The sequence below is a fragment of the Cetorhinus maximus genome, unplaced genomic scaffold (genome assembly GCF_964194155.1).
Source record: "Cetorhinus maximus unplaced genomic scaffold, sCetMax3.hap1.1 HAP1_SCAFFOLD_1002, whole genome shotgun sequence".
In the NCBI taxonomy this organism is placed as follows: domain Eukaryota; kingdom Metazoa; phylum Chordata; class Chondrichthyes; order Lamniformes; family Cetorhinidae; genus Cetorhinus; species Cetorhinus maximus.
In genome coordinates this window covers 36,978-109,066 of record NW_027596944.1, presented here as the reverse complement: position 1 = coordinate 109,066, position 72,089 = coordinate 36,978, and the positions used below count along the sequence as shown (strand labels likewise).

General features: G+C 42.5%; 1 protein-coding gene across 1 annotated transcript; it reads right to left on the bottom strand.

The window, feature by feature from the left end:
- Window positions 1-26,154: 26,154 nt before the first annotated feature.
- LOC144675551 (LON peptidase N-terminal domain and RING finger protein 3-like) lies at window positions 26,155-66,025 on the bottom strand. The gene is made up of 12 exons (XM_078536226.1): window positions 65,210-66,025; window positions 61,137-61,255; window positions 60,899-61,021; window positions 53,828-53,983; window positions 52,560-52,794; window positions 51,969-52,053; window positions 40,394-40,508; window positions 39,535-39,656; window positions 38,044-38,202; window positions 34,437-34,599; window positions 32,624-32,773; window positions 26,155-31,501 (listed from the first exon to the last, which is right to left on the bottom strand). Exons 1-12 carry the CDS (start codon window positions 65,919-65,921, stop codon window positions 31,343-31,345), a joined length of 2,298 nt encoding a protein of 765 aa, XP_078392352.1. The 5' UTR covers window positions 65,922-66,025; the 3' UTR covers window positions 26,155-31,342.
- Between the last annotated feature and the right edge of the window lie 6,064 nt (window positions 66,026-72,089).

The window sequence follows — 72,089 nt, the reverse complement described above, 5'->3', positions numbered from 1 at the left end:
TGGAGTGCTTCTAAAAAAAAGAAAAGTGCATGTTCCAAGCGAGGGAGGTAATCTATTTGAGTCACCGGGTAGATTCACAGGGCCTCCACCCAGTTGAGGAGAAAGTGAGAGCTATAAGAGAGGCACTTGTGCCAAAGAACGCCTCAGAATGCGAATCATTCCAAGGAATGATCAACTATTATGGGCAGTTCTTACCCAGTTTGTTTACAGTGCTGACCCCCTGCATTCTCTACTCAAAAAGAACCAATATTGGTCTTGGGAGGCACCTCAGAAAGAAGCTTTCATAAAGGTGAAACAATTGTTAGACTCATTCAATGTATTAGTGCAATATGACTAGACAAAAGAACTAGTGCTGACATGTGATGCATCTCCCTGTGGAGTGGGAGCAGTGCTCTCTCATTGAATAGATGACGCACGGAACGGCCAATAGGTTACATATCATGAACGCTCACCAAAGCGGAAAAGGGATTCTCACAGATAGAAAAAGAAGGCCTGTCCGTCATCTTTGGTATTAAGAAATTTCACCAATACGTACACAGCCACCATTTTACAATCATTTCAGACCACAAACCATTGCTAGGATTGTTTAGTGAGGAAAAGGCTATACCACCCATAGCCTCAGCAAAAATGGGCCTTAATTCTGGCAGCATATGAATACACTTTTGTGCATAGGCCTGGCAATCAAATCACAAATGCCGGTGCCCTTAGTCATTTGCCTTTATAAGAAAATTATGAGCACATCCCAGTTCCACAGGAACTTGTTTTACTGTTAATTTTTAGATTCCTTGCTGGTATGTGCTCGACAGATCAGAGGCTGGAAAAGTCAAGACCCAGTCCTATCTCAGATACGAGAACAAGTGCTGCATAGTTGGTCACAGGAGCCGGTATCTGATGAAATGAAAACATACTTCAACAGAAGACATGAAATAACCAGCCAGGATGGCATCTTATTGTGGGGAACACGAGTGATAGTTCCTCTAAAGGGAAGGAAGCCACTTTTAATTGAACTACATAGTTTGATTCCAGGGATTTCCTGAATGAAGACCTTAGCACGCAGCTATTTATGGCGGCCAGGGATGGATGGCTAAATAAAGAGTACGATAAAGTATTGTGAGCAATGTCAGCAACTGCAGAAGTTGCTAGCGATAGTTCCATTACGCCCATGGGAGTGGCCAGGTAGACCTTGGCTGCGGTTACACATTGACTACATTGGGCCTTTCCTGGGAACAATGTTTCTGCTTATTGTCGATGCCCATTCAAAATGGTTGGATGTATATGAGGTGAAGTCACCAATGTCGGGCACTACAATTGAGAAACTACATCAGAGTTTTGCCATTCACAAACTACCAGAAATAGTTTCAACAGGTTATCAGCCTCAACAGTATCACTCGTAGAAACTGCACTGTACCACCCTTCCTCAAATGGACTGGCCGAAAGGGTGGTTCAATGTTCAAGACAGGCACGAAAAAGCTAACTGGTGGCTCCTTGGCACTCAAGCTAGCACACTTTCCTTATCATTACAGGACTTCCCCTCACACAACAACAGGTATCACACCTTTGGAGGTATTGTTGAAATGTTGTCTCAGGATGAGATTGAGCTTAATAATACTGAATTTAGAGGGGAAGGTGGAAAGGAATCAGGGAAGCCAGAAAACTAGGCATGAGAGGAACAGCATAGTCATGAGAGGAAATTTACCGTGGAGAGCCAATATATGTGGAAAAACTTCAGGGAAACAACAAAGTGATTACCGGGTGAGATAAGTGTGGTGACTGGACCTTTATCTTACCACGCGGAGGTGGAAGGCCAGATCACCCGTAAAGATATTGACCATTTAAGTGGGAGGGAGACAAATCACCAAGATTTGGTTCCACCAGCAAGATGACCGGGTCTGTGTTTCCTGTTGTAGATACTCAATCCATGTCTGATGTTCCTGTAAGAGTTGAGGATACAGAACTGCAAGTGCCCACCGAAGCACCTGATGTTCAGACAACTCCAGAAAAAGGAGGTTCCTGACAAAGAATCTGAAGTTGTGGAGCTGCGATGTTCCACACATACCAGGAAACCACCTGAAAGATTGAACTTGTAGATTCCTTACCCAATGTAAATATTTTGTTGTCTTGAAAAATATGTACTTGTAAATATAATATGCATAGCCAAGGTAAAGGGGGAGGAATGTAGTAATTATGTTTTTATTTGTGTGTAATATACCTTTAAGAATAATGCTTGTTAGGAAAGATCACAAGATCTATAGTAACCAATAGGAGAGTAACGCAGGCTACCTCAGCAGTCAGTGTAGAGAGAGAGTTGGAGTTGAAAGCACAGGTGTAGTTGCTGCTGAGTACATTGGAAATAAACTTAATGTGTCTGCAGTTCAATTCTATCACTAATAGTACAACTCGGCCACCATACAACATCTTCCTTCCAGCAAAGCCTTGAAAGAGCCTATTGTAGCTAGTCCTGTGGCCTGAGCGTAGCTTCCCTTTAAGAGAGGCAGACTGCCTTCAAGAGCGGCTGGCTAATTGTGTATCACGCACAAAGTTTGGGGCCAGGCATGGGTGCTTCACAATTTCTATGCTTGCTATCAGAGTAATGCAACTTTTCCACTGAAAGTTGCACAGTCAGTCCTATATTATCCTTGCGAAACCATTGGAGAACCTACTAAAATTACATTTACTCTGAACATAAAAACATGTCATTTAGTAAGCTGGTAATTGTCCTTTTTTATTTATACAATAAAGGACGCTGGTGTGTGCTTGCCAGCAGAAGAATAGAGAGAATCATGCAATATTCTCCTCGAAACTGCAGCACAAATTGCAAAAACCCACATAATAAAAACAACATTTGACTGATGACAAGAAACAATAAGCTTGCAACCAATGACCGGTTAAAATCCAAAGCAACAAGCCTGAAGATTATATATACAAGAAATAATAACTGGTTGAATAATGCGACAGGTGGCTGCAAAGAATCTGAAAGTGCATGCAGCTTGCTAAACCCTTCAATTATATTGGTTTTGAAGTCAATTTAAATTATACGCCTGTGTACATGTATTCTTGGTTACCTCTTAGTTCTGTTGTGTAACATTTGACGACAATGTAGTCCTTCAATTCACTTCTTTTGTATAACTGTTTCACTCGGCTCTTGACTTCACTACATCATGATGTCAAGGCAGCACTTGACTGAGTGTGGCATCAAAGAGCTGTAGCAAAATTGAGGTCAATGGGAATCAGGGGGAAACTCTCCACTGGTTAGTCATACCTAGCACAAAGGAAGATGGTTGTGGTAATTGGAGGCCAATCGTCTCAGTTGCTTCATCAATGACCTTCCCTCCATCATTTGGTCAGATGTTTGCTGATGACTCCAATAGTGTTCAACTCCATTCACAATACCCTAGCTAATGAAACAGTCCATGTTCACATGCAGCCAGTCCTGAAATTGGGCTGAAAAATCACTTTCAGGCCAGCCAAGTGCTAAGAATGACTATCTCCAACAAGAGAGAGTCTACTTACCTCTGCCACACATACGGCTGCATTACCATTGCTGAATCCCCACCACCAACACGATGGGATCACCATTGACCAGAAAGTTAATTGGATTAGCTATTGAAATACCGTGGTTACAAGAACAAGTCAGCACCACCCTGGGTTAAGCAGCTACTTGGCCGGTACCCCACCCAGCATCTTAAACGTTTTCTCCCTCCACCATTGGTGCACAGTGGCAGCAGCATGTGCCATCTACAAGGTACACTGCAGCAACTCACCAAACCTCCTTCGACAGCAGCTTCCAAAACCATGACCTCTACCACCTAGAAGAACAAGAGCAACAGACACATGGAAGCACTACCACCACCTAAAAGTTCCCTCCGCGTCATACACTATTGTCCGGAAACTATCATGTCTTTCCTAATATTACTGTGGTATACTTTAACCAGGCTTATGTGCGGGTGTGTGTGTATGGTTCTGTGTGTGCGGCTAATTTAATTAAACTAGAGATGATTAGACTGCAAGGTTTAAATTATGAAAGAAGCAAGGTGTAAAACAGGCATTTGAAGTGGAGATGAGTATGAGGGTGAGGTCTCAGCAGGTATGGTGAAAATGGAATTTGCATCTGCAGGGTGGTTAGAGGTTCAAGCAGTTCAAGAAGGCAGCTCACCGCCACCTTCTCAAGGGCAACCAGGGATGGGCAATAAATGCTGGCCCAGCCAGAGAAGCCCACATCCCGTGAATGAATAAATTTTAAAAAATCTTTAGATAAATGGAGGAGTGTTTGATTTTCAAAGGGACGTGATAAGATTTTTACAACTGACAAGATAAGTAAGGCAAAGTGATTACATTTAATTTTTCCAAAAGTGATGGCCATAATGATAACATGAAAGATTTTTATATTTTGGGAAAAGTAACTTCTAAAGGCAAGTTGAAACAATGGGGCTTACAGATCAAAAAGGGAGCAATATATTTAAAGATGGATGGAAGGTTGTGTGAGGTGCGACCGTGTGTGATCTTGAAAGGTGACTGTGTGAAACAGACTTGGGGGGAAACCCTCTAATCGCCCTGTAGAAGTTTGCTGTTCCAATAACCAAAGTTGTGTTAAAAGCCTTTGGAATTCCATTGTCCAATGGGTGCTTGTGGTAATATTGCTAAATGACTTTGTAAATTTGGAATCTATTTGGACTGTTGCCTTAAAGGGAGTGTGTGGTTGGGAGTCTGGTTAAGTATAAATTTTGGGAACTGTTATAACTGTGTAACTGTAATCTTGTGTGTGTTTAAGTTTGCTCTTCTTTTGTTAATAAATGCTTTAATTTAATCTTTAAAAATCTCTAAATGTGGTAGTAGACTCATTACTTCTGACTTCAGTGCACAAGCCTTCTCGTAAGAAATAGAAATTGCAAAATTGTTGTGATAGCCTGGCCAAGTTTCCCTTGTGAATTTGGTCAGTCTGGAAAAAAAATCACCTGCCACATCATAACACTATCCCGACTTACATCATCGTTCCTTCACAATGGCTGGATCAAAATCCTGAAACCACTATAGTAACACTCTGGGGGTATCCAACTTCACAAACTGCAGCGCTTCAAGAAATCGACTTCCCACCACCTTCTCAAGGGTAATTAGGGATGGGCAACAGGTCTTGCCAGTGACGCCCTCGTCTTTTTAAAAATTCTTTCACAAGATGTCAGGATTCTGGCTGAAGGTGTTTGGAATTGTGCCTTTTGCACTGATGTTCTGGGCTTCCCCCATCATTGAGAATGGGGATGTTTGTGGGACAGGACATACTCAGGGATGGTGATGGAGGATTCTGGGACATTGTCTGTAAGGGATGATTCAGTGAGTATGACAATGCCAGGCTGCCGCTTGACTAGCCTGTGGGACAGCTCTCCCAACTTTGGGACAAGCTCCCAATTGTTAGTAAGGAGTGCTTTGGAGGTTTGATAGGGCTGGGTGTGTCGTTTCTGAAACCTTGGTAGGGTGGTCCATCCAGTTTTATTCCTTTGCTGCAACTGAGTGGCTTGTTGGCCATCTCAGAGGGCAGTTCAGGATCAATCACATTATTGTGGGTCTGGCGTCACATGTAGGTCAGGCCAGGGTAAGGATGGCATATTTCCACCCCAAAGAACATCAGTGAACCAGGTGGGGTTTTATGACAACCAATGGCAGCTTTATGGTCACCATTGCTGAGACTAGCTTTCAATTCCAGATGTTATCAATTCATTGAATATAAGTTCCACCACCTGGATCTGTGGTGGGATTTGAACCCATGTCCCCAGAGCATTAGCCTGGGCCTCTTGATTACTAGTCCAGTATTACCACTATGCCACTGCCTCCCCGATGAACCATCTCATGAACGAATAAAAAAGTTATAACTGGTAGCAATATCTGTTACTGTTACTACGGTGACATTACAATGTGGTAATCTTCCTTTCAAACAAATTATATAATTGGACTATTTGTAGCCCAACCATCTAAGCAGAAGGAAAGATCTGTTTGCTGGCAAATCTATTTGTTTCCCTCTTTATGCTCCACAACACAATAGCACCAGTCAAGCTTAATGAATAGGGCAATGCTTATATAACTCTGCCAGGTGTTCTATTCAGTGTTTTGCTCTTACTTAATAAGACTACTTGTTTATTCCTGTTCGAACAGCTCTCTCTCAGGCTTCATTTCCATAAACGCTTTCGACAGGCCGAGGTGCGAGTTGTTTGTTAATCTTGATATCATAAGTGACAGGGCTGGTAATTTAGAGCAGCAAGGTAAATGAATTGACAGAGATGCGACCTAGCTATCATGCTGCTAGATTAAATCCTCACTATGTTTCGAATGAGACATTAAACTGTCGTCGCCTGTGCCCTTTCAGGAGAACATAAAGACCCCATGGCACTCTTTTGAAGACAAGCAGAGGAAATCTCCCTCGTGTCTTGACCAATATTTATCCCTGAACCAGCATGTCTAAAAGACGGATCAACTGGTCATTATCATATTGCTGTTTATTGCTGATGCAAACTGACTGCCGTGTTTCCCTACATTGCACTAACGACTACATTTCAAAAGTACTTCATTGGTAGTAAAGTTCTTTGGGGCATCCTGAAGTTATGAAAGGCACTAGAAAGATGCAAATTCTTTCTTTTTCTCTTTAACATTGGGTGCTGGTTCCCTGGACACTTGTGTCTTGAGGAGCCAAAACAAAATAAGTTTGCCAAGCCGAAGTCAACATGTTAACCAAGGTTGCCGATTGGAAAGACTGGATAAAAGATTGGTTTTCCCAGGAATCAGGCCTTAATAATCCAACAAGTTTACTTCAAGGGTAGAAACATAGAAAGATTTATGGTACAAAAGGTCATTCAGTCCTCTGTGTCCTTGCTACCCAAACAAGTGTTAGCTAGCCAGATCTCACCTTCCAGCTCTTGGTCCATAGCCCTATAGGTTACATCACTTCATGCATATCCAAACACTTCTTAAATGTGATGAGGGTTTCTGCTCTATCACCCTTTTAACAGTGAGTCCCATACTCCACCTCTCTCTGGGTGAATGATTTCTCCTCAACTCTGCTCTAATCCTTCTACCAATGAATTTAAATCTACTCCTTCTAGTTATTGGCCACCTCTCGCAATGGAAATAGGAACACAGTACTCCAGCTGCGACCTAACTAGTGTTTTTCTTACAGTTCAAGCACAAGCATTCTGGTCTTAAATTCTATTGGTTACTGCCAGCTGCAGGCTTTTGGCCACCAGCAGCACTAACACCCCAATAAGCCCAGTATAAAATCAACTATGGATAAATAGTAATAAAAAAAAATGCTGGAAATACTCAGCAGGACTGGCAGCATCTGTGGAGAGAGAATCAAAGTTAACATTTCAGGCCCTCAGAACAGTCAGAACCTGAAACTTTTGCCAGCGTTTTCTGATCCCACCTGCTGCAGGACCAGAAATCTCCTCTTTACCCTCTCCAAGGTTTTGAGGTCCTTCACATAAATTTTATTCATAGGCTGCTTTTAATATGATAAAAAATTCCACAGTGCTTCACAGCAATATAAACTATAAATATCCTGGGGGTTACCATTGACCAGAAACTTAACTGGACCAGCCATATAAATACTACAAGAGTACATTAGATACTGAGAATCCTATGGTGGGTAACTCACTTCCTGAATCCTCAAAGCCTGTCCACCATCTACAAGGCACAGGTCAGGAGTGTGATGGAGTGCTCTCCACTTTCCTGGATGAGTCCAGTTCCAACAACACACAAGAAGCTTGACACCATCCAGGACAAGGCAACCCACTTGATGGCACCCATCTACCTTCTTAAACATGTATTCCATCCACCACCAGCAGACAGTGGCAGCAGTGTGTACCAACGACAAGATGCACAGCAACAAATCGGTAAGTGTCCTTCGACAGAACCTTCCGGACACATGACTTCTACCATCTGGAAGGACAAGGGCATCAGATGCATGGGAACACCACCAACTGCAAGTTCCCCTCAGAGCTACACACCATCATAGCTGGGAACTATATCGCAGTTCCTTTACTGCTGTGGAGTCAAAATCCTGGAACTCTCTTCCTAGCAGCACTCTGGGTGTACCTACACCACATGAACTTCTGTGGTTCAAGAAGGCAGCTCACCACCACTTTCTCAAGGGCAGTTAGGGATAGGCAATAAATACTGGCCCAGTCAGCGATGCCCACATCCCATGGACGAATAAAAAGTAGCCAAAGCTAAGCAGATTTAAAAGGAGTCACTGGAAAGCATGGTCAAAGAGGTAAGCTTTTAAGAGGTCTTTAAGAGGACAGAACAGTGACATGGAAGAGAAAGGAGGAAAGGTCATAAAGCATTCCAGATGAAACATGGTGAACCCAAGTACATGTGGAGCACAAACACTGGCCTGGACCTGTTTGGTCAAATGGCTTGTCTCTGAGCTGTAAATGCTGTGTACTATGATATGCAGTGTGGGGCTAAAATGGCTGAAGGCAATATTGCTGAAGATAAAGTTGAGGTCTGGGGGTAGGTCTGAGCCTGAGAAAGTTATGGGGCATGGCATTATATGTAGAGCTGGCATTCTAGAAATTCAACTGGGGGAGGTTGTTAGAGAGGTAAGGTGCATTGAGGTGTTGGATTAAATTTTAGCTGAGGGGAAGACACTGAAGTATTGTTTTGTGTAACTGAGAATGGAGTTTGAAAAGTAGCTGATCAGTAAAAGCAGAAACCACTGCTGTGAAAATGGGTGGTCATTTTTTTGTTGTTTGTTCTTGGGATGTGAGCATCACTGGCTAGGTCAACATTTACTGCCCATCCCTAGTTGCCCTAGAGAAGGTGGTGGTGAGCTGCCTTCTTGAACTGCTGTTCTCCATCCGGTGTAAGTACACACAAAGTGCTGCTGGAGAGGGAGTTCCAGGATTTTGACCCGGCGACAGTGAAGGAACGGCGATATATTTCCAAGTCAGATGGTGTATGGCTTGGAGGGGAGCCTGCAGTTGGTGGTGTTCCCATGCATCTGATGCCCTTAACTTCTAGTTGATAGAAGTCGTGGATCTGGAAGATGCTGTCAAAGGACCCTTGGTGAGTCCCTGCAGTGCACCTTGTATACGGTACACACTGCTGTCACTGTGTGTCGGTGCTGGATAGAGTGTAACGTGAGAGGAGAGAGCAGATAGAACCGCACGAGAGCAGTGGAGCAGATAAAACAGCGTGAGAAGAGGGAGCAGATAAAACAGCGTGAGAGCAGTGAAGCAGATAAAAAATCGCGAGAGGAGAAAGCAGATAAAACAGCACGAGAGGAGGGAGCAGATAAGACAGCGTGAGAGCACCAGAGCAGATAAAACAGCACGAGAGGGGGGGGCACCAGATAAAACAGCACGAGAGGAGGGAGCAGATAAAACAGCGTGAGAGGAGGGAGCAGATAAAACAGCGTGAGAGGAGGGAGCAGATAAAACAGCGTGAGAAGAGGGAGCAGATAAGACAGCGTGAGATGGCAAAGCAGATAAAACAGCGCAAGAGGTGGGAGCAGATAAAACAGCGTGAGAGGTGGGAGCAGATAAAACAGCGTGAGAGGAGAGAGCAGATAAAACAGTGAGAGAGGGAAGAGCGGATAAAACTGAGCAAGAGTGGTGGAGCAGGTAAAACAGTGCAAGAGGAGGGAGCAGATAAAATAGCTAGTGGTCCTCCAGAGTGGGACCAGGAGGCAGTGCGTGAGGAGCAGAGGCCTTGGTAAGATTTAAAAAGAGCGGGAGCTGAGAATCAGAGCAGGGATTTAAAAAGAGTGGGAGCTGGACTCGGGGCTGAAAGTGGCGGGAGGACAGTGAGGGAGTTCCAGGCAGACCCAGGGCTGAAAGTGGCACAAGGATGTCAGGATTCAAAAAGTGATACGACGCAGGGGAGGCAGCTGATTGGTAGATAGGTTCAGGTGAGTACTTCTACTTTTTCTACTAAATAAACTGTTGCAGTCCATTAGCTTAAACAAAATAAGGTGAGGAATTTGGACTGTAATGGGAGTGTTTGGAGTGGAATAAGGCTCCTAGCATAATTATTTTCCTTCAAAGGGAGTAACAAACAAGCTTAATCTGAAGGGAAGTCATGGCAGCAGAGCTCACACCCAAGTTATGCTCCTCCTGTTCTATGTGGGAAGTCATGGACACTTCCAGTGTCCCTGGCGACCATGTGTGCAGGAAGTGTCCAGCTGCAGCTACAGGCGAATTGCATTTTGGAGCTGGGGGTGCAGGTGTATTCACTATAAATATGTGAAGAGAAAAAGATTAGCAAAGACAAACATAGGTCCCTTACAGTCAGAAAAGGCGGAAATTACGATGGGGAACAAAGAAATGGCAGAAGAATTGAACACATATTTTGGTCCTGTCTTAACAAAAGAGGGCACAAATAATTTCCCAGAAATGTTAGGGAACCAAGGGTCTAGTGAGAGGGAGGAATTGAAGAAAATCAGTATTCGTAAAAAAAATGGTGCTACAGAAATTAATGGGGGTTAAAGGCTGAAAAATCCCCAGGGCCTGATAATCTACACCCCAGAGTACTAAAGGAAGTGGCCCTGGAAATATTGGATGCATTGGTACTCATCTTCCAAAATTCTGTAGACTCTGGAGCAGACCCTACAGATAGGAAGGCGGCAAATGTAACCCCATTATTTAAAAAAAGAGGGAGAGAAAAAACAGAGAATTACACACCTGTTAACCTAACATCAGTAGTGGGGAAAATGCTAGAATCTATTATAAAAGACGTGGTAACAGAACACCTGGAAAACGTTAACGGGATTAGACAAAGTCATCTTGGGTTTATGAAAGGGAAATCATTCTTAACTAATCTACTGGAGTTTTTTGAGGATGTAACTAGTAGAATAGATAAGGGAGAACCAGTGGGTGTGGTGTATTTGGATTTCAAGAAGGCTTTTGATAAGGTCCCACATAAGAGGCTCATGGGCAAAATTAAAGCACATGGGATTGGGGATGATATACTGGCATGGGTTGAGAATTGGTTGACAGACCAGAAAGAGAGAGTGGGAATAAATTAGTTTTTTTCCGGGTGGCAGTAGTGATGTACCGCAGGGATCAGTGCTTCATGCTATGTATAAATGACTTGGATGAGGGAACCAAATGCAATATTTCCAAGTTTGCTGATGACACAAAACTGGGCGGGGTTGTGAGATGTGAGGAGGATGCAAGGAGGCTTCAAGGCGATTTGGACAAGTTGTGCGTGTGGGCAAACACATGGCAAATGCAGTCTAATGTGGATAAATGTGAAGTTATACAATTCGGTGTGAAAAACAAAAAGGGAGAGTATGATTTAAATGGTGATATATTGGGAAATGTGGATGTACAAAGGTATCTGGGTGTCCTTGTACACCAGTCAATGAAAGTAAATAGGCAGGTGCAGCAAGCAATTAGGGAGGCAAATGGTATGTTGGCCTTCATTGCAAGAGGATTTGAGTTCAGAAGCAGGGATGTCTTACTGCAGTTATACAGGGCCTTGGTGAGGCCATACCTAGAGTATTGCGTGCAGTTTTGGTTTCCCTACCTACGAAAGGATATTCTTGCCATAGAGGGAGTGCAGTGAAGGTTCACTAGGCTGCTACCGGGGATGGTAGGACTGTCGTATGAGTAGAGATGGGTTTAACTGGGCCTGTATTCACTAGAGTTTAGAAGAATGAGAGGGGATCTGATTGAAACGTATAAAGTTCTAACAGGGCTAGACAGACTAGATGCAGGGAGGATGTTTCCCCTGGTTGGGGAGTCTAGAACCAGGGACAAAAGTCTCAGGATACAGGGCAGGTCATTTAGGACTGAGATTAGGAAATATTCCTTCACTCATGGGGTGGTCAACCTATGAAACTCTCTACCACAGGAGGCTGTGGAGGCCGGGTCACTGAGAATATTCAAGAAAGAAACTGTTAAATTTTTGGATATTAGGGACATCAAGGGGTATGGAGAGCAAATGGGAATATGGCATTGAGATAGAGGATCAGCCATGATCATATTGAATGGCGGAGTAGGCTCGAAGGGCTGAATGGCCCACTCCTGCGCCTAGTTTCTATGTTTCTATGTTTAAGCCAGTGGATGGGGTGCCAATTAAGTGGGCTGCTTTGTCCTGGATGATGTCGAGCTTCTTGAGTGTTGTGGGAGCTGCACTCATCCAGGCAAGCGGAGGGTATTCCATCACACTCCTGACTTGTGCCTTGTAGATGGTGGACAAGCTTTGAGGAGTCAGGGGGTGAGTCACTCATCACAGAATTCCCAACCTCTGGCCAGATTTTGTAGCCACAGTATTTATATAGCTAGCCCATTTCAGCTTCTGGTCCATGGTAACCCCCAGGATGTTGATGGTGGAGGATTCAGTGACAGTAATGCTGTTGAATGTCAAGCGGAGATGGTGATTGCCTGGCACTTATGTGGAGAAAATGTTACTTGATAGTCATCAGCTCAAGCCTGAATGCTGTAAAAATCTGATGTAACAAAATGCATTTGATGCCATTAGCCTCCTGGAGGAGCTCATATACAGCAATGGATGAAGGGAACCTGGTAATTTACCTGATTGGGTTAGTCAATAAAGACTCTACTTTGTTTCCATGAAATTAACGTTTTTTTCTGTTGATACAATCCAGAGAAACAAAAATAAACCTTTTCATAATCATTTCACTATTTACTTGATTCAAGCATAAAAATCTACGCTGAAGCTTCCAGAGCAGTAATGAGGAGGTGCTACATTGTTGGATGTGCCATCTTTTTGGATAAGATGTTAAACCAAGGCCCAGTCTGCCTCTCAGCTGAACGTGAAACATCATACAACATTATTTGGAAAATGAGCATTGGAATTCTGGTCAATAATTATCCTTCATAACAAAGAGTACCTGATCATTGTCACATTGCTATTTATGGGATCTTGCTGTGCACAAATTGGCTGCCTGCGTTTCCTACATTACAACAGTGAATGCACTTCAAAAAGTATTTCATTGGCCGCAGAGCGTTTTGAGAAGTCCTTTGTTCGTGAAAGGAGCTTTATAAATTTAAGCATTTTTTTTTTACCTTTCATTCCTCCCAATCTCTTCATTTTTTTGCCATATTTTCTGCTCATCCTTCATCTCATTAATTTTATTTTTCATCTCTTAAGTGGCCGTAGCTCTTACTCACTCAGTCAAAATCAGTCGTGAATGGTGGTTGACACATTCATTTCTACAGGCACATCCTGTGGACAAATTTTTGAAAATGCTCTATTTTGCTTGCAGATGTTAAGACTGAGTATACTACATATTAATAATGAACATTATTATACACTATTGGCATGTCTTACCATAATTAAACTGTCCTATGAATAGCTCGTCTTAAGATAAAGAAGATAATTCTATGAGGGAGTTAGCTCAGCCCATAATTCCATGTAATTTTTTATGGTTGTGGAATTTAAGGGGTTTATGTTGGAGCAGACTTTGGACAGTTATCGTGATCGGAGTGCTGACAGCACAGTACTGCAATACACCAGTATAAAAGCAGTTTAATTTTTCTCCCAAAGGTTAGTCCCTGGATTTTACACTTAAATTGAATTCCACCTTTTGTTTTCATCCACCGGCTCAAACCTTCGAAATGGAATTCAAACTGGGCTGCGTGTAAGGTTCCTGTGCGTTAATCTTCTTCAATGACAGGATGACACTGCTGTTAAAATCAAGTTGTTATTTTTATCCTATGATTCACGCATCTTTGAGACTCTAATCTCATGAGATTGGTGAAGTTGCTAATGTGTTACATTCCATCCTGCTTCAACTGAGCAGTGTGAAAAGCTTCAGGAAAGCATCAGGAGTCATTGAACTCAGTCAGAATGTCATTATGGTCCAGTCAGAGAATGCTTATAAATCTATCGCTTGACCGATCTCCGCTTAATTATCCAATGCCGCCGACTGTATCTGTCACTCAGTGCTTCATTATTTAAAGGCATACCTCTCCCACATGATTGTGGATGAAGCAACTAATCTATTGTCTAGCTGTTAGGATCACCATTATTTAAACAAAAGCAAACATAGAGCCTACAACCAGTCCCTTTTTGTAATTGTGGGACAAGTCCAGAAATGCCAATCACGGTCTTATAAATCAAAAGGTTTGGCATAAAAATCAATGGTTGTTTTTTTATTCAAACGCAACTGGCAGTTGGTTTATAAACCTCATTAGTAGCTTACTTAGTCTCTAACAGATCATGGTTCTTTACACAATCTGTATGACTGCATCTGAAAATACTTTACAAATTTATTTTTAAAACTCCTACCTGTCATCCAGGTATGACCATGGCCCCAAATGAGGAGGAGGCTTTCTGCCACATTCTCTTTTCAATGAGCCTGCAGCACAATGAGCCTGGGTCCAGATCTCAAGCCCCATAGCTGCTGGATGTGAGGCAGGGAGAGGAGAGGGGTCACCCTCATTAGAGTGCTGAGATGCCAAGGCAATGCCACAGCCATAGGCAAGAATTTTCGGCTTGGCGAGCGGGGGCGGAGCCTGCTTGCCAAGGCGTAAAATGACGCGGCGTGACGACGGGTGTGTGTCACAATGTCACCGCGCGCCATTTAGATTTTAAGCTTGGCTGCGCACCCGACAAATTGTCAACAGCCTGTTAAGGCCATTAATGAACCAGTTAAGGCTATTGAGAAAGCTGCCTGTCCAACCTTTAGGTTGGCGGGGGGGGCAGGTGAAGAGCCCAGGCGGCCTTCGCATTTTTCATGGAACCTCAACCACGGGCGGGATGAGGTTTCATGAAGGGTTTATAAATTAAATAATTTTTTTCATTAAAGTTCATTGACATGTCCCAGCTCATGAGACACTGTCACATGAGGGGACATGTCTTAAATTTCTTTTTCTTTATTAAAATTTTTAATTTTAATTTAATTAAAACTTATCTAACTTATCTCCCTGAGGCACCTGCGCTCTTTCGTGTGCATGCGCAAAAGAGCACACGCCCGACTCAGGGAACCCACCCCCTCCTGCCCACATAGGGAGCGGTCAGTGCTTCTGGGCGCGTGTCACACTGGGCGGGTCTTAATTGGCCCACCCACGTAAAATGGCGGCGTGGACCCGATCAGGGGGGTCGATCGGGTATGTGCCCGCCCGTGTCCACCCCAGCACAACCCCGCCCGACAGTGGGGGGGGGAAATCTCTCCATAGAAACCAAAGAGATCATGGGGACATGAGTTACCCAGAGGTAACCTTATGCACCATTTAGCCTTTAGGGTTCAGAGTGTTCTTTAGGAGACATTCCCTTACTGGTCAAAGGCTATGATGAGGGGCTGGTTTTCAGCGTGGGCTTTTTGCCCCTTCCTTGTCCTTTCCAACAACAAAAATGTCTGACAACAAAAGTCCTGAGATTTCAGAGACCTCTCGCAAGATAGCAAACGACGCTTAATTTTACTTAGAAACCATGGCCGGGATTTTCCGGCCCCGTTGTGATGGGTCCCACTGCGGGAGGTTGGGCGGCCCAGCCAAAAGCCCATTGACCGGACGATCCCGGAGACAGGCAGGGCCGGGAAAACCCGCCCCCATGTCCCTTGCGATAAGTTCATGATAAATGGCATGTCTGAGTTCACTATATTAAAACAGTGGCTTTACTTCCAAAGTACTTCCTTGGCTGTAAAATGTTTTCAGATGTCCTGAGTAGGTGAAAAATGCTGCCAAAATACTTCCTTTAAGTGTAAATCATTATTACTTCAAATTTTCTCCCCCTTTCCTGTGGGAGATGAATTTTTTCTCATGGCACATAAAAGCAGGGAATGGGGTGAGCTATCATCCAAAAAAAAATGCTGCTGTGCAACGTTGCTATTCTTCTGCTTGTGACCTTTGCCTGCCTAAAAGAGTAATGTGAAGGATGCTTCCTTTCAAAGGATGAAAATGATCTTGCAAAGGAAGAAATCCTATTTTCCTTGGCAGCTTTCACTCCATGAATACTGTCTCTAACAGAGACAGTGATCCTGATTGGTCCTGCTAGGTAATGCAGTGGGGATCGCTCAAGTGATAGATTTATAGACATTCTCAGAACAAGCCATTGTAATGTTCTGACTGAGTCACATGCGTCCTATATTTCTATCACAACACAGCAGTTGAACATACTCTAAACTTTTTAGGGCAGAAATTACCCTCAAAATTTTTGCAGACGAATAAGTCACGTAACCCCCCTCTATTCCAACTCAAGTGTTGCCCTATTTATTTCCAACCTGTTTAGACCTTCATTAAAATAGCAGACGTGGGAATTTATAGGCATGCTCGCTATTTGTGTAATAACTTCACCAAAGCTGACGGCTGGGATTTTCCGTGTCTGCTGACGTCGGGAGTGTTCGGTGGCGCGAGCGGACAATGCGTCGCGCAATGGTCTGAAACCAGTTCAAGGTCGTCCACTGAGCCCGCCGACGGCAGTCCATGTTATCCGCCGTCAGGCATCGGGAATCTCATTGTAATACATCAGCTTATCATTATTAAGCCTGCCCGCTGGACTTATCTCCCCACTGCTGGGTCGTCCGCCCACATCGGCAGGAAATCACGTCGGTTGTAGAACACGTCTTGACAACTGCGACGTGAAGAAGTGGGGACTTAACCACCGGGGCTTTGCTTACATCGCGGACATCCGAGGAGCAGAAGATGCTTGGAGCCCGGCACCAACGGCACACCGGAGGAACGTCCATGGCATGCCAGGGGGATTCTCGTGGGCATGGCTCTGCTGCGAGGCAGCGCACGGGAGCTGGAAAGTCACCATTGATGCTCACCATGGACGATGGTCGTGGGGGTGGGTGAGGAAGGGCTAGGATCAGCTGGGGGAGGAAGAGGAGTCGGTGGGGGGTGAAATTGGAAGTGGGGTAATGAAGGTGTCAGGGTGGGGTGAGTTGGGAGGGGGGAATGAAGATGTCGGGGGGGGAGGTTCGGGGGGTGAGGGAGAACAGGAGGAGGAGGGGGTAACGGGGGAGGCAAGAGCAACTGGGGAGGTAGGTGTAAGAGGGGGTGGAAGGTGCAAGAGAAGTGGTGCAGAGAGGGGAGGGTGTCCAGGGGAGGAAGGGGCATTGAGAGGGGAGGGTATGCAGGGGGAGTGATGAGAAGAGTGAGTTATCCTGGTGGAACAGATAAGACCATTCATCTTAGTGGTGCTGGGTGGCTGTCCTCTTTTGCTGGGCACTGGCGCTGACCCCCACCTCCCAAGCCTGGTTGGTAATGCTGCTGCCCATCCTGCAGGTCAGAGTGAGGATAGAGGACATCACAGCGATCCTCCATGGCATCCAAAAGGTGTTCTAGTTATACATCACTAAACCTGAGGGCTGCAGTCTTCTTGCATTTTGTGCACATCTTCCCTGCAGCAGTCGTGGCCGGAAAGCTCTGAAATGTGTGCGTGCGGCTGCTCTTTAAGAACGCTCCCAACGAGATGAAACAGCGAGGTGATGGCGGGCGGGCGGGCGAATGAGAGGCTGCCTGCTATTGAAACGGCGTGTTTTCCTGGAATACGTAAATAATGTGGCGGGTTTGGGATGATACGGTGTGAAAACTCGCCATTGCAGCCCGCTGCAGCACTCAGTGTAAACCTGGGACAATGTCGCCCAAGAATAACTTTATAAATGTTAGTTGTGGTTCAGTGGGTAGCAAGCACTCATGCCTCTGGGTCAGAAAATTGTGGGTTTCAGACCTACTCCAGGACTTGAGCACAAAAAATCAAGGCTAACACTCCAGTGCAGTACTGAGGGAGTGCTGCATTATTGCAAATGCTGCCTTTCAAATCAGACATTAAACTGAGGCTCTATCTGCTTTCTCAGGTGGGATGTGAGAGGTCACATGGCCACTATTTTGTAGATGAGCAGGGAAGATACCCCCACTGTCCTGGCCAATATTTATCTGGAAATCAACATCCCCAAAATGCATTATCTGGCTGTTATCACATTGATGTTTGTGGGAGCTTGCTGTGTGCAATTGGCTGCAGCAGCTCCTATATTACAACAATGACCACACTTCAGTAGTTAATTGACCATAAAGCACTTTGGTATGTCGTGAAAGGTATGATATAAACACAATTTTTATAAATTTTATTACCTGTAGTATATTGTAAGATCTAAGCATTTTGTCACATGCCCTCTCTGCTGCCCTCTCTGTTGGGGAGGTGTAAACAAAGTGAGCTCAATAATGGTTGCCTGTAGCTTAGGATGTGTAAGTTTCACACAGTGCAATATACAACATTACCAAAGAGGAATTACATACAAGTGGAATGCCAAGCACTTTTAAATGGAATTCAGAGGGAGGAAACAGCTACATATTGGAAAACTTGCCTCATTTACAACTTCTTTTCAGTGTCCCTGTTTATCATGTCTTTCCTGTATCAGATATTTTGTGCTTTCAGGGATCTGTCATATGCCACTTTGCTGATTTTCTATCACTAATTTTCAAAGGGATGAATTTTATGGCCCCCCCCCCACCACCCCAGCGGCATGTTTGAAGGCGGGATGGCATGTAAAATAAAGCAGGTGGCCAGCCCCCTGCTTTCCCACCCGCCCCCCCTTGACCTGTCCCCCCATATTACGGGGAGGCCAAGTAAGGAGCCAAGTCTATTGAAGATCATAAGTGGACAATTGATTTGACTTAAGGACCCCCATTCTGCCTCCGCTACTATAATACGTTGGGCAGAAGGAATACAGCCAGTCTGCAGCTTTGGCAGCTCAGGCTAGAGGCAGGAAGAAAGGAGGGTACCTCCGGAAGGGTCCCCTGTATACCCACCAGGGGCAACTCGCCAAGCTGGAAATCACATCCCTCCCCCCACCCCCCGCTGCTTTGTGCCTCCCCTCCCCAGGCTCTAAAACTCAACCCGCCCCAACCCCTCGCTGGGTTCTCCAGTCCGTGCCCGACCCAAAATGGCTAGGTTTAACTTCAAGTCCGGTATTCATGTTCTTTATTGCTGGGGGCTGCTTGTAGTCACAGTAGTGGCTACTACTTGCGTCTGGTGCTGCTGGGACTACAGAGCTGCTGGTAATCAGTCTGGCTGGCAACTCTGGCTGCCTTGGAGGTTGGAAGTCCCACTTTCAAATAACTAAGGCCAGCACATTATCACTGCGGGGCAGTTGGAGTTAAAGCCGGTGAGGTGCCAACCAACGTTTCAACTGGGGAGGGGTGAGGAATACGTCTCCCCATAAAATTCATCCCAAAGTATTGAAAAGGCAGGAGTGAGGATCGGACTGGTGAGAGACACAATGCCCAAGCCGAAGCAAAAGGGAGTGGTGTCAATCTTTTGTTACCTGCAACTGTGAACCGCAATGGATGTGGCCTGGAACAGGGCAAGGTTTTCGTAGCGCGGAGGCCAGAAGTAGAGATTATCCTGGGTATGGAATTGGGAACAGAGGCTGAAGGATGAGATTGCAACAGACTATAATGGAAGTGGCAAGGTTAGTTCACTATAACACTTAACATGTTTGCATTAATGTTGTGTCATTAAATTTTATAACTTGTAGTTCTACGATTTGTGCTTTCTCCAAATTGTTTTTCAGCAACAATGTACATTTATGTAGCACCTTTTAACATAGCCAAATATTGTAAAGTGCTTCACAGGAGCATAATCAGACAAAAAAAATGACACAACCAAACAAGGAGATATTAGGACAGGTGACCAAAACTTGATCAAAGAAATAGGTTTTAAGGTATGTCTTAAAGGAGAGAGAGGGTTAGGGTGTTGGGGGGGTGCGGTTCAGGAGGGAATTACAGAGCTTAGGGCCTTAGCAGCTGAAGGCATGACAGCCAATTGTGGGGAGAAGGAATTAGAGGATGTGCATGAAAGTAGAACTGGAGGAATACAACAGTTTCCAGAAGCAAGCTTCTCACCTGGAGAACTAGAAAGCTGCTTCCTTTATGAGTTAGTCCAGCATTGCTTAACAATTAATCCCAAATTGCTTACAAGGCAACACGTTGGCTGCTGATCACAGCTCTTGGTAAGTGAGAAACTGGAACGTATTCACATTAGACGGTTCTCCACAGGCTAAATTACTATCCAGATTTATTTAGAAATAATGTAATTCCTAAAGGTAGGAAAATAACGAGAAGCCTGGGTAACACATTTATAACACATGCAATTCAGATCATGTGAATTTGAAAATAATTTGTTTTTCATTTTGCAGCTTCTGGTAAAATATTGGAAAGGAAACGTCTCCAGTGGTCAATTTTTGAGTGCAGCTGATGGAATGTACACAACCTTTTACATATTGTGTCAATTGTGGCTAAGTGGGCAGCACTTGTGTCTGAATTAAAAGAGTGGATCCCAGTTCCACTCCACAGACTTGAGCACATGATCTAGCTTGAGGTGCCATATTTCAGTTGAGACACATCCTGAGGCACTAATTAAAAGAAGAGCAGGAGAGCCCTGGTCAATATTTATTCCTCAGCCAATGTCACTAAAAATATATATTATCTGGTGTTATCATTTTCTATATTACATCATTAATTCTATCCAAGGGGTGGGAGTCTGGTGGTACAGTGGTAGTGTTACTGGTCTGGTAATCCAGAGGCCCAGGCTAATTTTCTGGGGTTATGGGTTCAAATCCCACCATAGCAGCTGGTGGAATTTAAATTCAGTTAATAAATCTGTAATTGAAAGCTAGTTTCAGTAATGGTAACCATGAAACCATTGCTGATTGTTGTAAAAACCCATCTGTTTCACTAGTCCTTAAAGAAAGGAAGGAAATCTGCTGTCCCTTACCTGGTCTGACCTACGTGGGACTCCAGACTGACAGCAATGTGGTTGACTCTGAAATGACCTAGTAAGCCAATTGATTCAAGGGCAATTAGGGATGGGCAACAAATAATGGCCTTACCACTGACACCCACATCCCATGAAAGAATAAATAAAAAAAGATCCAGTGTTTATGCTATTAAACCTATTCTCAGTAAAATATAAAGGAGTTTACTATTTGAGTTATTTGATGAAACTATTCTTAATTGTGTCAGAAACTTTGTGGGAGCAGAGGAAAAGCACGCTTCGTAATAAGTCTCGTACTGGGGAAGACAAATGTATCAGCACTGCTGCCTTACCCACCTTTGTTCCCATCCCCAATCCCAGCCCACTACCCCACTCCCTCTCCATCTCCCATCCACAAATTCCCATAACTGCATCACCCCCCTGCCCCAATCCTGCACTCCCCCATTCCTCTTCCCACTCCCACTGCCTCACCCTGCCCAGCCCAGCCCCCCACTCCCAAATCCAAGCCCCTACTTCCACTCCCAATCTGGCCCTCACATGCATGGGACAGTCGTTGGTTATCGGGAGAAGGGGAGTGTCGTTGTTTGGGGCATTACGGGATGGGAGGTCAGCCGTGATCTCAGCGTGGAGCTTGGTGCAGGGTGGGGTGAGAGGCCACATGGGAGAAGGGTGGGTTTGCCGATGGTTTGGACGAAGGATGTTGGAATCTCCTGCAATCAGCAGAGGGGAGGATGAAGATTTCCTGTGTTGGCTACGGAGAGCATTCCTGCTGCTCCTGGCCCTCAAGGAGTGCTGGGAAACACACTCACCTTGTGGAGTCAGTAGATCACACCTCCCTTTCACTGTCCAGATTCCCAAAAACTGAAAGTCCTACACAGCAAGTTTAAAATTTAAATCAGGTTCCCAATTGGACTGCAGAAGCCCAATTTAAATGATAATGAGGCCACTGTTTCAGGAACTTTGAACATTACAGAGTCAAAGTCTTTCATTATTTCATTTTCATAAATTCATAAATGTAATTATTTCACAGCAAACGATTCAGTTTTACATTGTTGTTATCCCACAATGATTTTGCCGTGCCCTGGACTCAAATAGCCGATAAAATGATCATTGAAATCAGTTTGTATCCATGTTTTGAATTAATTTATTGGTGGCCTGGTTAATCATTGCTAGTATCTGTGTACTGTTTCCTTGCTTTGTTCTTTGCGTATTGCAATCACCTTTATTTATCTAACAATTATTTATTGGTTTTGTTTGCTCTCTGTGCACTTTCCATGCGTGACAGTGAATGTGATGGAGTAGTGTGAGATGTAAGACTTTTATTCATATAGATTACCTGTTCATTTCTTTAAAAATTCGAGATGTGGGCATCGCTGGCAAGACCAGCATTTATTGCCCATCCCTAATTGCCCTTGAGAAGGTGGTGGAGTGCTGCCTGCTTGAAACTTTGCAATCCATGTGGTGTAGGTACACCCACAGTGCTGTTAGGAAGGATGTTCCAGGATTTTGAACAAGCGACAGTGAAGGAACGACAATATATTTCCAAGTCAGAATGATGTGTGATTTGGAGGGGAACTTGGAATAGGGTATGGGCTAGGGTAGCAAAGTGGTTATGTTACTGTATGTAATCCAGAGTAATCCAGAGACCTGGACTAGTGATTGGGAACATGAGTTCATAATCCCACCACGGCAGCTGGGGAATCAAAATGTATTTATTTATTTAAAATTCTGGAATAAAAATCAAGTCTCATTAATGGTGACCATGAAACTACTGGATTGTTCTAAAAAAAACCCATCTGGTTCACTAATGTCCTTTAGGGAAGGAAATGCTGTCATTACCTGGTCCGTTTATATATTGTACAATAAGCGACCCAAAAATAACAGCAACAGGGTTGACTCTTGCCTGTCCCCTGAGTTGGTCTACTTAGTTGTAAACCACTTAGTTTAGTTCAAGGCAGCAACTGACCACAACCTTTCAAGGGCAATTAAGGTTGGGCAATAACTGCTGGAGGTGGTGGTGTAGTGGTGGTACTGTCACAGGACAAGTAATCCAGAGGCCCAGGGTAATGCCCACCACAGCAGATGGTAAAATTTGAATTCAATAAAAATCTGGACAGAAGTCTAACGATGACCATGAAACCATTGTTGATTGTCATAAAAACCCATCTGGTTCACAAATGACCTTTAGGGAAGGAAATCTTCCCTCCTCATCTTTTCTGGCCTACATGTAACTCCAGACCCACAACAACGTGGTTGACTCTTAAATGCCCTCTGAAATGGCCTAGCCACTCAGTTGTATCAAACTGCCAAAAGGAACGGAACCAGATGGACCACCCGGCATCGACCTAGGCACCGGAAGCTACAAAAGCAAACTCAGCCCTGTCGACCCTGCAAAGTCCTTCTCACTAACATTTGGGAGCTTGTACCAAAATTGGTAGAGCTGTCTCACAGGCTAGTCAAGCAACATCCTCATGGATTTATACCTTACAGATAATGCCCCAGACACCACCATCACCATCCCTGGGTATGTCCTGTCCAACAGGCTGGGACAGACCCAGCAGAGGTGGTGGCACTGCGGTTATACAGTCAGGAGGGAGTTGCCCTGGGAGTCCTCAACATCAACTCCAGGCCCCATGAAGTCTCATTGCATCAGGTCACACATGGGCAAGGAAACCTCCTGCTGATTACCATGTACCACCTACCCCCAACCCTCCTCAGCTGATGAATCAGTGCTCCTCCATGTTGAACACCACTTGGAGGAAGCACTGAGGGTGGTAAGGGCGCAGAATGTACTCTGGGTGGGGGACTTCAATATCCATCACCAAGAGTGGCTCGGTGGCACCACTACTGACCGAGCTGGCAAAGTCCTAAAGGACCTAGCTACTAGACTGAGTCTGCACCAGGTGATGAGGGAACCAACAAGAGGGAAAAACATACTTGACCTCATCCTCACCAACCTGCCTGCCGCAGATGCATCTGTCCATTACAGTATCAGTAGGAGTGGGCTGAATGGCCTCCTTCTGTGCTGTAACTTTTCTATGGTCCTAAGGGGTGACCACCGTACAGTCCTCATGGAGACAAAGTCCTGTCTTCACATTAAGGATACTCTTCACTGCTATGCTAAATGGGATAGAGTTTGAACATATCTAGCAACTCAAGACTGGGCAACCATGAGGCACTGTGGGCCATCAGCAGCAGTAGAATTGTACTTGAACACAATCTGTATCCTCATAGCCCAGTATATCCCCACTGTACCATTACCATCAACCTTGGTTCAATGAAGATTGCCAAACAGCATAAGCAACAAGTGATAGACAGAGTTAAGTGATTCCACAACCAAAAGATAATTTCTAAGCACTGCAGTCCTGCCACATCAAGCCGTGAATGGTGGTAGACAATTAAACAACTCACTGGAGGAGGAGGCTCCATGAATATCCCCATTCTTAATGATGGGAGAGCCCAGCACATCAGTGCAAAAGATAAGGTTGAAGCATTCGCAAAAATCTTCAGCCAGAGGTGCCGAGTGGATGATCCATCTCGGCCTCCTCCAGAGGTCCCCAGCACAGACGACAGTCTTCAACCAGTTCAATTCACTTCATGTGATATCAAGGAACGGCTGAAGGCATTGGATACTGCAAAGGCTATGGGCCCTGGCAATATTCCAGCAATAGTGCTGAAGGCTTGTGCTCCAGAACTTGCCACACCCCTAGCCAAGCTGTTCCAGTATAGCTACAACACTGGCATCTACAAGTAATGTGGAAACTTGCATAGGTATGTCTTGTACACAAGAAACAGGACAAATCCCAACCTGACCAATTACTGCCCCATCAATTTACTCTCAATCATCAATGAAGTGATGGAAGGGGTCATCAACAGTGCTGTCAAGCAGCACTTGCTTAGCAATAACCTGCTTACTGATGCTCAGTTTGGGTTCTGCCAGGGCCACTCAGCTCCTGACCTCATTACAGCCTTGGTTCAAACATAGACAAAAGAGCTGAACTCCAGAGGTGAGGTGAGAGTGACTGCCCTTAACATCAAGGCAGCATTTGACCAAGTGTGGCATCAAGGAGATCTAGCAAAACTGGAGTCAATGGGAATCAGTGGGAAAACTCTTCGCTGATTGGAGTCATACCTAGCACAAAGGAAGATGGTTGAGATCGTTGGAGGTCAATCATCTCAGTTCCTGGATATCGCTGCAGGAGTTCCTCAGGGAAGTGTCCTCGGCCCAACCATCTTCAGCTCCTTCGTCAATGACCTTCCTTCCTTCATAAGGTCAGAAGTGGGATGTTCGCTGATGATTGCACAATGTTCAGCACCATTCGTGACTCCTCAGATACTTAAGCAGTCCATGTCCAAATGCAGCAAGAGCTGGATAATATCCAAGCTTGGGCTGACAACTGGCAAATAACATTCGTGCCACAGAAGTGCCAGGCAATTACCAACTCCAACAATAGAGAATCTAACCATCATCCCTTGACATTCAATGGCATTACCATCACTGAATCCCCCTTATCAACATCCTGGGGGTTACCATTGACCAGAGACTGAACTGGACTAGCTAAATAAATACTGTGGCTACAAGAGCAGGTCAAAGACTAGGAATTCTGCAGGGAATAACTCAACTCCTACTCCCCAAAGCCTGCCCACCATCTACAAGGCACAAGTCAGGAGTGTGATGGAATGCTCTCCACTTGCCTGGATGAGTGCAGATCCAACAATATTCAAGAAGCTTGACGCCATCCAGGACAAAGCAGCCCACTTGATTGGCACCCCATCAACCAATATTCCCTTCCTCCACCACCGACGCACAGTGGCAGCAGTGTGTACCACCTACAAGATGCGCGGCAGAAACTCACCAAGACTCCTTAGGCAGCACCTTCCAAACCTCCAACCACGACCACCTAGAAGGACAAGGGCAGCAGGTAGATGGGAACACCACCACCTGGATGTTCCCCTCCAAGCCACTCACCATCCTGACTTGGAAATATATCGCCGTTCCTTCACTGTCACTGGATCAAAATCCTGGAACTCCCTTCCTAACAGCACTGTGGGTGTACCTACACCACATGACTGCAGCGGTTCAAGAAGGCAGCTCACCATCATCTGCTCAAGGGCAATTAAGGATGGGAAGTAAATGCTGGCCTAGCCATTGATGCCCACATCCCGTGAAAGAATAAAATAAAAATGCCCATATCCAGTGAATGAATAAAACAAGTGATGGTGGCCCATGCGCCTGCTGCCCTTGTACTTCTGGATGATGGAGGTTTTGAGCTTGGGACATGCTGTCAAAGAACATGTAATATGTAAACAGAGTGCACACTGGAGAATGATGGAACATCTACTGTTCAAAGAGACTTTAATAATCAGGCACAAGTTAGAATATCATTCTCATCTGTGTAGCAAATGGTATATTCCACAAGACTCTTCTCTTGATGTTGGAGCATTGTGTTTAGAATTGTATTCAGGATAAAGACCACAAACTATAGGTTAAGCAAGGTTTTATTTAACATCATGGTTGTCTTAACTGTACTCACCACAAACATTTCATTTTAATTGCACTTCCAAACCTTAGTTTGTTTAAGTATTTGCTTCTCGAGTGTCCCATTAATATTAAACCACAAACATAGCTGGAAAATAGTGACCAGTCACCAAGAAACATCAATGGGCACAAAGACACTCAAAATCTTCAGTTAATTTCACAGGAATTACATTTATTACTTAAGCGACTGCAATATTGAAGATACATTAAATCTCAGAACATTCAGGAGGCATCTGCCCTTGTGGTTTGCTACTAACTGTAGAAAAATAGAAGAACGTTACAATCATTGAATGGCAACAGCACAGAAAGGGGCTATTCGACCTGTCATGTCCATGCTGGCTCTCCATAAGAGCTACTCAGCTAGTCCCACCCCCTTGTTTCTCCCCTTTAGCCTTGCATTTTTTCTCTTTTCAGATAATTACCCAATTCCCTCTTGAAAGCCGTGATTGAATCTGCTTCCTCCACACTCTCAAGTGAGGACGTTCCAGATCCCAACCACTCGCTGCGCAATTAGAAAGAGGTGGAGGCCATTTGGTCCCTCCTGCCTTGCTCATGGCTGATCTGCACCTCATCTCCATTCACCCACCTTTCAATATCCCTTCGTACCCTTACTCAACGTAAATTTACTGACGTCAATCTGGAAAGCTCCAGTTGTTCCCTCTGTGTGCGCGGCCTAGTAGGAGAGAGAGTTTTTGAAACAAAATGAAGTGCAGTAACAAATGCAATGAAGATAATGTGAGAAAGAGGAAAAAATGAAAGCAAGTTCATATTAATCTCCGTAAGTAGGATATGCAGGAATCAATTATATGGATGGTGAGGTGAAGGAGGGGGCAAAAGCTCAAAGTAATAGTAAAATAACGTGGAGTTCAGATTTTTTCAGCACTGAAATACACAAATAGTTATTTAATGTAACATCGTTTCATGAAATTCAATATAGACGAGTGTAAGGTACTTTGTACTGCAAGACACATGGGCATCACAGTGGATGGCATAGGAGGTGAACTGGAAAGGGATTTGGGGATTCAAAAATTCAGTGCTTACAATTACTATGGAGAAGCAACAGCCAGGACAAATGCTTGGTTACACTGCTTGAGTAGCTGGGTGTAAGTCAAGAGGAAGTCAGGCTAAAAAATTGTACATGCCCTAGTCAGACATCTTAAGCTATGGAGGCAATATAGAGAAAACGCAGAGAGATAATTCCCAGCGTCGGAGAGGAGAGATTACAAACATCAGCACAGAGCAGTTGAGCCGGATGACCTGTTTCTGTACAGTACGTTCTATGTAAAGATAGATTGGAGAAACTGGGCCCTTTTGCCTTGAAACAGGGTGAGTGGAAGAAAAAAAACGTATAAAACGAAACAAGGTGTTACCATTTAGATCTTAAGCCCTGGAATGCCCCCCCAAAACCTCTCCGCATTTCTACCTCTCTATCCTCCTTGAATAAGCTCCTTAAAACCTACCTCTTTGGCCAAGCAATGTCCTAAATATCTCCTTATGTGAGTTGGTGTTAAACTTTGGTAATGTTCCTGTGAAGCACTTTGGGATGTTTAACTATATTAAAAGTGCTATATAAATGCAAGTTGTTTTAAATATGGTTAATTGTGTGAGCACAAAAACTAGAACAAGAGACCATGGGCTAAAACTAGTGAAAAGACCATTTGGGACACAAAGGATTTCTTCATGCATAAGAAATCACCACAGGAATGATCTTCTTGGTAGCATTGTCAAAGCGACACTACCACACAAGGAACAGGTGATATCTGGGATAAAAGGGTTAAGTTATGTGGACAGGTTGCATAGACTGATCTTGTATTTCCTTGAATATAGAAGATTAAGGGTGATTTAATTGAGGTGTTTAAAATGATAAAAGGAATTGATAGAGAAACTGCTTCCTCTGGTGGCAGAGTCCAAAACAAGGGGGCATTCTGGTTAAAATTAGGGCTGAGCCATTTCGGGGTGATGTCTGGAAGCACTTCTTCACACCAGCAGTAGTGGAGATCTGGAACTATTTTCCCTCACAAAGCTAGGGTTAACGGAAAATGTCAAGACTGAGATTGACAGGTATTTGTTGGGCAAGAGAATTAAGGGTTACAGAACCAAGGCAGGCGGATGGAGTTACGATACCTATTGAAACAGCTAAGATCTTGAGGGGACTGGATAGAGTGGACACCGGGGAGGCTGTTTCCTGTTGTGGGGGAAACTTTAACTTGGGGACATAGTTTAAGAATGATAAGGTCTCCCTTTGAAAACAGAGGTGAGGAGAAATTCTCTCTCTCTCTCTCTCAGAGGGTCTTTAGCGTGTGGGATTCTCTTCCCCAGAAGGCAGTGGAGGCTAGGTCTTTAAACTTACTCAAGGCTGAGTTACATAGACTTGTTAGACAAGGGGGTCAAGGATTAAGGAAAGTGACCACAACCATATCAGCATGATCTTACTGAATGGTGGAGCAGGCTCAATGGGCCGAAAGGCCTAATCCTGCTCCTAAATCCTATGTTCCTATACAGGTCAGGTTATGACCTCATCATAGTAAACAGGCTCAAGCTGAATCCCCACTTCTGTCCCTACGTTCCTGGTGCCATGGAACAATGTAATGTTTTCTTCATCTTGGATGGGTGTCTTAAGATGGGTTCAAATGGACTCCATCATCTGCATCTAACTTGTGAAATTGAAGTTGCTTTACACTAGTTTGTAACACACTGCATGTACGCACCTACTTTGGCCAGGTCCATCTCTCATGTGCTCTCTTTCTTGTGAGCTTCCCCTGTAAATATATACATGGTATAATGCACCAAAATGGGTGTTCACCTAATTCAGCTGAACAAGTGGCTAAACAAAATTCTAGTTCCATCTGCAGTGTCAATTAATGGAAATTTAGATATTGAAATCAGTTCTTCATTTGCATCATTATCCAGTTCAGGACACAGCAGGCCAATTTGCAAAGGAGAGGACAATAATGATAATGGGTAAGGTCAGGACTTTCACCTTGTGTTAAAGCAGACTGCGATAGTTTGTGATAAAGAAAGCTGTTTGAGGGGGAGGGAATGTTGGACTGTGCAGGCTAAACTGATACATTAGTAATATGCGTGAATAATTTAAATGGAAATATAGGTGAAAGAGGCACAGTTGTTTCACTGAAATTGTCTGGTAAATTGTACTTATTTGTCAAACGCTGTTAACTCACCACATCAAAATGTGCCATTCGTTGCAATGAAACCCCAGGGATGGAAAAAGCATACTGCTAATCTGGACGTTCTCTCTTTCTGATGTCAGAAAACAGTGCCTCACAATTCTTAAATTTTCAGATTGAGTGATACCTGAAGACAGCGCATATGTAAATAATTTGGGACTCGATTCTAATCAGAACTCTGTTACCTGAACCCACTCAATGCAAACAGCACGGGCTATCGTGAGACAACCCGGCTAAGCCAGTGCCAAACCCCCTAGGCTTTAGTTGGTAAGTAGGCCTTTAAAATTACTTCACAGCTTTATCTGAGTGGTTACACTGAAGCAATATATTACATTCAAGCATGAAAGATTGTGGGGTCAGTTGAAATGCACTTAACATAGTCCAGTTGTGCTAACTGTCAGAAATGCAATTAACAAGAGTTATTAAGGCTAGGGGCATCAACTAGTCAGGATTGTGTTTAGACAAAAATCGATTGCACAATCACACTCACTACATCTAAACAAAAGTACATGATTCGAATACAGTGTTTAAAAACATACAGTTCTCAACCAAACAGTACTAAAAGGCAGAATTCTGCTACCCTATCCTAATCTACATTAGTATATTAAGTCCAATGTTTTTCTTAAGATATATGATATAATACTTCACGCAGAATGTGACAGATTTTGTCGGTATAGGCAGGTTAAATTATTGCACACCTCCGAATGCTGTGTGCACGTGACATGGGTTGTTGCAAAAATAAGATAATAAATATATTTAACTTTGGCTTTATGAGAACACATGAGAAAGAATGTGCAAATTTTCTGGTTAAACTGAATGTTACTAATAATATAATGGGAATCCAAAATCCGACGAAGTGCAAACATATTTTCAAGTAAAAAAAAACCCAAACGTCCCCAGGCTAAGTGGTCCGTTCTTGTATTTAATTTGTGCTGGACGCAATGGTGTCCATGGAAGACAAGGTGTCTCTTATGACTATAAATGCTACGTAACATCATGTTTTAAGTCCATCTTAACTTGAGAAAAAAGTGTGGGTGGCAGAGTGGCACAATGGGTCAGAGCACTAAGCTGCAGTGGGAGAGAGTTTAAGTCCCTGATCTCAGTTGTGTCACTGCAGGGAGGCACTAAATGCAGGCCAACGGAGTGGAGTGGAGTGGAGTGGAGGGGGGTGGTTGGGCGCGAGACAATAGGAAAATCAAAGGGATTGTCAACCCTGCCTTCTCTTGCATGCTTTCTTTCAGCTAGTTCATCAAACTGTTGTCGGGCACTGGTCAATCAGTTGCCCAACTGCTTTCTTGGTTTCAGTTAGTTCATAAGCCAGGGAATGGAGAGCGGAAGGGGTGGGGGAGAGAAGTTTGGTCTTGCATTTTAAAAAGAGTAACAAGAAAATATTACTTGCAGTATATGTTTGAGGGAAATGTAAAAGCTTTAAGATTCACTCAGAAAAGAAGTGGCATGCAAATTTGTACCACCCAGCATATTTGTTTTCCAGACATAAATAATACATTCCCTTCATCATGTCCTTTAGGACAAAATGTCATTGTTTCAAACTACTTTGTAGTTTGTATTTTCCTTGCGGATATTTTAGCTTGACCACAGACTGAATTCTAAGTAGATAAGAAAGCATAAATAATTTAAAAACTTCTGTTGCTCCATAAATATACATATGACTTAACAAAAATATACATTCTCAAAATAAGATATTTTGGGATTCAGGCTGTAAAAATAGTCACAAAAATGTACTGAGATTTTAACACTAAATGCCGTCAATTGATTATATTATCAGTAACACTCATCCTGACTATGCACATCCTTCACTAGATGAGATTCCTTTCATCGGGCTACTTCAATAAGACATGAATGTAGAAAAACGTCACTTGTGCGGCGGCAACAAGAGTTCCTCCCACAGCACACAAGCGAGCTGAGACTCAAACCAGGCAGTCAGTCACCGTGGGCAGCTGCGCGACATGAATAATAACACACGCCGAATGCCATTCAAGCGTTCTTGAAGCGATGTCATCGCGAGAAACGGAAGTTGAGCCCGACTTTCCAGTGGGAGCACAGCCAGCAGCCACCAACACCAGCCTGGGCCGTTCGGACTTGCCTGGGTTGGGGGGGGGCAAAGGAAAACACAAAGCAAAGATCAGCGGAAAGGAATAAAAGCGGCGGTTGCTGGAGATCTGAAAGAAAAACAGAAAAGTGCTGGAAAAACTCAGCAGGCCAGGCAGCATTTGTGGAGAGAGAGAGAGAGAGAAACAGAGTTAATGTTTTGAGTCCAAAATGACTCTTCTTCGGAACTGAAGGGAGGCAGAAATGTGATGGGTCTTATGTTGCTGAGAAAGCCAAAGCCTTTTTTCAAATGCATAAAACCATTGCGTTTCTGCCTCTCCTCAGTGGAAAGGATGCACGGAGAGCTGAAAGTCTAGCCTTGAGTTGCCAACCCTCCAGGATTGCCCTGGAGTCTCCAGGATTGCCCTGGAGTCTCCAGGATTGCCCTGGAGTCTCCAGGATTGCCCTGGAGTCTCCAGGATTGCCCTGGAGTCTCCAGGATTGCCCTGGAGTCTCCAGGATTGCCCTGGAGTCTCCAGGATTGCCCTGGAGTCTCCAGGATTGCCCTGGAGTCTCCAGGAATTAAAAATTAATCTCCAGGACACTTCTTCAAGCCATCAAGGAGAAAAATCATAGGGCTGTATTATTTAAATCTTAGAACAGGATAGGACTCTTTTGACCAGAAGAGAAGGTTGAGAGGTGATCTCCTGAGATGTTGTGAAGATCTTTAAAATTATGAAGGAGTTCAATAAGGTTGGATATAGACACGGTGTTTCCACTAGTGTGGAGTAAGCCAAATCTAGGGGCCATTCATACAAGGTCGTCACTAATAAACCTTATGGAGAATTCAGGAGAAGATTCTTTACCCAGAAAGTGGTTAAAATGTGAAGTTTGCTTCCACAAGGATGAGTGAGGTGAATAGCAGAGAAGCATTTCTGGGGAAGATAGAAAAGCAAATGAGGGAGAAAAGATTAGAAGGTGATGCCCATGAGGTTAGCTGAAGAGCGGTGGGAAGAGATGCTCATGTGCAGCATCAATACCAACCATCCAAACGACCTCTTTCTGTGCTGTAAACACTTTGTAAACTGCTATTCGAAAGGCTTGTACTGGATGTCTGCTTTTTAAAAATCATTTCTAAAAGCAACTCTGGTACATGTACAGCCATGAGCTCACGCACCTGTATATCTGTATCCTTCCTTGGCATTGGTCCAAAGTGGCTCAGGATTCGAGTCTTCAATATTTGCTTGAGTGAGCTGAACCACATGTATGCCTGGTCATAAACCAAGTTATGTAGACGAACAAGTTCAGCATAGTCCTCTCCCTCTACCTGTTTTGTCAGAAAGTTCAAGAGATTGCAGAAGATTTAGTGTACACATTGGAGAAATCCCCTGACCAATGATCCAACAAATGGCATGTAACTATGGATGTACTTCCACCACCTCCACCTCTCTCTAATTAATGTCTTGCTCGTATTTTAAGACAATTGGCAAAAGGTCCAGAGGGGAGGTGAGGAGAATTTTTTCCACGCAATGCGATGGTGATGATCTGGAATGTACTTTCTGAAAGGCAGAAATGGTGGAAGCAGATTCAGCAGTAACTGTCAAAAGAGAATTGGATAGAGACTTGAAAAGCAAAGTTTTGCCAGGCTGTGGAGAAGGGCAGGACAGTGGGACTAACTGGATAGCTCTCTTAAAGAGCCAGTATGAGCACAAGGGGCCAAATAGGCTCCTTCGGCACTGTATGATTCGATCAGTTAATATTATCATTCATTCTAAAACTGGTCCTTCACATAGAGGTCTACAGCACAGAAAAAGGCCCTTCAGCCCATTGAGTCTGTGCCGGTCAAACAAGTACCTAACTACTCTAATCCCATTTTCCAGCACTAGGTCTATAGCCTTGTATGCCATGACATCACAAGTGCACATCCAAATACTTCTTAAATGTTATGAGGATTTCTGCCTCTATCACCCTTTCAGGCAGTGAGTTCCAGATTCCCACCACCCTCTGGATGAAAAAATTCTTCCTCACATCTCCTCGAAACCTCCTGCCTCTTACCTTAAATCTATGCCCCCTGATTATTGATCCCTCCACAAAAGGGGAAAAGTTCCTTCCTGTCTACCCTATCTATGCCCCTCAAACTTTTATACACCTCAATCATGTCCCCCCTCAATCTCCTCTGCTCCAGGGAAAATAACCCCAGTCTATCCAATCTCTCCTCATAACTAAAACTCTCCAGCCCAGGCAACATCCTGGTAAATCTCCTCTGCACTCTCTCTAGTGCAATCACATCCTTCCTATAATGTGGATTCCAAAATTGCACACAATACTCTAGCTGTGGCTTAACCAGCGTTTTATACAGTTCCAGCATAACCTCCCTGCTCTTATATTTTATGCCTTGGCTAATAAAGGCAAGTATCCCATATGCCTTCTTAACCACCTTATCTACCTGTCCCGCTACCTTAAGGGACCGGTGGACATGCACACCAAGGTCCCTCTGATCCTCGGTACTTCCCAGGGTCCTACCATTCTTCATGTATTCCCGTGCCTTATTTGTCCTGCCCAAGTACATCACCTCACACTTATCCGGATTAAATTCCATTTGCCACTGATCAGCTCATCTGACCAGCCCGCCTATATCCCCCAGTAATCTAAGGCTATCCTCCTCACCATTTACCACCCCACCAATTTTCGTGTCGTCCTTGAACTTACTGATCAACCCTCCTACATTCAAGTCTAAATCGTTTATATATACCACAAACAGCAAGGGGCCCAACACTGATCCTGTGGAACCCCACTGGACACAGGCATCCAGTACAAAAACACCCCTTCCTGCCACTCGGCCAATTCTGGATCCAATTTGCCAAATTGCCTTGGATCCCATGGGCTCTTATCTTTGTTATCAGTCATTTACTCCATTAACAACAGTTGCACAATTGTCAAAGTATAATGATGGGTTAGAGTTCACACATGGTATCTTGATAAAGCATCACCTTTTTATCTTCAAGGTATTCAATATCTGCTGTACTGTAGCCATCCTTTTCACTGTGTCGTAACACCTTAAACCTTCTCCTGCCGATGGTGTCTACGACTGAACGACCATCTGAAAACAACTCGACACTTCTGACCTCCAGCATACAGCCATAATCAGCAAAGCTACAGAGGATAAAGTGAACACAGTTATAATATATCTCTACCAACTACAAAGAGTTCTAAGTGGCTTTATAGTAGCTCAACAGGTAGTACTTTCCCATCTGAGTCAGGACTCTGTGCACCCAATTCTCACTCCAGAGACTTCAGCATATGGTCCAGGCTGACAAGTCCAGTGCAGTGCTGAGGGTATGCTGCACCTTTGGAGGAGCTGTCTTTCAGATGAGATATTAGACCGAGGCCACATCTCTCTTCTCCTGTGTTTGATCTCATGGCACTATTTCGAAGAGCAGATGATCTGGTCATCGTCTAAGTGCTATTTGTGGGAGTTTGCTGTACTTCAATCGGTCATCACGCTTCCTACTTTACAACATATACAACACTTCAAAAGTACTTCATCAGCTGTAAAGCGCTTTGGAATGTGCTGAAGCGGCCAACAACACAATATGAATGCAAGATCTGTCTTTCAATAATCTATACATTGAACATGCAGAAAAGAGGTTCCAAATTTAAAAAAATGCACGGCTAGTTTTTATGTATTCGTTCTTAAGATGCATGTAAGCCTAGCCAGCTAATACTTATTGTACACCCTTGTTGTTCTCAAGGGCCGAGCACATAATGTGGGACTGGAGTCAAACATTCCTGTTCCTGAAGGACACTGATGAACCAGTTGGATTTTTATGACAATTCATTCGCTTTTATTTTCAGGTGCTAGCCTAGAAATTGTTACTGAATTCCATTTCAGCAATTTGGCATGGTAGGATTTGAACTCATAACCTCTGTTGCTGAACAAGCAATGGAAGTACTTGGCTACCATGCCCATTGCATTATGTTAACTTAAGAGGACTTTAAGAGAGACTTGCAAAGTTTTCACATTGGCTCAATATGTCAAACAGCCAAGGAATGTCAACTGTGAATTTCCACTTCAGAGCTATACATATCTAATGGGAGAGATAGCAGCACAAAACAAACTGCAGAGTCACTTCCAATATTCCTGAACTGGAAACATTATATGTGTGGCCAATTATATCCAAGTCATAAACAGAGTTAATCAGCAAGGAGATTAAATTCCTTCCCTTAATTACTTTTGCAGAAAAGTCAACATGAATGTAGAACAGGACTTCCTGACGTACTGACAGATTTACATAGATTATACAGCACAGAAATAGTCCATTCGGCCCACGTGGTCTATGCGAGTGTTTATATTTCACACAAGCCTCCTCTCACCCCTTTTTATTTAACCCTGTCGGCCTAACTTTCTCTTCCTTTCTCCTTAATATATGTTTACCTAATTTCCCCATAAATGATTCCATGCTCTTCACCTCAACTATTCCCTGTGGTAGTGAGTTCCACATTTTTACCACTCTTTGGGTAAAGAAGGTTCTCCTGAATTCCCTATTGGATTTATCTTACATTTATGGCATCTACATTTGGACACCCCCGCAAGTCGGAAATCTTTCATAATCTTAAAAGGACTCCATTAGATTGCCTCTCAGTATTCCCTTTTCTAGAGAATAAAGCCACAAACCACATCACTACTTTCAGTTCATTATGCTCTGTACCCTGAGATCTCATTGCTCCTTTGCCCCATTTAGACTCTTATTCTCCACGGGGTACATGGCTTCTTTATTCTTCCTATTAAAATGCATTTATATCCGCATTGAAATTCATTTTCAAATTTTGTACCCACTCTGCAAGTTTATTAATGTCTTCTTGTATTTGTTGTCGTCTTCCTCAGTATTAACTATAGCCCCCAACAGGGTACCTTTCTCACTCAAGTAATCAACAGGAGCAATTACACCTCATTCCCCACAAGTTATTTAGACATTTATCTTGAAGAGAAAAATAGTTGAAACCAGAAGCACATTACATCCTATTCTAAAAGGACCAGCTCTGAAACATAGGAAAATCAAAACAGGAGAAGGGCATTCAGCCCCTTGAGCCTGACTCTGTCTGCTCAGTTCATATTTTTCCAAGTGCTCAGTCACTCTGTCCCTAATAATAGATTCCAGTAACTTTCCCAGAACAGATGTCAGGCTAAAGGTCTATAGTTTCCTGGCTTCTCTTTCTCACCCCTCTTAAATAATGGAGAGGCATTGACATTTTCCTCATCCACGCAGACAATATTTAAATGAAGATAATTTTAGAATATCAAGACTAGAGCACCTGTAATTTCCTCATCTACTGTTTTTAGTAACCCTGTGTTGCAAACCATCAAGGCCTGAATCTGAATCTGAATCAACAATCTTCAGGCTCATTCGTTCCTCCATTACCACTTCTTTAAGTCAATTAAGCTCTTTCCCTTGATTTAGTTTGAGTTTTCCCCCATACCTCTGGTACTTTAAAATACTCATTCAAGGCTGATCGTAACAAGAAATAATAAAACAGAAGCTGTTGCAAATAACACAGCAAATCAGTTGGTAACCCTCTAGAAGACAGCCAGGTATATGCCCTTGGGTACAGTAACATGATAACAATGGCCTTTTCTCTCTACCGGGGCTAACCAACCTGCCTTGTATTGCTGCTTTGGTTCCAGATTTAAAACGCTTTTTTAAGTCATTTTAATAAGGTTGGTTTTGTGAACTTGTTCACAAGCAACATGAGGAATTTCGGCAAGAGTACGTGAGGAGAAAATGTTTCTGTGGGCAGATGGATCAGTAATGAGACAACACAAATTTGAGGAAAAGTAGCAGAGGATAGATGAGAATCTTTTTTTATTTCTTTCTTTAAATGCAGCACATTATGTTTATTTAGAATCCACTGTCCATAAGGACACTGGAAGCATGTTCAATATGAATTTTCAAAAGAGGATTGGATAAATACTTGAAGAGTAACAAAAATAGGAAATGACAGAGTGGTGGGTCTAACTAGATAGCTCTTTCAGGGAGCTGACATAGGCACAATGGGCAGAATGAACTTCTTCTGTGCTATATACTATCGAGATAAATTCTAGTTTTCAAGTCCTTCCGTGGCCTCACTCTTCCTTATCTTTGTGATCTCCTCCAACCCTACACCCCTCTGAGATCTCTGTGCTCTGCCAATTCTAACGTCTTGCCAATTTCCCTGATTTTAATCACTTCACCATTGGCGGCAATGGTTTCAGCTCCCTCAAGCCTAAGCTCTGAAATTCCATCCCTAAACCTCTCTAATTCTTAGTTCCCATTTATTATGTTCTTTAAACCTTACCTTTGACCAAACTTTTTGTTATCTGCCTTAGTATCTTATACAAACATTTGCATTAGGAACAGCAGTAGGCCATTTGGCCCCTCGAGTCTGCTTAGCCATTCAATACGATCATGGCTGATCTGATTGTGGCCTCAACTCCACATTCCTCCTACCCCTTATGTGGCTTGCTGTCACATTTTGGTTGATAACAATCCTGTGGAATACCTTGGAGAATTTTACTATGTTAAAAGGACTATATAAATGAAAATTGTTGTTGCCACTCACCCTTTAACCGGATCACTTAAGCACATTCCAAACTGCTTGTTGCCAGTCTCCATGCATCTCCGGATCATTAAGCGATAACGAGGTTCAAAGATGTGCAGTGGGCATGGTACAGTGGGGTACGCCATAGTGCAGATGAATATTGGCACAGCTTTGTTGAGACTGGAGAAAAACAAATATGTTCTAGAATTAATGACTTAATAGAAAAGTACATCACACGTTTATATTGGTTACATTTTAGCACAAATAAAAATATATAGATTGCTCAGCTCAACATAAAAATATCTTTGCTCCTTGTATTAAAGAATCCAACCATGTCATTTCACAATAATATCGATCCTATTAAATAATTTTCCAAATGGAATTAATCTGATCCATTCTTACATCATTGAGACCCCCATTCTAACTATATGATGTTGTACTTACACTGAGTTTGTGACATTAATAGTTTACCTCACCATCTTTTCCGTACATCACGCAACCCCAATTTGCACTTTAGATGGGGGCCTTACCACTTCAATCCGGGAGGTACTTTGAGTGCCGAGCACTTGGGTCCAGTGAAAGTGGCAGTAGGCTGATTGTTGTGGTTACCTAGGCAATAGGGCTTTGCACCCAATTCTTAGGCCCTTACTGCAACATTAGCATCAATTTTATGAAGTGAAATCGCAAACCCCAACCCCGTCCAACACATGTGTAGTATCAACTGTGGCTCAGTGGATAACAACCTCACATCAGAGTCAGAAGGCTGTGCATTCAAGCCCCACTCCAGAGACTTGAGTGCAGAAATCTAGGCTGACTTGTGCGGTACTGAAGGGGTGCTGCACTCTCAGTGGTGCCGTTTTTCAGATGAAACGATTGTCTGCCCTCTCAGGTGGACATAAAAGATCATGTGGCACTATTTAAAAGAAGAATGGGGAGACATTGTCCCTAGTATCCAGGCCAATATTTGTTCCTTAATCAACATCACCAAAAATAGATCATCTTATCCCTATCACATTTTTGTTTATGAGAGCATGCAGTCTGCAAATGGCTGCCACATTTCCTACACTACAACATGGAATACACCCAGAAGTACTAATTGGTTGTAATGTGCTTTGGGACATCCTGAAGGCACTATGTCAATGTAAGTCTTTCTTTAGCATGGGTAGAAAGTCAAACAGCTTTGCATCAAAGCAGTATCAACGCACTGTTAAATACAGCCCTTAGTAAACTTGCCGTTTGAACTATGTATATAAATTCATCTTTTTGAACATTTGGTTACTCCACCCAGTAGCCCTGGTTGTACCATTGGCAAGCAGTGAATAAAAGTATCCAGAAAAGGTATACATAAATAGACTGGTGAAAGCAAATGCACAATAACATCAAGAATAATTCTTTAATAACTTGATTTCTAAACAAATACTGATGGAGAGAGTTCTTTAAATAGAAATTGATATTAATTCTCTTGCCATTAGTAATGGAATTCCAAAATGGCATAACTTTCCAATGACCTACTTTGACAATTCTGCCATCTCCTCGTCATTCACTCTTTTTCTTTCAGCAAGTTCTTCCGGCAAGTAATGCACGATTAGTTCTTCTATTAGAACAGTTCTGTTGTACTTTCTCAGTGCCTGATACTGCAGAAAGGACGAACAAGTGTGTCAGCATTTCTATTTACGATGAGAAGCCATTACATTGTATACAATTGATGTTAATCCACAGATAGAACCATAGTAGCAGTGAGATTTATCACATACAGCACCCCATTCGGAATGCAACTGTTCCCTGTGGTAGTTTTTATGAAGTATTAACAGCACTAAGATAGGCCATTCAGCCCAACAAGTCTATACCGGTGTTTATATTCCACCCAAGCCTCCTCCCACCCCTCTTAATCCAACTCCATCAACATAGCCTTCTATTCCTTTATTGCTCCTTAATGTGTTTACCTGGTTTCCTTTCAAAGGCATCTATACTATTTGCCTTAGCTATTCCTTGTGGAAGCAAGTTCCACATTCTAACCAATCCCTGGGTGAAAAAGGTTTCTCCTGAATTCCCGAATGGATGTATTAGTGACTACGTTATATTTATGGCCTTGAGTTCTGGCTTTCACGCAAGTGGAAATGTCTTTTTTACATCTACCCTATCAAACTCTTTCGTGATCTTAAAGACCTCTATCAGATCACCCCTCCTTTCTAGTGAAAAGAGACCCCAGGCTGTTCAACTTTTCCTGATAATTAGAATCCCTCAGTTCTCGCATCTTTCTAGTAAATTGTTTTAAGATAGTTTTGACCATAAGCTATGTAAAGACGACTACAACATACAACAGAATGAGCACTGATCACTGTGGTTGGTCTGATACATGACATGGGCTTACCTCAGGCAGGACTTCTTTACAAAGAGGGCATTTTGGACTGTGATCCATGCATCGTTCAATACATTTAAGACAAAAAGTGTGTCCGCAGGGTGTGGTGATGGGTTCGTAGTACAGCCTTAAAGAAAACAAACACAAAAAAAAAGCAGACCACAACATCTTGCAACAGAGGTAAATGGTAGAAATCATGGTGTCATTGCCACAAATTCAAAACCTTTTTTTATTCTAAACAAGGTGAGCATTGTCATTGCTCAGAGAATGGAAAATTCTCATTTCCGTCACCCAGCGGCAGCATCGAGCATTCCCAGGTGAGACGAAGCACAGTTAGATTTGGACCAAAGCTCCCTGCTAATCTGCTGCAAGATCAGGAGAAAACTCTTTGCTGCACCATTGAATTTTGTACCATTGCCTACAGCAGAGATCCTGTGGTGTCTGTGTGTGTGCCAATTAATGCAAAACCAGTTTTCAACCCCTGCCTGATAGACATTGTTCAAACCCACTCTATATAGGTCCCTTGCAGCCAGCAACAGAGATGTTCATCCCTATAACCTTGGCTAGATCTGAGCTCAAGTTTCAGAAATGAGAATTCACTGTCTAACCCACTGCATCACACAGTTTTGCTTGTTAAACACCAAATGCTATTTTAAAAGAACCATAAGCCACTTATATAACGTCTATATTTTACTCAATGATGTTTTACAACAATAAGCTCTTATGCAATGCACCTGAATTATTGGTTTTGATCCATACACTGCCTAACTCTACAATTCAGATTTGCTGCTGTTTAACCTTGAGCCAATATAGATGGCGCAATGGCAACTAAGTATGATGCATGTGCTATCTCAGGAGTTTTAAATGATTATATAGATATGTATATGTTCCTGCAGAGGCAGAACCATATTTTGACTTCTAATTGTAAACTCTATTTATTAGTGTACAAAGGGGATCAACGAGGTTTTGTGGTGGAATGGATAACATTCCTGCCTCTGAGCCAGAAGCTTTGGGTTCAAGACCCACCCCAGGACTTGATGGCCTAGGAAGGGGCATTCATAATATGTCCAAACAGGTTGAATATCAACCTGCAAATCCTTCCAACACATGTCAATAGCAGGCAGTAAAAATGGGAGAAACTCCTGGGTCAATGTGATAGAAAGAATATTGGAGTTTCTACCATCTCTATCCATAGCTCCAGACTACAACATGCATGTGTGTGTTGCCACAGTAACTTGGGCTCCCTGAATAAAGTGTAACACATCACCACCACAAAGAGGTCAATGTAAGACTAAAATTAGAAAGTGATTATTCTTCCACTAACAGACAATTGATAGTATTGTTATGACTGATGCAGTTGGTGAAGCGGAGTTATTTAAAAATCCCAGAGGGAAACGTTAAACAATTGTCATAACCTATAATTTTAAATGCTATGTTTGAAATGCGACTCTGAATTCAGGAATCAGACCACCAGTTCTCGAGGCTTTCCATTAAACTAAGTGAAACATTTTATTAATTTACACAGGTAAATATATGGCTTCAAATTACTACGATCATAACTTTTAACAAATTCCCAAACTAATCTCCATTAAGGCAACAGCAACCCATAAATTTAACCAGACACCAGGCAAAGCATTTTCACCTTATGAATTCAAAATGAGGTTCTTTTCACTTTGGTTCCTGTGGAGCCAGTTGGAGGCTTACAGCTGCCTTTTGATCTCACATTGCCTCTGCTTTGCACACCCGAAAACTGCTAAAGTTATACCTGCCACTGCCCATTGAATGTTAATTCTCATTGTATCAATAACCTCTGAACTAAACCTAACAATAAAACCCCTTTCATAATACCAATTTTATTAGTGAAATAAACATATTGCTTTGTATCTGCTAGATAGGTGTCAGTTTTCACCCCATTTCTTGAAGGCTTTATTCAAAGAATGCAAATGCACTCCACCTCTTTGTTTACATCTCAAAACTAGTACATGTCAAAACACCCAGACTAGCTGGCTTTAATCCAATTAAGACACACCCTCAGTCTAAACCTCTATTTTAAAAGAAACATATTTTCCAATAATATTATATATGTTAATAGCTTCATGACAGTATTAATATCACGGTGGTCAGAAACTTATGATTCTCAATTAACTTCTTTCTGTATAGTACTTCACTGTATTACAACAGTGACTAAAGCCCCACCTGTCAGTTGAGCGGTGATGATAGGATTAAATGAGTTCGGTTCTGAACTAGGCAGGCCACTACAGGCCACCTGTATCCTTTTCTGTGACAAGTCACTCTTGATGTTGCCTATGCAGTGCTTCTTTGGCATACCTCAGCTTCTTATTCCAGCCCCCTCTCACATGCAGGGCAGTATTCTAAGTGCTTCCATTCTTCAAACCTACCCAAACCATGGCAGTCATTGTTCTTGGATCTTCTGTAGAAGTGGTTACTTTTGACCAAGCCATACTAGTGTTATATCATTCTTTATTCTTTCCATCCTAGATTCTCACAGTATTCCTCTCAAACAAATCATTTCTGCTGTTCGTATCTTTTACTTGTCAATCTTTCTCACGTTACAGCTCTCAGGTCCATAAAATAACGTGGGGATAAACAGCACATGATAAACTTCGTTTTTTAGGCAGAAGATCCCTAGTCTTCCATATCCTGTTCAATATTCCAAAGTCAGTAGAAGAAAATCCAGTCCTCTTTTTCACATCTTATTCACAACGCCAATTCTCTAACACTAACTCACGGGAATGTACAAACGTTTTCACCTGTTCAATTGTATCCTCTCTAACTGTAATATGTACATCCTCCTAATATTTCATGACTGACTGATTGACTTTGGTCTTATTTTTGACAAGAAGGTACTCAGGATGAGGGTCTTCAGTTATGTGGAGAGATTAGAGAGGCTGGGATTGTTCTCCTTCGAGCAGGGAAGGTTAAGCGGAGATTTAATAGAGGTGCTCAAAATTGTGAAGGATTTTGACAAGGTCAATGGCGAGACACTGCACTAGCAGGAGGGCCAGTAACCAGAGGACACAGACTTAAAGTGATTGGAAAAAAAACAGATGGAAAAAGAAGGAAAAAAAAGTTTATGCAGCTATTTGTTATGATCTGGAATTCACTACATGAAAGGATGCTGGAAGCTGATTGAATAGCAACTTTCAAAGTGAATTCGATAAATACGAGAGGGGGAAGAAAATTCAGGGCGATGTAAAAGAGTGGGGGAGGGGGGTGGTGGGACTAATGACTCTTGCAAAGAGCTGGAATAGTAATGGTGGGCCGAGTGGCCCTCTTATGTGTTGTATGATTCTATAGAATTCAAATTCTCTACTCTCCATGTATTCATTATCTTCTGTAAATCTGTTTTAGATGTTGCTGTAAGGTCAACGTCATCAGCAAATCTGAGACTGTTTAAAATAATCCCACATGAGGAAGCTCTTCCAATATGGTTTGCAGTATACTAAAAGTAGATACGGCATTTGCGGCAATGAGTTACAACAGTGTTTACAAGTAAGACCCATGTTTGTTGAAAACCTTAGGTCAGTCCTTCTCAAGCTATTTTTCAACGTGACCCTATTTTAACTTATAACATTATCGTCATCCCAGACGCCAGCAAAAACAAAACAGCAATAAAGCAACAAGGTACCATCCAGTATATAATTATTAAAGTTTGTGGATTATAGATCAACATACATTATAGGAAATATATGTGGAAAATTGCCCAGGTATGTCCTGTACACAAAAAGCAGGACAAATCCAACCCAACCAATTACTGCCCCTTCAGTCTACTCTCAATCATCAGTAAAGTAACGGAAGGGGTCAACAACAGTGCTATCAAGCGACACTTGCTTAGCAATAATCTGCTCAGTGACACCCAGGTTGGGTTCCACCAGTGCCACTCAGCTCCTGACCTCATTACAGCCTTGGTTCAAACATGGACAAAAGAGCTGAACTCCCGAGGTGAGGTGAGAGTGACTGCCCTTGACATCAAGGCAGCTTTTGACCGAGTGTGGCATCAAGGAGCCCCAGCAAAACTGCAGTCAATGGGAATCAGGGGAAATCTCTCCGCTGGTTGGAGTCACACCTAGCATAAAGGAAGGTTGTGGTTGTTGGAGGGCGGTCATCTAAGCTCCAAGGCATCACTACAGGAGTTTCTCAGGGTAGTGTCCTCAGCCCAACCATTTTCAGCTGCTTCATCAATGACTTCCCTTCCATCATAAGGTCAGAAGTGGGGATGTTTGCTGATGATTGCACAATGTTCAGCACCATTAGCAACTCCTCAGATACTGAAACAGTCCATGTCCAAATGCAGCAAGACCTGGATAATATCCAAGCTTGGGCTGACAAGTGGCAAGTAACATTCGCGCCACACAAGTGTCAGGCAATGATCATCTCCAGCAAGAGAGAATCCAACCATCGCCCCTTGATGTTCAATGGCATTACCATCACTGAATCTACCACTATCAACATCCTGGGGGCTACCATTGACCAGAAACTGAACTGGACTAGCCATATAAATACTGTGGCTACATAAGCAGGTCAGAGGCTAGGAATCGTGTGACGAATAACTCACCTTCTGACTCCCCCAAGCCTACTCACCATCGACAAGGCACAAATCAGGAGTGTGATGGAATACTCCCCACTTGCCTGGATGAGTGCAGCTCCCACAGCACTCAAGGAGCTTGACACAGTCCAGGACAAAGCAGCCCGCTTGATTGGCACCACATCCACAAACATTCACTCCCTCCATCACCGACGCACGGTAGCAGCAGTGTGTACCATCTACAAGATGCTGTGCAGGAATTCACTAAGGTTCCTTCAACAGCACATTCCAAACTCATGACCACTACCACACTACCATCTAGAAGGACAAGGGCAGCAGATAGATGGGAACACCACCACCTGGAAGTTCCCCTCTAAGACACGCACCATCCTGACTTGGAAATATCTCGCTGTTCCTTCACTGTCGCTGGGTCAAAATCCTGGAATTCCCTTCCTCACAGTGCTGTGGATGTACCTACACCACATGAACTGCAGCGGCTCAAGAAGGCAGCAGCTCACCGCCACCTTCTCAAGGGCAACTAGGGATAGGCAATAAATGCTGGCCCAGCCAGCGATGCCACATCCCGTAAATGATTTAAAAATATGAAAATTTGTGTTTTTTTAAGTAATTTGTTAAAATGTTATTATATGTACTCATGCAGGTTTCACCCAAGCTCTCTATAATCCTATATAAAAACAAAAAACTACTGTGGATGCTGGAAATCCAAAACAAAAACAGAATTACCAGGAAAAACTCAGCAGGTCTGGCAACATCGGTGGAGAACTGTTCTGTTGAAGGGTCGTGAGGACTCGAAACGTCGACTCTTTTCTTCTCCACCGATGCTGCCAGACCTGCTGAGTTTTTCCAGGTAATTCTGTTTTTGTTCTCTATAATCCTAGGTGACAGAAAACTCAGTGAAGTTCCTCTCCCCCCAGCGCACGCATGCACAGACAATTTGAAAATTTACAGAAGCATTGTGAACTCTGTAAAAGATAGTGATGGACATTAAGGGGTACACACATACAGATAAGGCCCACTTACACCACCCCCTGCCCCACCCCCACCCCCATTTACAATCTTGGGAAGTCCCAAGGCATTTTATAAAAAATTAAGTACGTTTTAAAGTGCAGTCACTATTGGAAGATAGGAAATGTGGCAGTCAATCTGTGCATAGCAAGCTCCCACAAAACAACAATGCTATAATGACCAGATAATCTGTGATATTGGTTGAAGGATTATTGCACATGAGGAAGCTGGAAAGAGCTTTTCTGCTCTTCTTTAAAATAGTGCCATGGAATCTTTGATATCCAAGTGAGAGAGAGCAAGGGTTTGCATAAAATTCTTCTGTAGTAAGTAGTAGTAGTGGGGGATAATACCCTCTATTAAAACAGCAAAGAAATTTGATGTGAATGTACCAGATGTTCTTACTTAGCCTTGGTTCAGTGGTAGTACTCTCATCTCTGAGTCACAAAGTTGTGGCTTCAAGATCCCCTCCAGAACTTGAGCACATAATCTAGAATGACACTTCACTGCTGTACTGAGTGAGTCCTACACTGTCACAGGTGCTAGTGGACGAGACATGTTAACCTCTCAGATGGAGGTAAAAGACTTCATGGTTCAATTTGATGAAGAGGAGGGCAGTTCTCCTGGTGCCCTAGCTAATATTCATCCCTCAAACATTTAAAATGGATGATCTGGTCACCTGTTTAAGGGAGCTTGCTGTGCGCAAATTGACTTGGCCATTTTTCTGCATTATAATGGTGACTACATTTCAATGTGAAGCAACTGTGGATCCCCGGGGTCATGAAAGGTGCTATCTAAATGCAAGTCTTTCTTACTTAGGCTAGTGGGGAAGACAGTGGTGTAGTGGTAATGTCACTGGGCTAGTATTCCAGAGGTCCACACTAATGCCCGGGAGACACAGGGTCAAATTCTACAACAGCAGTTGGTGAAATTTGAATTCAAATAATAAAGTCTGGAATACAAAGCTCAGTAATGGTGACCATGAAGCTATCACTGATTGTCATAAAAACCCATGTGGTTTACTGAGGAAATGTGCCTTCCTTACCTGGTCTGGCCTGCATGTGACTCCTGATCCACAGCAATGTGGTTGACTCTTAACTGCCCTCTGAAATGGTCTGGCAAGACATTCAGTTCAAGGGCAATTAGGGATAGGCAACAAATATTGGCCTTGCCAGTGACACCCACATCCCATGAAAGAATAAAGAAAACTTAAATGACATAGCTTATGGGCTGAGGATGTGGCATGTGGAGTGTCGGGCTGAAAAGCTTTATTTTTTGTTTGCTGCCAAACCTTGACGCTCTCCCTGCCATCCTCTCGCCCATTCCACCACCACTGTATTACCTCGCCATTAATTAGTCAGATTAATGGCCTTTGCGAGTCCGCACTTGGAAATAATTTCAGTTGTAAGGAGGATAAAAATGATACAGCAGGAGCCTGAAGAAGCGGGAAGCCTGATCATTCTGCCAGTTGTTGTGTAGCAGGAGGAAGACACCACAGGTCACCCTCCATGTTCAATTACAGCTCATTGTAGCAACTCTCTTCTACTGATACCAGCCATACTGGTTCAAGGGTATGCTGTCCCATATGAGGATTTTGTCTTTGATTTTTTTTTTTTAAAGAGCTGCAATCACATCCTTCTACCTGTAGGCACTTTAGATTGGTCAACTGGTTTATGATTACAAACCAGCATTGTCTCCTTAACTGTAATTGACAGTTGAGGCAGTCTACGTGGGTTTCCAACAAGTATTTGATGAAGTGACACATAGTAGACTTGCCAGCAAAGTTGAACTCCATGGAATAAACGGGACATTGGCAGCATGGATACAAAGTTAGCTGAATGACAGGAAACAGAGAGTAAAGGTGAACAGTTATTTTTCAGTGTGGATGAAGATTATACATGGTGTCCTCGGGGACTGGTACTCGAACCACTGCTTTTGCTGTGGTACATTAATGACTCAGACAAGGATGCACAGGGCACAATTTGAAAATTTGCAGAAGCATTGTGAACTGTGTAAAGGACAGTGCAAGGGGGCATAGACAGGCTAGCGGGATGGGTGGGCACATGGGCAATGAAATTTAATGCAGAGAAGTGTGAAGTGATAAGAGAAAGAAGAGAGACAATATAAAATAAAGATAAAAATTTTAAACAGGATGCAGGAACAGAGAGACCTGGGGGTATATGTGCACAAATCCTTGAAAGTGGCAGGGCAGGTTGAGAGAGTGCTTAAAAATTCATACAAGATCCGGCTTAAATAGAGACTTGGAGTACAAAAGCAAGGAGATTATGATAAACCTTTGTGGGGGAGGGGGGAGGGGGGATGGTGGCATAGGGTAATATCTTTGGGCTAGTAATCCAGAGGCCCAGGCTAATGCTCTGGGTACGTGGGTTCAAATCCCACCAAAGCAGCTGGTGGAATTTAAACTCAATTAATAAAGTCTGGAATATGAAGCTAGTCTCAATAATGGTGACTGCAAAACTACCTTTGATTGTTGTAAAAACCCCATTTGGTTCAATGACCTTTAGGGATGGAAATCTACCACCCTTACCTGGTCTGGCCTACATGTGACACCAGGCCTACAGCAATGTGGTTGACTATTAACTGTCGCCTGAATGGCCTTGCAAGCCACTCAGTCCAAGGTCAATTAGGGATGGGCAACAAATGTTGGCCTTGCCAGCAATGTCTAAATCCCACAAAAGAATGAAGGGAAAAAAAAAAATAGGTTCAGCCTCAAGGCTTTTGAGAGAGTCCAGAAAAGATTTACAAGTTATAAGGGTTTTTATTTCCATGGATGGGTTGGAAAAGCCTGAGTTGTTCTACTTACAGAAGAGAGAGTTGAGAAGTAAGTTTGACAGAGGTGTTCAAAATCATGAGGAGTCTAGAGAGAGTAGATAAAGAGAAATTGTTGCCGTTGGTGGAAGGGTCAGGAACCGGAGAACACCAATTTAAGGTGATTGGCAAAAGAACCAAAGGCGATATGAGGGAAAATAAAATCCTACGCAGCGAGTGGTTGGGATCTGAAATGCACTGCCTGAGAATGTGGTAGAGGCACATTCACTTGGCTCTCAAAATGGAATTGGATAGGTATCTGAAGAGAAAAATAATGACAGGGCTCCGAGGAAAGGGCAGGGGAGTGGGATTGGCTAAATTGCTCTTGCGGAGAGCTGGCAATAACTTGACAGGTCAAATCCTTCTGTACTGTAACCATATATAACTATATAGAAGCTATTATTAGGGACATGGTAACAGAGCACTTAGAGAATCATAATACATTTAGGCAGACTCAACACGGATTTCTGAAATGGAAGTTGTGTTTGGCAAATGTACTGAAGTTTTTTTTGAGGTTACAAATAGCAGGGTATATAAGGAAGAGCCAGTGGGTGGAATGCATTTGGATTTTCAAAAAGCACTCCATGAGGTGCTGCAGGATGTTTTCTGTCTCAGTGGGTAGCATCCCTGCCTCTGAGCCAGAAGCTCTGGGTTTGAGTCCCACTCCCAAGACTTGATGACCAAGGAAGATGTGTTCACAACGTGGCCAAACCGGTTGAGAATCAACTTACAAACCCTTCCATCATTTTCTAAATGCCAGATGGTAAGAATGGGAAGGATTCCTGATCAGCCACGTGATTAAAAAGAAGCTGGAGCCTCGACCATCACTATCCTTAGCTCCAGGCTACAACATGCAAGTAAAGGTTTATGGTGCCGCAGCAACATATAGACATCTTGAGTGGGTAGTTGGCTCAATTGGCTGGACAGCCAGTATGGATCAAATTGGTGGCAACAGCAAGGGTTCAATCCCTGTTCTAGCTGGGGTGGGTTTGAGACTTGCCTCTTTGCCCTACCTGTGGCAGAGATTGTGGAACTGTGGGTTGAGCCTGCCTTTAGGCAGAGAAATGAAAAGGGTGCTACACAGGAGGTATTACACAAAACTAGGGCTCATGGGATGAGGGATAACATAATAGCATGTATTGAAGGTTGGTCAATGGACAGGAATAAATGGGTCATTTTCAAGTTGGCAAGCTGTAATTAGGGGGTTAGGAGCAGATTTGGGGCCACAACTGTTTACAATCTACAGCAATGACCTGTGTGAGGTGATTGTGTTATTTGTCCAAATTCGGTGGGACAGTGAGCTGTGAGGGGGTATAAAGACATGTTAGGTGAGTGGGCAAAAACATGGCAGGTGGAATTATAATGTGGAGAAGTGTGAAGTTATCCAGTTTGGAAGGAAAATAGAAAAGGAAAATATTTTCTAAATGGCAAGATTTATTGGTATTCAGAGGAGCCTGTCATTATACATGAATGACAAAGTTAACATAAAGCAATTAGGAAAGGAAATGTTAGCCCTTATTTTTTTTAATTTGTTCATAGGTTGTGGGCATCACTGGCTAGCTTTATTACCCACCCTGAATTGCCCTTGTTCAGAGGGTATTTAAGAGTCAACCACATTGCCATGGGTCTAGAGTCACATATAGGCCATACCAGGTAAGGAAAGCAAATTTCCTTCCTTAAAGGTCATTAGTGAACCAGATGGGTTTTTTTATGACAACCAACAACCAACAATGGTTTCATAGTAATTTATTCCAGATATTTGTTGAATTCATAGTCCACCATGGTGGGATTTGAACCTGGGTCAACCCCCAGAGCATTATCCTAGGTCTCTGGATTATCAGTCCAGTAACAATACCACTGCCTCCCCTGTACCTGAAATGCTTCCTCCACTAAGGACATTAGTGAACCAGATGTTTTTTATTTTTTAATGACAATTAACAATGGTTTCATGTTCATCATTAGACTTCTAATTCCAGACTTTTATTAAATTCAAATTCTACTATCTGCCATGATGGGATTTGAAACCAGGTCCCTGGAGCATTACCTTGGGTCTCTGGACTACCAGTCCAGTGACAATACCACTACTCCACTGCCTCCCCTTACTATGTCACTGGGTCCCGTAACAAAAGGACTGGAGTATAAGAATGAAGACACCTTGCACGCTTTGGGGAGACCACTGCTGGAATACAGTTTGGACTCCTCATCCAAGGATATACTTGCATCAGAGGGAGTGCAATGTAGGTTCGCTAGACTGACTCCTGAGATGAGGGAGCTTTCGTTTGAGGAAAGATGGACTAGAATGGAGTTTAGAAAAACGAGAGAAGATCTTATTGGAACATAAAATTCCTAAGGGGCTTAATAGGGTAAATGCTGAGAAAATGTTTCCACAGGCTTGGGATACACTTTGAACATCTTGAACACAGTGGCAGTCTCATAATAAGGAGTCAGCCATTTGAGACTCAAAGGATGGGGGAATCTCTAGAATTCTCTACCCAAGAGAGCTATAAATGTGCAGTTGTTAAGTATATTCAAGACAGAGACTAATAGATTTTTGGATACTCAGGGGATATAGGAATACAGGAAGGTGAAGCTCAGTTAAAAGATCTTATTGAATGGTGGAATAGGCTCAAAGGGTCAAATGGCCTACTCCTGCTCCTATTTCTTATATAAATTATGTAATGAACTAACAATGACAATTATCTACACAGCAGCCAATCAGTATGCCCCTTTTGATGACTGAAGGGGAATTACTTTGAGATGTGCCATCATGAAAGGTGCTATGTAAATGCTGAGGGAGCACTAAGCTGCTGGAGGTGCCATGTTTGACATGAAACTAAGGCTCAGTCTGCTCTCTTAGTCAGGCCTTGAAACACCACTATGAGATCTTCAAAGAAAAATGAGGGAATTCTCCTCATTGGCCTAGCTAATATTTATCCCTCAACCAACATCGAAAGAAAAAACCCGGATTATCTGTTCGTTATCACATTTCAGCTTCCGGGAGCTTGCTGTGTGCAAATTGGCGATATTATAACAGTGACTGCACTTCAAAAGTATTCAATTTGCCTTCAAGTGTTTTGGGGTGTTGAGGTCATGAAAGGTGACAATATAAACACAAGCCATTGACTCTAAGACATCATCATGAAGCAAGTTAACTTTAGCACTATAAGTATGGCAGGAATCAGCATGTACCTCATACACAGGGAACACTCCAGGTCAAACGCATCAACGAGCTTTGGTAGGACATCATGTTCTCTGCTTGGGCTCTGTAATCTGGCTACATGTTTGAATAAAACATTTTAAGCTACACATGTCAAAAATGGTGACATTAAGCAGAATGGAAATTATTCATTAAATACTAATTATATTTAAAAAAAATCTTTGTTCATAATATGCTGTGATATTAGAAAGGTTTTACTTTGATTATGATGAAGAAAACAATGCTACAGGAGCAAGAGTTTCAGGTGCTAAAACTGATAAGAATCAAGAATGGTCAAGGGAAGAGAGGCCACTGATGAGTGGTTTTCATGGATAACTGGATGGATTGGTGGAATATGGTCCTTAAAAACACCATAGAAAATACTGGAAAATATTGTAACCTAGCATAATGAGAAAAATAAAATTTGGCTTAGTCAACCAATGATCTTATAAATGGAGGGGATTGCTGAATGCCATTTCTAAAGCAATGGTGAAAATCCAGGTGTCAAAGAAAAAAGAGATAGGCTTATTCAGGCACCAAACATGCATTCACCTCCTATGGATCAGTTTAAATGAATACCGTACCTCGCTTCGTGCATTTGTTGTAGCCTTCCGTTGTCCCAGGTTTATCTTCTGCAATTGGATTATGTTTTGTTTTCAAAGCATTCTTCTTTTCAGAAGTAGTCAAGGCTAATTCAGTCGACAAGTTTTTCAGTGTGTCCTGATTGTTGCTTATCCCTTGAGCTGGCTTAGTTAAGTTACAGTAGGAGTGAGACTTCCATTCTTGCTTGGGGTCAATGCTAGCTGTACTGACACTTACCTTGAAGAAAAAAAATAAGGATGCATTTCTGAAAAAAATAGAATCTCACACTGAGTGAATGGAGCACTCTATTGTTAAAACACAGCTGTATTTTTACGTGTAAGTGCATGCGTCATTCATCCATTTAGAACTCATTAAACCGTCACAGAATTGCCATCAAAAAGCAAAACACGGCAGACGCTGAAAATCTGAAATAAAAAACAAAAGAATGCCGGAAACGCTCAGCAGGTCAGGCAGCACCTGTGAAGAGAGAAGCAGAGTCAACTTATCATGTTGAAGAACATTTATCAACCTGAAATGTTAACTCCATTGTGCTCTCTGCAGAATTATCTCGCCAGCTGAGTTGGCGAACGGACTTTACCCGAAAGACATGGCTTCAGGACCAGTATACTTGGCTTGATGAAGGGTTTAGTTTACTAGCTCAATCCAACTGGTCCTGTTTTGGGATGTTTTGACCATTTTGTCACAAAAGGAATCTGAAAACATGGCCTACATCTATTCCTGGTCCACCAATGCCTTGATTTTAAAATTCTCATCCCTCATATAGAAATTTCTTGATAGCATCAACCCTCCCTATTTTTCTAATGTCCTCTAACTGTGCAAACCTCAGATCTCTGCGCTCCTCCAATTCCAGCCTCTTGTGTGCCCTCCAGTTCCTTCACCCACCACCACTGGTGGCCATGTTGTCGTCTGTCTCGGTCAAGGCTCCTGAATTCCCCTACCTAAACCTCCTGTCTCACCTCCTTTAAGACGCTTCTTAAATCTTACCTCTTTGATCAAACTTTTGCCCACCTGTCCTAGTATGTCATTCTTTGCTTCAGTGTCAATTTTTTGAATATGCTCCTGTGAAAAACCTTGGGATACTTTATGATGTTAAAGGTACTATATAAATGCAATTGGTTATGTATATAGATGTAAAGAGATTAATTAAGAAGAAGCATGCAATTAGATGGAAAGGAAATTCGGTAAACAGTCTCACCTCAGAAAGTATCTGTGCTCATGATGAAATATCACAATGCCCTATTGCACGTACCTTACATGAATTTTCAAATACATTGCTGGAATTTCTAGAATTCAGCGAGTTCAGGACAATTCCCTTAATTCGAGATCGTGGAGACATAACTTGCATTATGTCGGGTAACCTCTGGTGCATATTTTCAGCAATGGGCGAAAGTAAATCACACAGAATCTGTAAAAGCGATGCAAAGAAACAAGGATTTAATATGATTTATATTTGATTGTTTTTTAAGTCATGACATCAACTGAATTTGAATGCTGTTACTGCCCTGCTTACAAGTCGCTCCAAGATTGAGCTTTTGAGATATAACTGATTGAAGGATTTGTAACATGACAATTTATCTCATACATACGAACGTTCAAATTAGGAGCAGGAGTGGGCCATTTTGCTCCTTGAGCCCGCTCTACCATTTGATAAGGTCATGGCTATTTGATTGTGGCCCTTATAGCCTCAAGTCTACATCCCCGCCTACCCCCAATAACCTTTGGCTTCCTTGTTAGTCAAGAACCTACCTAATTCAGCCTTAAAAAATATGATTACCCTGCCTCCACTGCTTTCTGGGGAAGAGAGTTCCACAGGCTCATGACCCTCTGAGGGAAAAGAAATTCACCTCATCTCCATCTTAAATGGGAGATCCCTTACTTTTCAACTGTGCCCCCTAGTTCTAGTCTCTCCCACAAGGGGAAACATCCTTTCAGCATCCACCCTGTCAAGATCCCTCAGGATCTTATACATTTCAGTAGGAAACCCTCTCATTCTTTCATTCTTCTAAACTCCAATGGATACAGGCCCAAACTATCTAACCTTTCCTCATAGGATAACCCCCTCATTCCAGGAATTAGTTGAGTGAACCTTCTCTGAACTTATTCTAAGACAATTACATCCTTTCTTAAATATGGATAACAAAACTATACACAGAACACTAGATGTGGTCTCAGCAATGCCCTGTGCAACTGTAGTAAAACACCTCTACTTTTATATTCAATTCCCTTTGCAATAAACACCAACATTCTATTTGCCTTCCTACTCACTTGCTGTACCTGCATACTAACCTCTTTGTGATTTATGTACCAGAGCACCCAGGTTCCTCTGCACTGCACTCTGTTCTGTAATCTCTCTCCATTTAAGTAATACGCTACTTTTCTATTCTTCCTGCAAAGGTGGATAAGTTCACATTTTCCCACATTATACTCCATCTGCTAATTTTTGCTTCCACTCATTTAACCTATCTATATCTCTTTGCAGATTCCTCATGTCCCCTTCACAAGTTACTTTCCTACCTACCTTGGTGTCATCAGCAAATTTAGCAACCAAACATTCAGTCCAGTCATTGATACAGATTGTAAATAGTTGACACCTCAGCATTATCCTTGTGGCACTCTGCTTGTTATATATTGTCAAATCGAAAATGAGCTATTTATGCCTACTTCCTGTTTCCTGTTAGCTAACCAATCCTCTATCAATGCTAATTGTTACTCCCCTACATCATGAGCTCTTATTTTGTGTAGTAGCCTTTGATGTGGTACCTTGTCAAAAGCCATCTGGAAATCTAAGAATACCACATCCACACGTTCCCTATTTTCCATATTGCTTGTTACATCCTCAAAGAACTCTAATAAATTAGTCAAACACCATTTCCCTTTCCAAAATAACTCTGCTTGATTGCTTTGAGATTTTCTAAGTGCCCTGCTATAACCTCTTTAATAATAGATTCAAGCATTTTCCCTAAAACAGATGTTAAGCTAACTGGCCTGTAGTTTCCTACCTGTTGACTCCCTCCTTTCTTGAATAGAGGAGTCATATTCACTATTTCCTAATCTGATGGGATCTTTCCAGAATTCAGTGATTTTGAAAAATTACAAGCAATGCATCTACTATCTCAGCAGCCACTTCTTTTAAGGCCATAGGGTGAAGTCCATCTGGACCTGGGGACTTATCAGCTTTTAGTTCTAATAATTTTCTCAGAACCCTTTCCCTGGAGATTGGAATTGGTTTCAGTTCCTCCCTCCCTTTCACCTCTTGATTCACAATTTTTTCTGGGATGTTACTGTATCCTCTCCAGTGAAGGCTGACACAAAGTCGCTGTTCAAGTCATCCGCCATTTCCTTAGTTCTAAATATTAATTCCGCAGACTCACTCCCTAGAGAACCAACGCTCACTTTAATTACTCTTTTCCTCTTTAAATATCTGTAGAAACTCTTACTATCTGTTTTTATATTTCTAGCTAGCTTTCTCTCCTACTCTAACTTCTCCCTCTTCATTATTCCATTAGTTATTCTTTGCTGCTTTTTATATTCTACCCAATCTTCTGACCTGCCACTAATCTTGATGGAATTGTACACTTTTCCTTTCAATTTGATACTATCCTTAATTTTCTTAGTTAGCCACGGATGGTATGTCCTACCCCTAGAGTTTTTTCTCTCTCACTAGGATGTGTCTTTGCTGAGTGTTATGAAATATTCCCTTAGTAGGAGAGACTAGGACCCGAGGGCACAGCCTCAATAGTAAAGGGAAGACCTTTTAGAACAGAGATGAGGAGAAACTTCTTTAGCCAGAGAGTGGTGAATCTATGGAATTCATTGCCACAGAAGGCTGTGGAGGCCAGGTCATTGAGTGTATTTAAGACCGAGATAGATAGGTTCTTGTTTGGTAAGGGGATCAAAGGTTACGGGAAGAAGGCAGGAGAATGGGGTTGAGAAACTTATCAGCCATGATTGAATGGCGGAGCAGACTCGATGGGCCGAATGGCCTAATCTCTGCTCCTATGTCTTATGGTCTAATTGTTGGCCACTGCATCTCCACTAACCTATCCCTTAACCTAATTCCCTAGTTCACTTTGGCCAGCTCTGTCTTCATACCCTCTTGATTGTCCTTATTTAAGTTTAAAACCACATATTAGACCCACTCTTCTCTTCCTCAAACTAAATGAGAAATTCAATCATATTGAATCCATCTCATTGCACATTACCAGGTGCAGAATAGCCTGCTCACTCGTGGGCTCTAGAATGTGCTGCTCTGAGAAACTGTCCTGAAAATACATCTTCCAGGGCAGAATTTTCCCTCATTCGGCGGGGGGAAGTTCAGGAGCGGGTGGGTGCAGGCGCGCCTCTGGTCAGCGCCCCCAATTTGGGGCGTGCCGCCATTTTACGTCAGCGGGCCAATTAAGGCTATGCGCTCCCTGTCCGGGGGGGGGGGATTCCCTAAGCCAAGAGTGCGCTCTTTCGTGCCTGCTAAGTGCCGCCTCAGGGAGATCGGCGCCAAATTTAAAAATGTTAAATGTAGAAAAATAAAATATCCCTGACATGTCCCCTAATGTGACACTGTCACATGAGTTGGGACATGTCCATCACTTTTAATTAAACTTTTAAAAACCTACATGAAACCTCATCCCACCCATGGTTTTTCTGAAGCCCGCCTCCCGGCCTGCCCGCCAACCTTAAGATTGGATGGGCAGGTCCTTTAACTAGTTCAATTGGTTTTTAAATGGCCTCACTTGGCCGTTGACAGGACGGTGGGTGCACAGCTGATTCGGCTGCGCTCCCGCTGACCTGAAAATTGAAATGACACAAGATGATGTCAGGAGTTCCGCCCGACGTCATCCCGCTTCATTTTACGTGTTGCCGTGTGGGTTCGCCGACCTCAATATCCTGCCCCCCAGGCTACCTTTGCCAATCTGATTTGTCCATCTATGTGTAGATTAAAATCAGCCATGATTACCAGTGTACCTTTCTCATAAGCCCCCATTATTTCTTCCTGTATATCCCAGGCTACAGTGTGGTTATTGTTGGGGCCCTATAAACTACTCCCACAAGTGGCCTCCTACCTTTGTCATTTCTCATCTCTAGATTCTACATTGGAGAGACCAGACACAGACTGGGTGACCGCTTTGCTGAGCACCTTCGGTCTGTCCGCAAGCATTACCCAGACCTCCCTGCCGCTTGCCATTTCAACACTCCACCCTGCTCTCATGCCCACATGTCCGTCCTTGGCTTGCTGCATTGTTCCAGTGAAGCTCAACACAAACTGGAGGAACAGCACCTCATCTTCCGACTAGGCACTTTACAGCCTACCGGACTGAATATTGAGTTCAACATTTTTAGATCATGAACTCTCTCCTCCATCCCCATCTTTCTGATTTTCCCCCTCCTTTTTGTTTTTTCCAATAATTTATATAGATTTTTCTTTTCCCACCTACTTCCATTATTAAGTGTATTTCCATCCATTGTTTATCTCTACCGTTTAGCCTATTTCGATCCCTTCTGCCCACCACACCCCCACTAGGGCTATCTGTACCTTGCTCGTCCTGCTTTCTACCCTTAATTAGCACATTCCTTTAGATAATATCACCTCCTTCAACACCTTTTTGTCCTTTTGTCTGTGACATCTTTTGGTTATCTCCATCTATCACTGGCCCTCTATCCAGCTCTTCTTGTCCCACCCTCTCCCCTTAAACCAGCTTATATTTCACCTCTCTTCTATTTTTACTTAGTTTTGTTGAAGGGTCATTTGGACTTGAAACGTTAACTGTGCTCCTCTCCGTAGATGCTGCCAGACCTGCTGAGTTTTTCCAGGTATTTCTGTTTTTGATTCTAAATCTTGATCTTTAGAACTAAGGTTTTGTCTCTCTAGTGTACAAATGTCATCCTTAATTAACAGAGCTACCCTCCATCTTTTCCTAGCTCCCTGTCCTTCTGAAATGTCATGCACCCTTGAATATTCAAGTTCCAGCCTTTGTCATCTTGCAGCCATGTCTCTGTAATAACTATCAGATCACACATATTTATTTCTATTTGAGCTGTCAATTTAGACGTTTTGTTATGAATGCTACATGCAATCAAATACAGAGCCTTTAGTTCTGTCTTTTTACTATTTTTGCAATCTCTAGCCTTATCTGCTGGCACGCTTTTAAGCGTATATGCTTTGTCCCTTCCTGCCACATGCTGACTATCATTACCCGTATTGCTAATCTGTTCTCTTGCCTTGTCCTCTCTCTTTAATCTACCATATCTTCCCTCACTTGATCCCTCATCCCCACTATTTAGTTTAAAACTCTCTCTACCACCCTAATTATATGACTTGCCTGAACACTGGTCCCAGAATAGTTCAGATACCGTTTCCAATGGTACAGCTCCCACTTTCCCCCGTACTGGTGCTATTGCACCATGAATCGAAACCCATTTCTCCCACACCAATCTTTTAATCCCCCATGCATTTAACTCTCTAATCTGATTTACCCAATGCCAATTTGCTTGTGGCTCAGGTCATAATCCAGAGGTTATTACCTTTGTGGCTCTGCTTTTTAATTTAGCCCCAGTTGCTCATAGTCCCTAAGGAGAACCACTTTCCTATGTCATTGGTACCTACATGGACCACAACAACTGGATCTTCCCCCACCAACTGCAGGTTCTTCTCCAGCCCCGAGCAGATACCCCAAACCCTGGCACCAGGCAAGCAACACAGCCATCTAGACCCTTGCTCTCAGCTGCAAAGAACTGTGTCAATCCCCCTGACCTTATTATCCCCTACTACCACTACATTCCTATTAATTCCCCCATTTAAATGGCTTCCAAGGTGCCATGGTCAGTTTTCTCATCCACCATGCAGACCCCGCTTTCATCTGCACAAACTGCAAGAACTTTAAACCTGTTGGACAATTGCAAAGGCTGATGCTCCTTCAATTCTATCTTCTCAATCCCCTGACCTGCCTTACTCGCAGTCACACCCACCTGTCCTTGACCATTGACCAAATCAGAAGACCCTATCCTAAGGAGTGTGACTGCCTTCTGTAACAAAATATTGAGGTAACTTTCCCCCTCCCTGATGCATCACAGTTTCTGCAGCTCCGCCTCCAGCTCAATGGCTCTGAGTCAAAGCTCTACTACCCGCAGACACTTACTGCAAACGTGTTTGCCATGGATCACAAAGTGTCCAGGAACACCCACATTCTGCAGTCGCAACACATCACCTGACCTATCTTTATCATGTGTTAATTAATTAATTATTATTCTCTTAATTAATTTATACTTAATAAACCCTACTATTCCCAATAAGCTTTACTGCTGCTAGTAAACCTTACTAATTCTAATAAAACCTTACAATTACTAATAAATTTAGTTTTGAAAGATAAATGAGCAAAATACTCACCAACTAATCACTTACCTGTTTCCCTGTGATGTTACACTTTGATTGTTTTCAGAATGTGGCCAGTCCACAGACTAAGCCTCTAGCTCTTTTGAATTGGTCCTCCGCTCTTTGTGCTCTTTTAAACTCAAAGTTAAGGTAGCTACTTACGTGAACAACACTTCCGACCTCACTGCACTGGATTCCTTCACTCACCAAATTCCCAAGCTTACACTCTGTGACTAGCTGCACTCAATGACCAGCTACTATCTTAATGCATGCTTAATTTTTTGTGTGTTATATAAACTTTAATAACAGTGACAGGTTTGCTTAAATTTCATATTTTAAAGTGACAGCTATAATCAAGCAGAAAAGTAGACAAAAATATTTTCAATATCATTCTAGTAGAGATGTTATATGTACTCAAAAATGGGATCAATTCCATCTTTGTTGCATTCTACACCAGGTTCATAATTTAAGAGAAACTGTAATAAATGGAATAAAGAAACAATGTTCAGCTTGAAAAAAGGGGTCAACATTAATATAATGCAAATGACCCAAGTGATGAGAATAAATGAGCATAACCTTAAAATTAATGCTAGACCATTCCTAGGTGATATCAGGAAGCACTTTTTCATTCAAAGGACAGTGGAAATTTAGAACTCTCTGCTCCCAAAAAGCTGTTGGTCAATTGAAAATGTTAAAACTGAGACTTACAGATTTTCGTTAGATAAGGTTATTAAGAGATACAGAAACAAGTTATGATAAAGATCAGCCATGATTTGATTGAATGGCAATACAGACTCAAGGGGCCGGATGTCTTCCTCCTGTTCCTAAGTAGCCCATCTTTACTAACTTGATTTTTAAATATTTCAATAAGAGCTTATGAATCTACACTAAATTCAAGTCTTAATTTTGCATATATAACCCACGTGTTCCAGTTATATAGCACAAATGTTCAATTACCTTTTGGGCTTCCATTTTTGCTGTTTTATTTTCCGAATCTAAAGCGATACAAATTAGATACTCCTTCAAAGCTTTGTCCTTTTTTTGTAGCCCAGCCAGTGCTTGTGCTTTTCTTAAGTGGCCCTAACAACAAAGCACACCAGTTGTTTAGGATGTAAATATTGCAACATGACCATAACTGCTGTAATGATGAAACAAACGGAGCAATGTTGAGCATTTGAGTTTTTCAAAATCTCACTTTAGGCCAGAAAGGCTGGATGCTGCAGGCAGCATTTCCATCACGCAGTGCATCTTCAAAGTATTTCATATTCGTGTTAATCTGTGCACGGTTGCTCAACAGCAAATGGTCTTTTGGGGCTGCAAATAAAGCACATACAGAACAGAAATGGATGCAAAAAAAATTGCCACTCCATTCATTTTAAAGTATCTAAAGCTTCACTAAGATATACTGGTAGAATAACTCACTGTGTGTGCCTTCTGCTGTAATAAACTTTAGCCTCTAAGTACCAATATCCTTATTTCTATTTCTTCTTAATGCTGAATGGTCAGAATAATTAAACTCTGTTCTTTCCGCAGATACTGATGGAAGAACTGTGTTTTCCCAGAATTTCTTGCTGCAAGTTTAAGGATGTCTATGGATGTTTCATTTGGATGTAACTTATCACATATTCCTTGGTGTCTCCATTTACTATCAATGGTAATTGAATTTCCAAATTAATGTTTGGACCTCATTCTTACAAACTCATTGGGACTAAAAAAAGTAAACATTGTTAACAGGAATTCAAGTCCTTGAGAATGGAGCCTCTGCTTCAACTTTATCTTAAGATAATAAGAAATTAGCACACGTTGACAGCAATTAGGCTTGGCCAAAGCAATTATAAAACGTCCATCATTACCTAAAAGCCAAATAAAGATACGCAGCCTTATCGTTATTTATAGTCATGTACAGGGAAAACAATAAAAAGAACGGTTACAACGGAAACTTTCTTTCAACTCCATTTACAAACTGACTCTGCTGCAACACATTGTGACTTCAGCAATCCATAGTTTGAACAATCATATTGTGAACCTTCACTCATGACTCCAGGACCCTTGGTCATCAAAACTCCCAATCAGGAACAAAGAAAACAGATGTGAACATCTAAACCACTTAATCCTGATGCCTATCTTAAAAAAAAGTAAACAGGCAGGAGTGCAAATATTTTTAAACTGTATACTTCTTCAGTCTCACCTCTTCAGGTAGGACAGTAGGTCCAAACTTTAAAGAGGAGCATCCTTCATTCTAAGAATTCCCTTTTGGAAAAGGGAACCAGATTGAAATTTGAATTTGCCTCTCCGCCAACTGATTTTAATTTGTGAATGCATGATATAATTTAGAGGAGGACTATATGAAACTCTGATGCATTGATCAGGTAAAGGGTTAAAAGGAAGTGGCCGTCACCCATAAGCCAAATGGTAAACTGCTCGCGATGCATTCTGAAGGTGGCAAATTTTGAATCATAGGATTTTGCCCATAGTGGCTTGTTTGAGTTGGCTACATTTTGCTAGCTCTCAGTCCAGACACGATGAGACACTGTATTCAGCCAAATGAAGTGAGGAGGTCAATGAGGAATTTTCCAGAGTGCTTCTCCTCCTCATGGCTCTGTTTTTTCTCATGTCACAGGAGTTGACATAGCTATTACTGGAGGGCTGTCTGCAGGAGAGGTCAAGGGAAGTGTTTAAATCTCAAGCTCCAGCCATTGTGAGTTTGGTACAGACTTGATGGGCTAGTTGATCCTTTCCTGTTCATCCTTTTCTGTAATCTTTAGCTAGTCCTCTTCTAATTGATGTTTTCAAAAGGGAATTGCACAACTATATCTACAGCAGTGACAGAGAAGTGTATTTCACTGCCTAGCCGGCTCATTATTTATTTTGCTTTGGTGGATTACAATCCTAGCCCCTTTTTGGACCATACCAGATCAGGCGTACTGCTGCAATGATTACTCTCAGTTTAACGTTAAGAAAGACAAATCCTAAAGGCACTTAATAGGTCTGAAGGTTTATTCCTACTCTCCCCAAAGGAAGCAGTCCAGGGTATTACCTTCCTCCAGATGACCTTTTTATCAGGTTGTAGCCAGATTATAATATCCCAGATATTTTGAGGGTCCGTGAATCTCTTCTCAGTAATGCACCTCTCCACAAAGAGTGGACGGAGATGGGGTTCATGAGTTAGTGATACATGAAACTATGTGAGACAAAATAATCTCTAAACTATATAGAAGTTCATTAAAGAACCGGACATGCAATTCACAGTTTGATGAGACAGTCAATCGCAACATTAATAATTCTAGGAAAAGGTAAGAAATACAATCTTAATTCTAGTAGAGAAACTAATTTTGAATCCAAATATTGTTACAGTAAAATATTTAAGCAGGATATTCATCAATTATTAAAGTAACATGTACCTTAAATCCCTAAGTTAGTAGAAGACTGTAAAGTTAGCAAGATGCCTTTGACCCAATTAAGGGGAGGATTATCATTGCCTTTCTCATATTTGTACCTTTACCAAGAGACACCGGAACGAGTCCAGCGAATCTAAAAATCCAAAAAAGAGTGCTTCCAATATTTACACATTTCTCATGGGAAATTAGGGATGGGCCCATCTCATGAAAGAATTAAAAAAAAAAATTATATAACCAATTTCTTACAAATGGCAAACACAAAAGTAATATACTATGAATGCTGGAAATCTGAAATAAGAACAAAAAAGTGCTGCAGATATTCAGCAGGGATGGAGCACCTATGAAGAGAGAAATAGAATTAATGTTTCAGGTCGATGACCTTTCATCAGAACTGATGATAGGTCATCAACCTGAAACAGTAACTCCTGTTTCTCTCAGCAGATTTGCCTGACCTGCAAGATATTTCCAGCATTTTTTTTTCTCTGACATAGGGCTATTGCCTCCCTTTATTTCTCAAATAGAGTTGTATTACTGCTAATTTCCAGGTAAGATCAGGCCCTCTTTGATTTCTAAGAAAGTCAGTGTGGGAGCAGGTTGCGAGGCTCATGATGGTCAAATTTTTATGGGTAATCAAAGTGTGTTTCAAAATTGGAGAGGAGGAAGGTGAGGGAGGAGTGGGTAGTTCTAATTTAGTTTGCATTTGGTCAGTTTTGTCAAAAGTTCCAATGACTGTAGTTTAAGACTATCAGCATAAAACAGTCTTATGACAGATTACACCGTGGTAGCTTTGTGACAGTTTGCAAAGCTATTTTACCAATGTCTTACTCTGCGGTAAGATTCTTGACTTCATGAGTCAACCCATCATACCGGGATAATAAAAGCAAAATGCTGCAGGTGCTGGAGATCTGAAATAAAAACAGAAAGTGCTGGAAAAACTCGGCAGGCCTGGCAGCATCTGTGGAGAGAGAAACTGTTAACACTGAGCCTTTTTCAGAACTCCAGAAAGTCGTATCAGTTCCGGAGAAGTCATACTGGACTCGAAACCTCCCCACAGATGCTTCCAGACCTGCTGGGTTCATCCAGCACTTTCTGCTTCCATCTTGTCAGGAGTTACCCTTATAGTTCTAAGATAAGGGTTTTTTTTCCCTCTCTCTGGGGGCTTTTTGCTTAGGAGAATGAGGTAAGCAGTATTAGAAAGATGAACTCTTTTAACCTTTTAAGCCTCATGACTGGATTTCATGTTGCCAGTGCATTAAAAAGGGTAAATTGTGCTCTAAAAATTCTGTAAAGTTCCAGACAGCTGCAGTTACCAGCCCTTTGAAAGCAAGTAAGTTTGAGGGAAGGTTTAAAGCAATTACTGCCATAGAGCTATTCTCAAACCATGACTTTAAAATTTCCTTATTTGTGTTAATTAATTTTTTAAAACGCTGTATTGAAACTGAATTGCAAGTTAAAAGCTTCAGATGTGAAATGTTCTGTTTGACCCAGTTTTTCCACTAATGTTACACAACAGCTGCTACCTAACTGTAAAACACCGTGACAAAAACCGGTCAAAAGGTAGGATCTTATGCAACACGCCCCGAAACATGTCATCGATTTAACTGTTGCCTTCTAACCCATACTCTTTCCCCCACCCACTGTGACTCTATGGGGGCAGCTCGGCCGGTCGCTACAGTTCTATCTCACTTTTTTTCACGAACTGATCCAACTGTGCAACTTTTATACTACAAACCAATTCGCTTTGGAAATTAATTCTGGATACTTGAAGCACAGACTTGTTTCATTGTTTCCCACCTCCCCTCCTGCTAAAGTACTAACATGAGAAAGGTTTTGTAAAAAACAACAAAATAACATAATGGTTGCACATTACCTAACGCGATTGCTTCGTGATATTTCTCTAAGGCAGCCAGCGGTTTATTTTTCTTGTACAAGACGTTCCCTTCGTGTCTAAGGGTTAGTGCTCTGCTTTCTGCCGGGAAGTACTTGCCTAAGAAACTGTTCAAAATCACGTTAATTCGATAGGCGCCGGCGGTGGGGAGTTTCTCTTTGCAAAGTTTGCAGGAGAGGGTTGAGGCTTTGTGACCCTCTCGCTCCTTCTCCAGGCAGCTCCTGCAGTAACTGTGACCGCAGCGGAGGGTGACCGGCTGGTACAGGGTGCCAGTGCACTTCGGGCAGCCCAGCAAGCCCTTGCCCAGCGGCTCTCCCTCCGCCCAGCCCTGGCTGCCCCTCATGCTCTCGGCCAGGTAGCCGACCAGGACGTCCAGGTGCTCGGCTCGCAGCCTGCCCTGTCGGGACAGGAGCTGGTACTCCTCCAGGGCTTCGCTCAGCCGCCCTCCCAGCACCAGGCAGTGGGCACGCTTCAGCTGCATCTCCTCCGTCTGCCCCGGCTGCTTTGCCCTCAGCTGGCACTGGTAGATGTCGGCGGCCAGTTGGAAGTTCCTCGCCCTGAAAGCTTCGGCTGCCAGTCCCAGCATCACGTCCAGCCCCCTGGCTTCTGTGCCCATGCTGGAGGAGACAGGGTCGGCAGCCTCCTCCAGCACAAAGCCCAGTAAACTAGCTCTGCTCAGGCTCACACCACTCATTGTGTGTGTGTGTGTGTGAGTGTGTGGATCTCAATCCCTTTAAACCTCCCCCCCTACCCTCTCTCTCCCCAATTCCGATGGAGGAGAGAACCCTTATCCACAATGCAAAAAAAAATGTTACATAAAGCAAGATCACATGACACCCGTCCGCAGCCTCCCATTGGCCTGAGTCAGACTGTTACAAAACCAGCAAGTTCTGTAACATTTTGTTTATTTTGAATTTATTTTGGAGGAGAATTGCAGGATTGACACATCTCTATCTCCCTCCCTCTCTCTCTCTTTCCACTACCTCTGAGGCTGTTCCTTGTTTGCTCCCCACAAGCAGTGCCCGAGGGAAACTGTAACAAGTCATTAATAGTCCAACACAGTGGTTGTGTAGATGTACACACCCACTTGCAAGATTTAAATATTTAATTTGCGCGCAAAGACAACCAGATATTAATACAATGCACCACCCCCACAATCTAGAAGCAAATTGCCCAAACGTTATATCGATAACAATGCTCCAACGCTGACGTGTGTCCTTATGGCTCTTGAAATATTTTTTTCAAGGAAAAATCTTGTTTCAAAGTGGCCTGTTTTACATCAATTACTCGTAACTGTTTCATTAGTAAAACTGAAACATATTGTACTGGCAAACCCCAAATCTCAAACCCTATAATCAATGTGAGATTCCCCTGTCTTATTTCTCCTCGTCTGCAAAAATTAAAAAAAAATACATTTGCGAAACTGTTTCTGTTAATTATTGCCACCAACAATTTTGATCCAGTAACTTTTATTCACAGAATATTCTTTTCGTTTGTCGAGTGTATGTGTGGTGTGTAGATTACATCATCTCTTATGTAAGGTACTGACATAGTGTCCGTTTACATAAAACGCCTTACTCCTGTGCTGGAACTTTTTATGTGCTGGGGGATAGAAAACAAAGGTAGCCAGAGACACGTGAAGGCAGGTGGTGTTTTTTTTTTCTCACTGGCAGAATTAGAGCGCTAACGGAGTGCCATAAATTAAAATCAATAAAACCAACATCTTTGACCTGTCGAATTAGTAATCTCAACACGGCTGAAATGGCTGCGAGGATGTGTAAATATTCAAAAGTAAACAAGACAACTCCTGGCAGTCGCCAATACTCGATCAGAAACAAAAAAACATCAAGAGCTCTGTCGAAATCAATACACGATGACCACAAAAGCAAGGAAATGCAGTTTAATTTTCCAGTAAAAAGCCCTAAATGATCTTGTCAAAAAGCTTGACCTTAGAAAATTGGTTACATAATTGTGTTTCTATTTTGGGTTGAGAACTTGCTATCTCTCTACGGCACATTAAGGCATCGCAAAGAACTCTTGAATATCACCATGACCAGAATGTTGGTCCATTATTTAACAGTAATATGCCAATGATGTCCAATTTTTGAACTCAAAATGGGAGTGCCAAGATTTGTCCTGTTTACTTTTGAATATTTACACATTCTTGCAGCCCTTCCAGCTGTAATTAGATCCCACAAATTGTATGAAAAAAGAGAATGTTTAAAGGTTTCTTACAAAAGGTTCCATATTTATGTGTTGTGTTGTCAAATTCCAAAAGACCACTCCTTTTTCATTGAAATTCTTCATAGTTATCACTGCATGGGATCTTAAATGGGTGAAATGATGCTTGTGAGGAAAATGTCAAGAGCTGGATTTCCTTGGCTGGTTAAGAGATGATTCATCAGCATATCGGTAGCAGGATAAATCACAGTTAGGCCATTACAGGCCCATTACCCAAACATTACCAAGTAGTAAAATAATGGAAATCATTCGAAACAGGGTGCTGGGAAAGTAGATATTATAGCAGCAGTTTTATGCTGAACAACCAGCATTGATTTAAAGAGGGGGTATGCATAAACCTCTTGATAAGCTTGGTAAGGCTGCAGATAGCAGTAAAAATAGAACAGTGGAATCGAACTTAACGATTTGCAAAAGTATTTATATCAGTAACCTAATTAGACAGAGAAATGGGAGATAGCATATGATAATGAAAAATGCTTGCTAGGTAGAAATATGGGCAGCAGAGGTGGGCAGCAATACGAGCTGTGGTTCAGTGGTAATGGTTTTGCATCAAAGTCAGAAGGCTGTGGGTTCGACCCCTGCTCCAGAAATTTCCTTAAAAATGTATTCACAAGATTTGGGTACCATCAGCAAGGTCAGCACTATTGTCCAATCCTAATTTTCATTGAGAAGACGGTAGCAAGTTGTCTTCCTAAGCTGTTGCAATCCATGTGGTGCATTACCCACAGTGCTGTTAGAATGGGAGTTGCAGGATTTTGAGCCAGCAACTTTGAAGGAATGATGATATAGTTCCATGTCAGGATGGTGAGTGATTTGGCGGGGGTGGGGATGGTGTTCCCATGCACTTGCTGTTCTTGACCATCTAAGAGGCAGGAAGGAGCCTTGGAGAGATCCTGCAGTGCATTGTGTAGATGATAAACACTGCAGCCATTGTATGTCAGTGGTGGAGGGAGTGAATGTCGAAGGTGGTAAATGGGGTGCCAGTCCAGTGGGCTACTTTTTTCTTGGATGCTGCCAAACTTATTGAGTGTTGTTGGAGCTGCATTCATCCAGGCAAGTGGAGAGAATTTCATCACATTTCTGACTTATGCCTTATAGATGATGGACAGGCTTGGCGGGTTGGGGGGGGGGATGGTGTCAGGAGGTGAGTTACTCACTGCAGAATATCCAGCCTGTGACCAGCTCTTGTTGTCACAGTATTATTTAGCTGGTCCAGTTCAGTTTCTGGTCAATGGTAACCCCCAGGATACTGATGTTGGGGACTTCAACATTGGCAATCCTGTTGAATGTCAAATGGAGACAGTGGTTAGACTTTCTCGTGTTGGAGATGGTCATTGGATGGCACCTGTGGGGGTAAATGTTATTTACCACTTATCATTCCAATCTGGTCCAGGTCTTGCTGCATGCAGGCACAGACTTCATCAGTATTGGAGGATGTGTGAATTGAACTGAACACTGTCATTATCAGCAAACATCTCCACTTTTGACCTTATGGTAGAGGGAAGGTCATGGATGAAGCAGCTGAAGATGGTTGGACTGAGGTGACTGCCCTGTGGAACTGCTGCGGCGATGTCCTGGGGCTGAAATTATTGGCCTCCAAGAACCACAATCATCTTCCTTTGTGCTATATATGATTCTAGGCAGTGGAGTTTTCCTCATGATTCCCGTTGCCTTCAATGTGACTAGAGCTCCTTGATACCACAGTCAGTCAAATCTGCCTTGATGTCAAGGACAGTCACTTTCACCTCAGCCCTGGAGTTCAGCTCTTTTGTCCATCTTCAAACCAAGGCTGTAATAAAATCCTGAGCCAAGATTCTGATGTCAACGAGGAACAGTTTATTAGTGAGTAATTGCCATTTTATAGCACTGTCGATGACACATTCCATCACTTTGCTGGTGATTGAGAGTAAGTTGAGGGAACAGATTGGCCAGATTGGATTTATTCTTTTTGTGAGTTTAAACATATAATCCAAGCTGCCAGTTCAGTGCAATACTAAGAGTTCTGCTCTGTTCAGGATGCTATTTTTCAGAGGAGACCTTCAAATTAGACCCATATTCTTTTCAGGAGGATGTAGAAGTTCCAAGGGCACCATTCTGAAGTAGAGCAGGGCAGTTCTCCCGTTTCCTGGCAAATATTGATCTTTCAACTAACACCTATAAACTGGTTACCTGGCTATTGACTTGAGCACAAAAATTAAGGCTGACACTTCCAGTGCAGTACTGAGGTAATGCTGCACTGTCAGAGGTGCTGCCTTTGGTATACAGTGTTAAATTGAGGCTCCATCTACATTCTTAGTTGGACCTAAAAGATCGTAGGGCCCTATTTCAAATGGGAGCAGGGAAGTTCTCTCTCTCCTGGCCAACATTTATTGCTCGATCAACATCAGAAAAACAGATCATGTCATCAATACCCCATAGCTACTACTGGGAGCTTACTGTGTGCCAATTGGCTGAACTCAATTAAATTGAGAGTTTTTTAATACAAGTGACTGTACTTCAAAAGTACTTCTTTGGATGTACAGTGCTTTGAAACATCCCTATGATCATGAAAGATTTTGTATAAATGTTTTTTTTTTGTATTTGAAGTGCTTCGAAAAGCTTCAAAGAGAAGTGCATGTTTTCCCTTCAGCTCATCTCCTCTGGCCCTGCCTGTTTCTTATGCTCTTTCTCAGTAAATGGAGTAAAGCCATGTTTCACGAGAGAACTTTGTTCCTTCAACTGATATAGCTTCGACTCCTGCTAGAGTCAAAAAAATATTCTGAAAGATAACCAAAAGTTTTAACTTAACGTGTGAAAGATGAGTTGCACACTGCTGTAGGAAAATGTTATGAACTTTGCACTCTGCTAAGATATTGAACAGATGAGATTGTAAACACCAGTGCCCTACTTAAATGGTATCAAGGTAAGGACAGCCAGAACCAGTTCTTTGTTTACATACCTTACTATGGTGTTAGCTATCCATGGATGTATTATTCATTCTGTAAGTGCACACAAAAAATATGATTTCTGATGTTTATGGATAAATGCTCAGGCAGTTGACAATGATGGGGTTAAAAAGAAACTAAGGTTCTGTTCAGAATTGACCCAGATACATGGCAGAGTAGGTGAGAACACCTCATGACAATGGCCTATGAAACAAATATTTTAAGTGCCTAATGACCCATTTTGTTTCCCTTCATAGAGCAACTGCTGGATTCTTCTATTACAACGTCAGTAGATCATTCCAAAATACATGCGATCAAATCCTTTGCACCAGCAAATGAGTTATAAGTGTATAGCTATTCATTATTTTTATCACTTTTGAATACCAGTGGAGGTTATTATTCATAATGAAACGGTACTAAAGTGACTCAAACCTGCTAGATAAAATCACTGGAACCAGATTTATAATTTTTGAACAACTCTGTTGAAAAGATGGAGAACGGCAAATGTGACAGGCCTATAATGTGATATGTTATAGTTTAGACTAGTTTCAATTATTAAACTACTAGAGTCTGGGATAGTTTTTCATAAGGCATTATGGCATGACTCCCACAAGGCAATTAAAACAAAGATAACAGCAAACTGGATTAAGCAGAATGTAGATACAAGAGGACATATGGTAAAAGGTTATTTACCAGAATGGAAAGGTATGGCAAATGGTATTCTGCAAGTGGCTGTTTTGGAGCCACTCTGGTTTGTTATAAACATGAATGGTCCAGACTTATACCGAATTATAATGGGTCAACATTTTCTGTAGCAGGACACAAAACAGTATCTGATATTAGTTAGGCTTATTTTTGTGTGTTTAGATGATTAAATGTTTTCTGCATGGCTTAAAGTGTCATCCAATGCTACAAAGATGAAAACTACTTTATATTAAAAGTTACTGGTCCTTAACCAGATCGTAACAGGTTGGATTGAGAAGGAAAAATAAAACTGGATGTTATATTTTCAAAATGTCCAAAAATAGCTGAAGAAACAAAACTCTGCAATTATAATAGTTAATTTTCATTGGCAGAGGTTGATTTGGTAATAATTAACACTGACCACATGGTTAAAGGGCATTTACCCTAAATGACAAGCCTTAATCTGATGAGTTTCTTTCTATCTAGCATGCAATGCAGCAATGTCACGCCAATGTATTGCAGGCAGCAAAACGCTGGTTTTGTGAAGCTGAGTGGACTGGCACAACTCAGACAGCACTTTTGCACATTCATGTTTAACCCCATATCTATCTCCTTGCATATGGTTGCTCTACCATTTCTGCATAGATATCAGCGAGCACCATCAACCTCATCATTATTTTGGTAGCAAATTCTGGCCCATTACTTTAGTTTATGTTACGTTAGCAAGGCAAGTTCATAGCTTAAAAGTTAAAATGGAACAATACTGAAAATTGCGAGCGACTTGAAATTGTGACGAGGACTATTTAAAGGACTGCAGGAGCAGGTCTATGGATGAGCAGGTGCGAGATTTAGAGAAATTTGAAATAATACATTTTTAAAGTAAGAATAGAGAAAGGAAATATAATTAAATGTTAAGATTCTATCAACTATAACAGGTATTAGCTATTCCATTGTTCTATCACAATTGTCCTTCTAAAGCTAAAATCTCTAGATGCTTTCTGTGAACAATCATT

Bases quoted from the DNA above. Each gene is read 5' to 3' on its own strand.
- LOC144675551 (XM_078536226.1), bottom strand. From the start codon at position 65,921: ATGAGTGGTGTGAGCCTGAGCAGAGCTAGTTTACTGGGCTTTGTGCTG. The intron at 53,984-60,898 runs GTAATTGAACAT...TCGCTTTTACAG, and splicing joins CAAAAATGGAAGCCCAAAAG to ATTCTGTGTGATTTACTTTC. The intron at 34,600-38,043 runs GTGAGTGGCAAC...TATCCTCTGTAG, and splicing joins TTAAGTGATCCGGTTAAAGG to CTTTGCTGATTATGGCTGTA.